Source organism: Pogona vitticeps, chromosome 4, assembly GCF_051106095.1.
Source record: "Pogona vitticeps strain Pit_001003342236 chromosome 4, PviZW2.1, whole genome shotgun sequence".
Classification (NCBI taxonomy): Eukaryota; Metazoa; Chordata; class Lepidosauria; order Squamata; family Agamidae; genus Pogona; species Pogona vitticeps.
In genome coordinates this window covers 229,729,271-229,801,359 of record NC_135786.1, presented here as the reverse complement: position 1 = coordinate 229,801,359, position 72,089 = coordinate 229,729,271, and the positions used below count along the sequence as shown (strand labels likewise).

The following is a 72,089-nucleotide window of genomic DNA, read 5'->3' as shown; positions in this document are numbered from 1 at the left end:
CATTCAGAGGCAGTGGTCTGGCCTCTCTGCCCTGCCTCCTCCAGGTACTGCCTCTGAGTGGACATCAGACAGAGGAGGCAGAGTGGGGAACCGCCGAACACTGGTTTGGCCCAGAAACAAACTGGTACAAACCGCTGGTTCATGCCCATCTCTACTTCTTTGCTTTCTTGTTTTTTGAAGGCTATTAGGGTTCTTCAGCCTTCCAAAGCCGTGATTCCAGCATCACAGCCGTGGCAGAGAATATATCACGACCCACAAATATTTAGCTTTCTCAGAACGAGATCACTCAGCTGCAATCTATAGCCATAAAGAAAATATGGTTTGTCAATTCTTTCTCCCTCTTTTTTTTAAACAAAAACAAATTGTCTTGTATTTCTCGCACAGCTGGAATCAGCTTTGACTTATTATATCGATAGAATCTCCAGCAGAGAGCCGTGAAATTTTACACACAGCCTAGCACAGAACAGTTCTGTCTTTCTGAATGTTCTGAAGGATACAAGCATCCAGACTGAAAACCACAACTGTCCTTAAACTGGAGGCCTGTGGGAGTTCATACAGGGACTTGCCTAAATATTTTCACTGCTAAGAGCCATAAATGGGTCATTCTGGCACCTGGGGCAAGCAGGACCATCTCCCACCCACTTCAAGGCATGAAGGAAAACCCCATCCATGGAAAAGTCTCCACCCTGCAAAACAACAACAACAACAACAACAACAACAGCAACAACAACAACAACAACAACAACAACAACAACAACAACAACTTTTCCCTCAGACCCTAAGCACATCTTTGTAGGCCACATGATGTCTCCAATCCTACAGTACCTCATAGAAAATGGGAGCCGTTTCTCTTAGAAGTCACCCTCCAAAGGGCCATTCACCTTCCATTTGATGTGTGTGTTTCTTGGATTCATTGGCCAGTACCTTAAGAACTGAGAACTGGAATTCCCAAACCTAGATTGGAGGGGGAAGAAGGTTATTAGGTGTTACTTGATATGTTGATTATAATGAAGATGTATGACTTGTGTACTCAGTGGCCTCTAATTTCACAATCCTCCTTCTTACAAGACTAGAACATGGTCATGAAGAAGTCAAATCAACCGATGACTATCCTGAAATAATGATTTCAAGATCACCTGTTGTATGAAACACATCCTGCTGGTCCACCTTATTGAAATAAGGAGCCAACCAGTTCCAACTGATGCTCCGTGCCATGGGTAGGGGTGGAATGGAAGGTACAAAAACCAATGGCCGGAAGAGCAGGGAGTGAGAAGTAGGCATTTTTAGAGAGAGGGAGAGCATGCCTCATTTCCACCCCATTCATTCACACCACAGCTCAGCTAGAGAGGAGGAAAAAGAAATCTTGCCCCCAACAGTTTCTATATCCTGCTGCTTCTGTTCCTTGCTGCTTTGCTGCGGCTTATTCAGTCACATGTATTTTCTCTTTTTCTTTCTCTCTTTCCCTGCACACAGAGTGTGGAGTTGAGAGGACTGCAGAGGTTGACAAACGTGGGACCAATGCCCTATTGGCTCTAATGGATGAGCCACCATTGGCAGCAATACATGGAGCATGTGGCCTGAAGTGTCGGGAAGAGGGATTTAGAGATTGACTGTCTCATGGGCTCCAGTGAGTGTTTTCCCTTTGTCTTTTCTAGATCATATATCAGATTGTTACTCTCAGCTCTCTCATCCTTCCCACTCTGAAGTCATTTCTGACATCTTCTTGCTTCTCTTTCTCAGGTGAGAAAGAGGTAGAAGACATTCTTGCTACTGGAGATAGCTTAAGTCTTATTCCTAATGCTACTATGATCTACCCCTCTCAAATCTTACATGATGGCACACATTTATAGGGCACAGGCACTCAGTCAATTGGATTGAGATTTGCAGCTGCCAAAAACTAAAAGAGAGGAGAAAAAAAATCCAGTGCACACATACTCCGCCTCCTGAAAATTAAAAAGATGCAAACAGAATCTCTTTAATATGCTTCCCTCCAAAGAAGAAAAAACAAAACCCCACTGATCACCGGAATGGGGAGTTTTGTCCCAGAAGCTCCTTGACTGGGGTTTCTAGAAGAGCATTAGATTTTCATTGGCTGTTCATCTTCTGCATTGGGCTCTCTGTTTCTGCTGTAGCATTGTTACTTTGTTTTTCCAGAAGGTTTTTTTTTTAAAAAAATAATAATACAGCTTTTAAAATCAGTGACGCACCAAAGAAATATTCAGTGCTTCAGGAAGCCCCAGTTTGTTTCAAGCACTGCTTTCTTGTTTTGCTTTAGATTCATTGGAAACTGATTAATACCCCACTTCGTTTCAAATTCCAAATAATTTCTGAACCCAAAGCACATCCCTTATCACCTCCACTGTGTCTCCATCCATGATTTCAGACTTGTCAGGTGCATTTCCGTATGAGAATAAATTGAAAGAAGAAGAAATTAAGGAATTACAACACATATTTCAGCTCTAAGAACACTGATTTCAGTGGGCTCACATGTTCCATAGTTAACTGGATGATGGCTCATATTTTCTATTCAGATCATCCTTGCCTTGGAAAAAGAGACCCATCCTGCTTGAGGAAATCTTCCTGATAGGTCTCTACTCTTGAGGATAAATGGCTCTAATATGTTCATTGCAGCTCGCTTCAAAGTAACTCAAGGTGTCAAAGCAGTGTCACATCATTTGCTTGGCTGTTTGATGAGGTGCGAAGCAGGAGGTGTACACACAGCTTGACTTACACAGTTCTGTCTTTGCAGGGTCACGTTCGGCTTACACCTGCTCTTCATGACAAAAGTCCACAAATCCCAGAGAGAAACTAAGTCATCTGATTACAGTACAGGTGAAAATGTCAAGTACACATATATTTGCAACCTACTACTGGGACATGGTGGCGCTGCAGGCTAAACCACAGAAGCCTGTGCTGCAGGGTCAGAAGACCAAGCAGTCGTAAGATCGAATCCACGCGACGAAGTGAGCTCCCGTCGCTTGTCCCAGCTCCCGCCAACCTAGCGGTTCGAAAGCATGCAAATGCAAGTAGATAAATAGGGACCACCTCGGTGGGAAGGTAAACGGTGTTCCATGTCTAAGTTGCACTGGCCATGTGACCACGGAAGATTGTCTTCGGACAAAAACGCTGACTCTATGGCTTGGAAACGGAGATGAGCACCGCCCCCTAGAGTCGAACACAACTGGACAAAAATTGTCAAGGGGAACCTTTACCTTTTACTGGGTGCAGAATAGGCCAAGCAGAGAAATATTGTGTTTACACCACAGCTGAGTAGTATTACCCCACTAAACCAATTATTGACCAAAACATCAGATTATCAGGGCAGAATTTGAGCTGTAGTAAATACACTGATTGATCAACAGAGCTCACTTACAGTATAAATTAATTACTGTCTCATTAGGCTTCTTATAATTAAAACAGAGCTCCTAATTTCCTATCAGTGAGCCAAATGTGCGGACAACTGTATAGTTTAGAGTTTAAAACTCTCTCTATTTTTTAAAAAGTCCATTAGCCATTTACATTGAATGGCTGGTTCTTATTGATCAGGGATCAAGCAGAAAGATTAGCAACTCTGTTATTTTGTTGTTGTTTAGTTGTTAAGTCGTGTCCGACTCTTCGTGACTCCATGGACCAGAGCACACCAGGCCCTCCTGTCTTCCACTGCCTCCTGGAGTTGGGTCAAATTCATGTTGGTAGCTTCGCAGACACTGTCCAACCATCTCATCCTCTGTCATCCCTTTCTCCTCTTGCCTTCACACTTTCCCAACATCAGGGTCTTTTCCAGGGAGTCTTCTCTTCTCATCCCAGCACCAAAGTATTGGAGCCTCATCTTCAGGATCTGTCCTTCCAGTGAGCACTCAGGGTTGACTTCCTTAAAAATGGATATATTTGTTCTCTTTGCAGTCCAGGGGACTCTGAAGAGTCTCCTCCAGCACCACAATTCAAAAGTATCAGTTCTTCGGCGGTCAGCCTTCTTTATGGTCCAGCTCTCCCTTCCTTACATCGCTATTGGAAAAAACAATTGCTTTCACTATGCGGACTTTTGTCAGCAAGGTGATGTCTCTGCTTTTTAAGATGCTGTCGACGTTTGTCATTGCTTTTCTCCCAAGAAGCAGGCAGCTTTTAATTTCATGGCTGCTGTCATATCTGCAGTGATCATGGAGCCCAAGAAAGTAAAATCTGTCACTGCCTCCATATTTTTCCCTTCTATTTGCCAGGAGGTAATGGGACCAGTGGCCATGATCTTAGTTTTTTTGATGTTGAGCTTCAGACCGTTTTTGGTGCTCTCCTCTTTCACCCTCATTAAGAGGTTCTATGAAAGAACCCTGTGATAGGAAAAGAAAAATTCTCAAGAGTTACCTTGGTTTATGCAAAGTGCTGGTACATTTTAAGGCAGAAAATAAGATGGTAGAGAAAAGAGATTCTGATCCAGGAAAACAGGCAGTTTCCACCTTAACTAATCTTGCTATGGAGCGTCAGTGTCGTGTAATGGGTAGAACAATGGCCTAGGATTCAGAAGAGCTGGGTTTGAATCCCTACTTGGCCATGGAAACTCATGGGGGGCAGTACAGTATGCGTGGAACGGCTAAAATCATTCCTCATGATTTGCAGTAGATCAGTAGGGTTTTCTATTTCCTAATTGTTAATGTCTCCCAGTTACCCTCGCACAACTCTGCCCCTCTCACTGCTCCTAGCTGGAAGGACACTAAAAAGGGGGACTGTGAGAGGATGCATCATCCAGGCATCTCTTGAACCTGGAACCAGTCTTGCTGCATCCTCCACTTTTAACTAAACCTTGTTCTTGCTCTTATTTTCTCCTTTCCTTCTGCAAAGGTTTTATTTTGTGTACAGAATTCTGGGCATTGTAGTCCAGCAGGTCATATTCCCGAGATCCAGACTTTTGACCAAGGCCGTGGATCTTCTTTTCACTGCAGAGTGGCCAGCCAAATCCCAAGTGCAAATATCATCTCTGTTGCCAGTCACAGCTATCTGGAAACTGTTATTCTTGGAAGATATGCCCAAGATTTTAAACACTAAATATGTCATCAGTCTCTCTTTCCTTAAAAAAACATGATACTGCTGGTGGTTGGTCCTCTGATTAGGACAAGTTGAATGAATGGTAATGTGGAATGCTTTAAAAAGAATGAATGAATGAATCAGTTGACCTACTTTGGCTGATTGCAGCTAAATGAACTTCACAGCTCTCCCCATGTTCCAATCTGTCATATAAGGACATGCAAAACTTCTCTATAGGGACAGGAAGAACTACTTTAATGGGCTTAAAGCACAAGGCAGGGCACGGGACTTAGTTTGAGTTTGAAGGCTTGTGAAAGTTAAAAGTAATCTTTGTGCAAAGTTGAACGGATATCAGAAGAGATTTTGGGAAATGTTGGCTGAAGTCCTGTTGCTTAGCATAGCAAGTTGCCTTAGAGTAGGCGCACCGAATCAAAGGGGATTTGGTGAGTCATTGCCGTAATTCTCAGTGATTCAAATGAGTCTACTCTAGTTGTATGGATAATTAGTGCAGGGAAGGGGGAGACCACAGCTGCGATACAAGGACATCTGCAAGCGGGATCTGAAAGCCGTAGGAATGGACCTCAATAGATGGGAAACCTTTATGTCTGAGCGTTCAGCCTGGAGGCAGGCAGTGCATCACGGCCTCTCCCAATTTGAAGAGACACTTGTACAGCAGGCCAAGGCAAAGAGGCAGTCCCAGAAGCAGCAAAATCAGGGAGCTGGACAGGGGATAGATTGTCTTCAATGTGGAAGAGATTGTCACTCTCGAATTGGCCTTCTCAGCCACACTAGATGCTGTTCCAAGACCTCTATTCAGAGCACGTTACCATAGTCTCTCGAGACTGAAGGATGCCTACTGAAAGCTGTGACTTACTATGCTAAAATAAGTCACAACTAGAGTAGACTGACCAAATTCCCATTGATTCAATAGGCCTACTCTTGCGTGCACTTAAAAAAAGGATTTGTTTGTCATTGTTTGTCTTACGCTAGGCCTCTCCAACTTGCTGGACTCCAGACATATTGGATTAAAATTCTCATTAATCTAGACACTTAGAAATAGTGGGAGTTTCATTCTATGCTTCAAGGGCAACAGATTGGAGAAGGTTCTCCTAAACCAGTGGTTCCCAAGCTTCTGTTATTCCCAGAATAACAGAATCCCAGATTTCCCAGAAATCTTTACTAACAACTGTGCTAGCTGGGCTTTCTGGAAACTGCAGCCCAAGATCACCTGGGTTAGCCAAGATCGGGAACCGATGCCCTTTTGTAGAGCTCTGCAGACATGACAACTCCATTCATCACCCCATCGTTGAGTGAGTGAACCATTTCTGTTTCATGTTTTCTAGAGGATTGTGCAAATCATCTGGAGGGCAGCTTATTTATTGACTTTGCCAAAATTCTCAGATATTTTCATATCTGCAACAGAAGGAAGGATCCAAAAGAGATATATCTATCAATGCCAGTTGAGGGCTTGGAATACTTAAAAAGCCTGGTTCTGCTCCCTGTATAGTTTACTAAAGGTGTGAGCAAATGGAGAATTAGCTCACATTTTGGACCTTTTTGGTCCAGTGGCAGGCTACATGCCCATTTGTCAAGAACAGATAGGCATGTTTTGCACTCTGGCGGCTCCAGACATCACTTATAATATGTACCACCTCTGTACCAGTCGCCTGACAACCCAAGATAAATCTGGCACCACCCTGCAGCTAAGGATCATTCGAGATGAGAATTGGTCATGGGGTGCTAGTTCTGCCACAAAGGAAGAGAAACCAGCGCACTCTACCAGAGGGAATGGCTGGTTATCCAAGGTAACATCTTCCCTAGGCAATTCATTGCATTCCCCAATCAGGATATATATGATTTAGTGACTTCGAAATCTTTATTTACATCAATCAAATCCTCATTCTCAAATTTTGTCTCTATCACACATTCCTTTTCTTCCTCTTTTTTTGTAAGGGAGGTTGCCTTCATGGCAAAAAGGGCAACCCTCTGTGTCCTGTGTCATGTATAAGCTAGATCCACTCAACAGAAGGTCTTGTTTCCTCTCATTATCCCATGCTTACATACTGTTAAGAAAAGGTGCTAGGTAGTGTTCTCTGTCTGGCAGTGACAGAGTTTAACTTCTTGGGCTCCATGATCACTGCAGATGGTGACAGCAGCCACGAAATTAAAAGACACCTGCTTCTTGGGAGAAAAGCAATGACAAACGTCGACAGCATCTTAAAAAGCAGAGACCTCACTTTGCCAACAAAAGTCCACATAGTCAAAGCTATGGGCTTTTCCTGTAGTGAGGTACGGAAGTGAGAGCTAGACCATAAAGAAGGCTGACCACTGAAGAATTGATGCTTTTGAATTGTGGTGCTGGAGGAGACATTTTTACATGACTACAATTCCCAGTTTTCTTCCATTTCCTTACAATTGCAGCTCAGGAGGAATTGCCTTCGACAATTAAACTACTGCCTCTTTAAGGATTTCTTTTCTGAATGCCAAGCAATATATTGCTGAAGAAGAATTATTCTGAAGAGAACACAAGCGTTTAAAACAAACTGAAATGATTGGAATGTACATCTTGATTTGTGACATGTATGGACATTTTATTAACGTGCAGATTCTCACTAGGTCCCAGGGGAGATGCAGAAAAGTATAGACCTGCTAGCCTAATTTCCATCCCAGGTAAATAAGTAGAAAAATATGCATGATAATAAGCAGATGGCAAACAACTTCAAATGAATCTCAGGAAAATGCATGAATGAGCAATGAAATAGCAAATTTAATTCACTGTAAACTGGGGCTAGAGGAAATGAGAAAGAGACAAAAAAGCTTCTTTTCCCTCTTAAGAGCTTTGTAACTTGCATAAAATCTCTTGCGCACATGCACACCCACATGAGTACAGCAAGCAAAGAAGGATGGGCTGATTGTTGGGAGAGATTAAAACAACCTATCTAATGCCTCAGTTTCTTAAATAAAGCAGCAGCTGGTCAATTTGTGCCATTACACAAATTATGCAAATTGTGAAATTTTGTCATTCTGAATTGTCATTTGAGGGTTATGCAGAGAGTGTCAGGAATCTCCTCTTCTGCCTTACAGCGAAAGAGAAAAACATTGCACTTCTTTCTCCTTCCACATGGAGGCAAGACAAGTGAAGATTTACATCCCTGTAGCAAATGTATACAGTAAACCCTATGTAGGCTAAAAACACCTAATTTCAAATATCACTCCATGGGCCCAGGTTAACGAGGAAAGTGATGTGAAGGTTATGCCAGATTGCTCGACAAAAATGTCAATCCAGAGGCAGTGAAAAAAGCTAATTTTATGCCACAGTTTATTATGAAAGAAGCCAGAAATACAAGTGATGGTATCGTGATGCCATTATCAATCAGCAAGACAGTTCCTGATAAAGTGCTGGTCTCTCCATATATAGAAATATGTTCATAGAAGAGATAGAAAAGGTGTCCAGGAAAGATAAGCAAGATGAAGGAATCTATAAGGAGAGATTGAAGTCTGTCTGTTTGTTTATTGTTTCAACTTATATACTGCTCCATAGTGTGGTATATAAATTTTGAGGTATTCTAATTTAATAAAAGGGCAGTGTTGGGGGAGTGATGGTTTCTACCTCGGTGTGGTACGGACCAAGTGAATTTTTTTTTTCATGTATCTTATAGGGATATAAATCCTTCCTTTTTCAATCCTTGTGCATGAGAAACAGAAACTAATTTTTTCTCTCTTTACAAGCAAGATGACAAGACACTTTCTGCCAGCTGCCGCCTATTCAAGAATGATTTTTGCACAGAAGAGGTTCTCCTCAGAGTTAAGTTCCTCAGTAAGCGGCAAAGCAAGACCATTTTTCTCTTCCAGTGACCAACCATAAAATACAAAACCGGTAAGAGAGGGGAAGCCAAACAGAACTACAGGAGCATCTCTGCAAAAATGACGTGTGGTGTAACTTGACCCTTAGGCAACCTGGCTGAACCCTGAGAAGCTGTTGAATTTATTTAAGGAAAGAACTATTTTCAACAACCTGCTGATTTTATCACCGTATTCGCCTTGGGCAAGATATAAAGCTGAAACTGTAAAGCATCCGCTGAAGGAGGGGGGGTTATTGTACTGCACTGAGTTGACACTACCTTTCCCCCCCCCCCCACGAAGGGGACCTGCACAGACAGTAGAAGCTCCATTTTGCCTTGCCTTGTTACTCGTGTAAAAGATTTCAAAATGTTTGTAAACATGTCTCCGGCACTACTGAACCTTTCAGGAACGTATTCGTATTTCTTATGAAAATATGCACAGATTCCCATGCTCAGTGGTCTCAGAGCTCCCTTGGGGACATCATCCCACATTGTTATCTGATGGGCTGAATGGCACAATGCTTTCATCCCTTTCTCTGGATGACCTCTGACTGGGTGAGAGCCCTGTGCAACTAAGCCCGGATTCTCTTCACTCTCGGGTTTATTTATTTATTATTTATTCTATTTATATCCTGCCTATCTGGTCAGTTATGACCACTATAGGCGGGTTTCCCCCCCTAGTGCCCTCTAGATGTGTCAATTCTCATGTGCCCACAAGTGCAAAAATTAAGAATTGTAATTATTCTCACTCTACAAGACACTATGGTGTTTGCGGTGCTTCTGACGAGAAAAAAAGGTCCAACACAATGCTTTTGGTCAAAACAAGATAAATTCTGCAAGTGATGCATAATGTAATCTTTTAGTGCAAGGAACCCACATGAAGCGAAGTGGTAAAGGATGCTGTGTTGGCCTCTTCTGGGGATGGGCTGTCCTTTCGTGCCCATTGTGTGAGTGCGTGCGTGTGCTTTGCTTCATGAAGTGAAATGACACTATTTCTGTGACAGGACAGATTGTGCAAATTACAGAGAAGACAAAAATAGCACATTGCCTCACACTCCTCTGGAGGTGATAAATCTTGTAGGGGGTTTGAAAATTCCTCACTGAGGTGTCTTGTCAAGTTAAGACAAGCTCAGTCAAGGAGAAGGAAGGATTTTGCAAACATTCTTCACACCTCTTGAGACATTACCATTTAGCCAAGGCTGGCTGTTTGATTGCCGTTTGTCACCTGACCACTGATTAGTTTCAATAGCGGGGAAAGGGAAAAGAAGAAAGATGGAGAGGAGAAATCATGGGGAAGAGAGAGAGACACCAAGGGAGAGAATGACGAAGAGAAGCGTTGGTGAGGTGTTGCAGGTCAGGGGACGGAACAGGCTCACAATCCATGCATGTTTGAGGAAAGGTTACTGTACCAATTAAATTGCTATTTATGACCCAGACATTGACATACGGAAATATTTGGTGTTGGTCTAGTTTCCTCCGGGACAGATTCCTGGGTGAGGGGATCTGGAGCTTGGCACTTAGTTCCTTCCTCGAGGGTCATGTTCAGAGAGTACAGCTTGGGAAGGAGTTGTTGACCCCCTGGACCCTCAACCGTGTGTGTGTGTGGGCGGGGACACAGGGTTTGTCAATGGCCCCAATGCTTTTTAATACCATGTTCATTGTGGGGAGGTCATCAGGACATCTGGAGTGGATTTTCACCAGTCTGTGGGTGACACGCCACTCTCTCCTTCACATCTTCTGTGGTGGATGCTGTCCAGATGCTACAGCATTGTCTGGCTTCAGTTCCGGAATGGACCAAGGCTACTGGAAGCTGGTGCTTAAGCTGATCTGAGTTGTTATTTATTTTATTATCCTTATTACTTTATTTACTGTTATTTTTGTTTGATTTTATTGCTTGTTAACCACCCAGCATAGTGCCTCACACTAATGGGGTGGTATAAAAGTCTATGAAATACATAAGTAGTATCAGTGCGGTAATTACTCTCCTCCTTTACATTTGGTGTGTTTCTTCAGAATATGCTATCACTTACAAGGAACAGTGGAGAGAATATAAAGTAAAGATGTCATTCAGGCAACAGCTTCCTATGATTGTGGATGCTGATTTTGTTTCCGGTTGTTTTATTTTGTATTGTTTTGGCCTGCTTTGCTCATACGCTGAATTTTTCCCCCTAGGGGATTCAAGGTGACTGAAAATCAATTTAAATTTCATAATAAACAGTCGAACTGCAATAGAATACAATCTTTTAAAAAAAGTGAACAAATAATAAGGGTCAAAAGCATCAGGGACAAGATCTAAAAACATACTCGCTCAATTTAATACATGGAACATCCCGGCCAAGTCATTGGCCAAGTCATTTAAATGCCTACTAGCAAAGGATGGTCTTTGCCGGATGATGGAAGGACAAAAGGGAGGAGCCCAACCTGGCTAACCAGGGGAATGCATTCTATAGCTTGGGAACAGCCACTGGAAAGGCCCTCTCTTGTGTCCTCCCCTACCTGCGTGGGTAGTAGAACTAAGAGAAGGGCCTCCCCGGGAGACTTCAAAAGCTAGGGCAGCTCATCGGGGGTGATGTAGGCCTTCAAACAGGACCAAGGCTTTGTGTGGTTACAGCGAGTCTGTGTTCCCTACTTGAATGAGTCTGTATATCCTATTATTCTTACCATCTTAATGACGTTTCAGTGACTGAGTAATGGTAGGGCCCAACTCTGATTTTGGATTTTGCTGTGTTTCATTGTTGTTTTGTTATTTTAAAAAGTAAAGGTTCCCCTTGACATTTTTAGTCGAGTCGTGTTTGACTCTAGGGGGCGGCACTCATCCCGCTTTTCAAGCCATAGAGCCAGCACTTGTCCGAAGACAGTTTCCGTTGTCAGGTGGCAAGCGTGACTAGGGAGCGCCGTTTTACCTTCCCACCAAGATGGTACCTATTTATCTACTCACATTTACATGCTTTCGAACTGCTAGGTTGGCGAGGAGGTGGGACAAAGCGACGGGAGCTCACTCCGTCGTGTGGATTCGATCTTACGACTGCTGGTCTTCTGACCCTGCAGCACAGAGGCTTCTGCGGTTTAGCCCACATCGCCACCACGTCATTTAAAAGGCTGGAATTAGAGATGGGGGTATTTGTATATGAATACAAATCCCCCTGCACAGGTGGATCTATAGGGAAGAGGCCTCTCTAGTTTCTGATGGAAGTTTATTTCACAGTGAAGGTGCTACTACTGAAAAAGCCCAGGTCCTAATATTATTTTTTCTTTATTTGCCTCAGGATAGGCACTGTCAATAATGCAGCCTGTGAGGAATGGGTTGGGCAGATAAAAACCTTTGGGGAAAGGCACTTCAATAGGTAGGATATGATGAGATCTCACATATGTGTCTTACATTGCAAAGACATATTGGTGAGACTTCTTTCTGCACCAGCATGGATCCCCACCTCAGTCCCATCCCCTTCCTTGCTGCGTTTGTTCACTTGTTATTCTTCAGAAGAAATTGCCAAATTCTCTGTAGTTTCATGCCCTTTCCAAGGAATTGTGTCCAAGAAAGATGCGATCCGGCTCATGAATTGTCATTACCTTGCACAGCTTGGTGCTTCTTCTGGTGGGAAAAAAATGACCAGGGAACTTCTGAGGAATCTTATGGTGGAGAAAATATAATGCAGAGAAAACTTGCTGTAAGGAGAAATCGGAGACGACACCCCTCCCCATTTCTTGTCAAGATGGAGAAGGTGCAAGACTCACATCTCTTGCGTGAAGCTCCCCAGGGTGGGATTCAGAAGCTTCTGAAAGATTATATTCCTTCCTTTGTTTTGTTATGAAATTTAGTTTCCCACTCCACATAGTCGCAGTCATGCGGTGGAAGTATCATTTCCATCATTCGCCACTGCTTTAAAAGCAATTTAGGCTGCAACAAATTAAAACGCAGATGCCATTAACATTTGACTGGGGAAAAAAAGAATTAATTATATACATAAATAAATGAGCCAACAAGCCTGTCCTTTTATCTCCAATCTGTTTTTCTCTCCCTGCATTCTGAAAAATAAATTGAAACAAGTCACCTCCCTGTTCTGCAATCTCCAAGTTCAGCAGGTGCAGCTATTCCTGGCACGGGGAGGAAAATGATGATGAGGAGCCAAAAGCAAATGAAGAAGAAGAAGAAAAAAATTGTAACCCAGTGGAAAAGCAAAGGGTACTTCTTTTATACTGCCCCATAGTGCAGTGGTTAAACTGCTGTACTGCAGCCAAAACTGTGCTCACGACCTGGGGCCATGTGTAGCCTGCATAATTAACTTGTAAACCGCCCAGAGTGCTTGTAGTACTATGGGGCGGTATATAAGCAGCACGCTTTGCTTTAAAGCACTCTCTGGGCAGTTTGGAATTTAATTATGCAAACTACACATTGCCCCCACCTCACCCCAGCAAGCTAGGTCCTCAATTTACCAACCTCAGAAGGATGGAAGGCTGAGTGAACCCCAAGCCAGAGTCCATTGGGATAGAACTCAGGTTGTGTACAGAGTCTTGACTGAAGCAGTGTACCACAAGGCTATTGAGTCAGAATTAAGGCATAAATTTCACACAGCCTTCCTTTGGACTAAAAACCAGGAGTCACCTGCCTCCACTGTAGTAAGCCTAAAAAGTTGAATAAATAGAGATTTAGACACAAACTCTGGACTGTAAAACCTACAAGACATGACTAGACCATGTGAACAAGAAGGGTGCACGTTTGTGGTTTTGGATCGCAGCTCTCCCTAGGAATTCTGGAGATTGTAGTCCGAAAGCACGCATCTACATTTATATCACCAGTACCTCTTTGATTAACTCAAAGGCATGTAGAGCCAGAAACCTTGAAAAGCAAAGCTTCTTGATCTTTTTATCCCCTGCTGTATACAAGGTCACATCAATGTACTCTGTTGACAGTTGAGCTATCGTTTCCAGGGATTTCACTTCTGAGCTGTTTTGCTTCCTCTAAGTGCAGAGATCCACAGATGAGAAATATTACTATTCTGGAATGTAGCTTCCACATTCTCATAGGCATCTTAGTCACTGGACGTACTAGTGCTGAATCTTATCTGCAAAATAATCTTGGATAGCTCCATAAAAATGTGGATTAAAATCCAGATTAGATTTATGGAATGGTAGTTACAAACCTCCACTGAGCAGAGGATTGTGGAGGCTGTAGTCTTAGCCATCTGACAATTTTCGGCTAAGGAAAGCTTATCTGAGCTCATCCAGAGTTCTGTTGTAAAAACAAGATCCACAAAAGCACCAGATTTACGTGAAAACCAGGAAAAAAAGTTTGGAATGGCACAATTGTTTGGGAAATGGCATCTGCCCGTACTCGGGTTTGCTGACACAACAAGATTGAGGATAGATGTGAGTATGTGTAAGACCATCATCCCAGAAGACAAGAAAGTATGCCTACGTCTTCTAACAATGGGAGGATTCAAGCACTTTAACAAATAAGCGCTTGAACTAAAAACAGGAACAAAAGTACTTATTGAAAATCTAATTTTCCATGTTCTAAACTCGCTCCTCCCTGTTGATTCTCACGCCTAAACCTGGATCCAATGTACTGTGTAGATCTTTGTGGTCACCATTAGCCAGTTGTACATGGATTTATGACTACCATGAGTCCTGTTCAGGAGTGATGTTAAATCCCTATAGGACTAAAGAGTTGTTAGAGGTGGGGACGCACATGTAAGCACAAAACCCAGCATCCCCCACCCCATCCAAAAGCAAAACAAAGTGTACTGCTTGTATACCTCCCCATAGCGCTTAAAGCACTCTCTGGGCAGTTTACAAGTTAATTATGCAGGTTACTTATTACTCCCCCCACTAGCAAACTGTGTACTCATTTTACCAATCTTGGAAGGATGGAAGGCTTAGTGAACCTTGACCTGGCTACCTGGGATTGAACCCTGGGTTGTGAGCACAGTTTTGGCTGCAGTACAGCAGTTTAAACACTGTGCCATGAGACTCTATCCAGAATATTTCAGGCCTCATGCAAAATTCTACAAATGAGGGTGCAAAGGGGACTAATGAAGTAGAGGTCCTCATGGAAATGCTGTACATGGATCCATCCGAGTGAGATAAAGAATTCCATTGTAGATCTCCATGATAAACCAAGGAAGGCCTAATGTATTTCCCAATGGAGTGGGGATCTAGGTGGTGGGACTTGTCCCCCATGCCCTCACCACCCATGATTAAGGAGTGTTATGTCAATACAGGGGAGGTTGTACCAAGTTCGTTTATGCTCACCTTCAAGACAGCACATGAAGGATGTTCAGTGAAGGCTGTCAACCGTTAAGGTTGCCATGTCTCACCATGCTAATGGAATTCTGCTGCCCTGGATCTCCAAGCAAGGAGACAAATCTCAGAGTGAGCAGCACAAGAGGAGATAGCTTGGTTGTTGGGTGTGAGAGAGATTGCTTTGAAGTCTAGGAACCCAATCAGCACCCATTCCCAGGTGGAGGTATGACTTTTGATGTTCACCTCTGTGTTGCTCTGCAGTGGACCTACTGCCCTCTCACTAGCCAGTCTCCTTACTTCAGTATTAGGGCCATCATGCCAAAAGGGACAAGGCAGGGAGAGAGAGAACATGAAGATCATGACTTGTGAGCCTTCTTGTTTCATTCAGTTCCTGGCAGCAATGGCACAAAGCCTAGAAAAGTGTTTCTGCTTTCCAGTTAGTGCCTGCCTGCCTCACAAGGGCCTGCCTCTGACGTCAAGTTTTAGCCCACAAATTGTTGCAGATTTTTGAATTTCCGGTTAAATTCCTCTAGCTGTGCAGCAGAAGTGCAGGCATTCACAGAGTAGAATAGCTTCGAGTTCCTCAGAATAGTCCACCCCTTTTAAAAACTGGCACTTATAGCCTCAACTGCTCACACTGAAACATTAGGAGGGGAAAGAATAAAAAAAAAGTTTCACTACTTACAGTTGTGATCAGATCTACAGCAAAACAAACAACATGACTGACTCCTTTGACAGATTCCAACAGAATCAAGAGACCCAAGAAAGGGAAAGAGACATCGAGCAGAGAGACAGGGAAGGCATGGTTAGTGCTGGATAAATTAGCAGTCGGCCCAGCTCAGAAAGGTCCCTTCCATCCAAAACTACTAAAGACAGCATGCAAAGCTGCAAAATCTCCAACAAAAAAATCTCAGGGAATGGGATGTTCACTCCCACATTTAGGAATACAAGTTTGGGGAAAGCAGGCCAATGCCTGGCAAGCTATGATACAGAACCGGTGAGCTGTGTTTAAACTGGAAGGTCACAGGACGTGTTTGCCTGACTTACACCAATGAAAGTAGTTCAACATTTAAGTAGGCCTTCATGAGAACAATGACTGAGTTTTTTTCCTCCATTTTAGAGAGTTGCTTTTATTTCAACCTGTTGGCCTCTGAGTGCTCAAGAGGATGGAGGAAAACAATTTGTACCATGAGCATCTCTAGTCCCTCTGCTGAAGTGGCTGGCATGAGCATCAGTGCTAATGTGGACTATACAGTGTAAATTCCTGATATATTGTAAATTACTTCTCCATCACAGTTTAAAAATGACACAGTGAGTTCTTCAGGCAAAAGAAAGCATGCTGTCAACATAAAAAATAATTGGGCAGACCAGAGTGGTTGAGCTCGCTACATATCACTGCCAATGGAAAACTGTGTTGGACACTTAATGTATTCACTCTGTGAGTTCTGGTTGCTAAGGCACTGTATCTCCTTTGGACTTCCTGACCCCTTTTGTACACAGCCGAGGAGATGACCTTGCACAACACAAAATATAGATGCGGCAGAAGTGAAGTCGGTAATTCTTTCCTTCTTCTGAGCAATAATATCTTCTCTCTTCTTGACCCCTGCTCATCGATACCAGCTATTCACGACTTCAAGTTCTAAGATCTTCCCGCGGTGTAGACTTATTATGTGATTCACATTCCTCCACTCATCAAAAACACGTTAAGACTTTGCTTTGTTACAGAAAACCAAAAGTCAGCACTTTGTCTGTAGAACCTTGTTTGCGAGCAGGAATGGGGGCCGAAGTTGCGGGACTTACTGTCAAGTTGGACTTCAGTTCTACTTGGTTTCTCCCCCCCCCAATGACACAGACTCAACTTGTTACATTTTTTCTTGGGGTGGGAGCTTGTTTTTGATCTCAACTTGGACTTGGGGCTTGGGATTCAGGACTTGGTACCAAAAACTCGGACTTGAGACTCACCCCTAAAGACTTGCCAACATCTAGTTTGCTAGACTTCAGACCAGAACAGGCTGGAAGATTTAATTGTGTTTTTTTAATGGGGCTACATACAGGTATTCAGCAGTATTCCTAGGTAAAGTTTCCCTTTGACATTTAGTCCGGTCATGTCCGACTCTAGGGGGCAGTGCTCATCCCCGTCTCCAAGCCGTAGAGCCAGCGTTTGTCCGAAGACAATCTTCCGTGGTCACGTGGCCAGCGTGACTAGACACGGAACGTTATTACCTTCCCACCAAGGTGGTACCTATTTATCGACTCGCATTTTTACATGTTTTCGAACTGCTAGGTTGGCAGGAGCTGGACTGAATCCATGCTCACTCCGTCGCGTGGATTCAATCTTACGATGGCTAGTTTTCTGATCTTGCAGCAGAGAGGCTTCTGCGGTTTAACCCACAGCGCCACCATCTCCCTATTAGCAGTATTCCTAATGTACAGTATTTCTGTTGTAGGTTACTTCCTAGGACAAGTGAAAATGAGAGAGCAGGATTTGCGCTCGAGAGGACAAAGGGAGTCAGTTCATTACGTGTAAACTGAACACATTTGCAAACAAGCATTCATTCTCAGAAAATGAAATTTCACAAGCAGGAGAATATCTATGTTTTTTTTTAAAAAAAATTGAACCCAATTCTAGCAGGGTGGAATGACGGCACTTACATGAGCATGTTTGCTCATGTCTTTGGCTGAAAATGCTCTCAGAGAAGCTGACAAAGATCAGTAACAAGACAGTCACTAATCCCAGACTAACAATTTAAAAGACTAAAAGGCTTGTAGTGTGAGAAGGCGGAAAAAACAACAACAACCAGGTGCCACTTTTTTATATACACATTATTCTTGACAGGTAGTAAATAAGTAACTGCTGTCTCTTGCAAACTCTGGCATCTGGAAAGACAGTTTTCAGCCTCTTTGACACTTGGTATGGTGTCCAATGGAATGGCCAACTGTAAATGAGAAGCATACAGATGTATCTGTGGAAATAGCTCAATGCAGTTTTTTTTTGGGGGGGGGGGAAGACAACACCCAGAAATGTTAAATAGTGTTTAGTTCAGCTTGTGTATTCAGAAATTTATGAAAGCATAACCATCACCTCCTCCTCCTCCTCTGGAATCTGGAGCCATCTAAACAGGTTGAATGGTGGGAAATTCAGCATATATGTATATATATATATTTTTTTCCCCACAGAGATGCAACTGAAATGGAGCCTTGTGATGCAGTGGTTAAACTGCAGTACTACAGCCAAAACCCAGCTCACAACCCAGGTCCAATCCCGGCTAGTTAGCTCAAGGTTTACTCAGCCTTCCATCCTTCCACCCTAGTTCTTCAAGCAAAGAGGCACAGGTCATGCATACACACACCTTCCTATTTGGCCTTTATTTGAAATAATCATATCTCTGTTTGGCCAGGGTGGGGATGACACAGAAAACCCTAGTTCTCCATCTGGCAATAATTTAGTAAACTCATTAGTTTCAGCCAATTGAGGTCAGAATAAAGTGAAAAAGCAATATTATTTAGTGGTTGCCTTCCTATGCCATGGAGATTGAGTGTGTCTTTTTGTTGGTACGCGGATGGGAGAACAGGCTGTGGATATTTCTGGGTATCTCCACAATTCCATTGAAATTAATGGGCGCCATGTGGTCACAACAAAACACAAACGCAAAAGCAGGTGATAGAATCTTTATGGACTGCTAAAAAAATAATCATAAAATCTGCTGGCTTTCGTGGTTCAGAGGACCGGATTGCCACAAGTTAAGAAGCCATTACTGTTGTGCACTAGGTCACATGACCCAATGTCCTGAAGGGTTATGCTGATTTCTTAATTTGCTGCAATTTGCCATCAAAATTAATGATGATTGTATTATGCCAACATAATAGGCCAGTAGGGTTTGGACTGTTGTCTGAATGCAAGCAGTTGGGCTCAAAAATCCTTACTTTTGGCTGGATCATGCTTTCCTGCCATGCGACACACCATCCTTCATCTCCTATAATGTTCTGAAAACTTTCTGTAAATAAAACCCTAAAATAGCAGTTTAACAGGATAGACGAGGGAGGCAGAGTGGGAAAATGGAAGGAAGGAACATAGATTGAGTTCCAGGATTTAATGGTACACATTTGTCAGTAAATCGCATCTACTGCCAACTCTAACTTTTTTGAAGATTTATGAATCAAGGCATGGCTGGCTGTAGATGTTTTAAATTAATGAACCTAACCTATTCGGAGGGAACCAGCAGTGGAAGGCATTTTCAAAGCTCCAAAGTATTCATTAGACTGAAGCGAACAATAACACGTTTGTGGAAAAACAAGGGCTCCCTATGGAACAGCTTCACAATAAAAGACACACAACAACCCGTCAGATTTAGAAAGGCGAAGCTAAGGGGCATTGATTCGGTGCCTCAGCAGTCCTAAATTAATCTTGAGCAAGTAGGAAACTCAGCTTCTGAGGAGGAGGAGGGAGATATAAGGATTCAGCCAGTCTCTCCCCCTCTTTCTTGCATAACCCTCAGTATTACGACAAAAGGTTGTTGTAATGGCACCTTAAAACCTAAGCATATTAATTAATTAATATGCTGCCTGGGTAGAGGCTTCTAAAGTTTGTCCACATTAATTATGTCCTGCTCATCCTCGTGCTGAGTTGTGCGGGTCTTTCTGATATTCCACGGTGGAATCAGAAGATAAGGGGCCTGCAAAAGCCAGGGTTTGTGAGTTGTCTAATAAATAACGCTGCTTTCTGATTAGCAAAGGTTGGAATTGAGAAGGGGAAATGCACGAATTCCAGTGCAGGAACCTGCCGTCTGTAAAAAGCTTGTGCTAAATAAAGCCGGCTGCTTCGTGAAGGCCCCAGGAGGCTCCTGCTCAATTTTGCAGCAATGAAATAACACAACTTGTTAGATGGAGGAACTGGATTTATGGGCCATCATTCTCCTAAAGACACAAGGCCGCTTACAGCAGAAGGCGATTAAAAGCTAAATGCAGAATGAGACCAGTTATTTAAACAGGACTAAATTAAAACGACCGATGGGAATGGGGTGCAATGCTGGAATGGAGTGTGTAGGGTGGAGAAATGCAAGAGGGCCTCTTTTGGGGGGTTGGGAGGTAAGAAGGAAAAAAATGAAATAAATAAAGATCTGGTATCACTTCTGGTTTGGGTTATAATTTATAAAGCAGGGAGTGGGGTAGGGATTATTCCTCTGTGTGTATATGTGTGAGTTGGAGCGGGTGATGTGGCTGTTGAGCAGGGTAGGCAAAAGCATAACCCATGAGCTGCATCCATCACCCAAAATTGTTTTCGCCCACATCTGGGGCGAAGATAGCAACAACAAATATACAGTGGTGCCTCGCTTGATGACGGTAATCCATTCCAGGAAAATCGCTGTTAAGATATCGTCGTCAAGCACAAAAAAAACTATTGGAATTCATTGAAAACCAGTCAATGCGTTCCAATAGGGAAATACCTCATTGTCCATCAAAGATTGCCCATAGAGAACCGCCGATCAGCTGTTCAAAATCGCTGTAATACGAAGCTTCCCTCCAGAAAGCAGCGATTTTGAGAAGGGGAAAGCCATTTTGTGGAAGGAAGCCATTTTGCGGAGCCAGAAAAATCATCATTTAGTGAACAAACGGTTTGCGAAGCAGGCTCCTAATCATCGTCAAGCGGATTTCCCCCATAGGAACCATCGTTTTGCGATCGCAATAGCTCTCGCAAAAAAGTCATCATTAAGTGATTTCGACGTCATGTGGGATAAGCCTATAGCGGGGCACCACTGTAAAATAAAACAGCCCTTACAAGTTATTTTCTTCTCATTGAGATCTCCAGGAGAGGATGGTAGGTCCCTCCAAGCCCACTTATACCCCAAAGGGAAAACCCAACCGTAAAAGTCAACATCTCGTCACTTTCGGCTTTTGTCTTCATTTGTTTTTAGCCTAATTGGCACCCCCTGAGGACAGCCCCTCCCTGTTATTAGGAGGATCAATATGCCCTTTTTTAGAGAGTATCACCTTCCCTTGGAAGAGCTATCCTCCTTTTTGGTGACATCTATGTGGCCACCCTACCCCGCCTCTCCCCCCCCGTTGAGTTTCTGTGGCTGAGAAGGGAAAGAAGAGGCTTTGATTGGTAATGGTACCAGGGGCTGGGGGGCATTTTGTAAGGAAAGGCAGAAATCGCACACATTAATGTGACTACAGATGAATGGCAGAAGGGATATGTTATGCAATGTCAACTATATGTCAACTGAAAGAATTAGTCGTGTTTAGCCTTGAGAAGGATATATCCTGAAGCTGAGGTTCCAATCCTTTGGCCATCTCATGAAAAGAGAAGACTCCCTGGAAAAGACCCTGATGTTGGGAAAGTGTGAAGGCAAGAGGAGAAGGGAACGTCAGAGGATGAGATGGTTGGACAGCGTCATCGAAGCGACCAACATGAATTTGACCCAACTCCTGGAGGCAGTGGAAGACAGGAGGGCTGAGTCGGACACGACTTAATGACTAAATAATAACAACAGCCTTGCGAAAAGAAGACTGAGGGGTGATAGGATAGCACTTTTCAAATATTTGAAAGGCTGTCATACAGAGGAGGGGCAGGATCTATTCTCGATCATCCCAGAGTGCAGGACATTCAGCAATGGGCTCCAGTTAAAGGAATCCACATTTCAGTTAAATATCAGGAAAAACTTCGTAACTGTTAGAGCAGTATGACAGTGGAACCAGTTACCTCGGGGGTTGGTGAGTGCGCCAACACTGGAAGCATTCAAGAAAAATTTAGATTATCACCTAATTTAGATATTAATTGATTGTATTCCTGCACTGAGCAGGGGGTTGGACTTGATGGCCTTGTAGGCCCCTTCCAACTTCACATTTCTACGCTTCTATGATATGTATGAAATTCAGAGAAGGTATCAGGAAAAAAAAACTGTTCAGATCATTCCTCTGATATAACTGGTTGTCACCTAGCTAGATATTTGAACAAAACTACCATGGTTGTTGTGGATTTTTCGGGCTTCTTGGCCGTGTTCTGAAAGTGGTTCTTCCTAATGTTTCGCCAATCTCTGTGGCCGGCATCTTCAGAGGACAGCAAACTGTGCTGTCCTCTGAAGATGCCGGCCACAGAGACTGGCGAAATGTTAGGAAGAACCACTTTCAGAACACGGCCAAGAAGCCCGAAAAACCCACAACAACCATTAGATCCCAGCCGTGAAAGCCTTCGCGAATACATAAAACTACCATGTTTTCCCGAAAATAAGACAGGGTCTTATGTTAATTTTTGCTCCAAGAATGCATTAGGGCTTATTTTTCAGGGGATGTTTTATTTTACAGTTATGTCATCTTTTTCTGATTGCTGCCCAAGGGTGGAGGGCAGGGTTTCACTTAACTGGGGCTTATTTTTGGGGTAGGGCTTATATTACTAGCATCCTGAAAAATCATACGAGGGCTTATTTTCAGGTTAAGTCTTATTTTGGGGAAAAAAGGGTACAGTGACCACTGTCTCTTTTCTTTCTCTATATATTCATTTTCAGTGGGTTGCAAAAAATGCAAGGCACAGAGCGTTGCAGAAAGATATTAAACACTACATCTTATTCATTCATTCATTTATTTAGTTACTATTCCATCTTTCTATCGATCCTGGGCCCTGAGGTTGTCCCTTGGTCACAGTTTTGTCCAATATGGTGAGCAGTAGTGCATTTCCTCTTGACTGTAATATTGTCCAATTTTGGTGATAGCTACACAGACCAATTTTAATTAGCACATACTATTAGATCGATCAATCAATAAATGTAGTAGCATACTGTTAAATGTATTGAACAGTTGTTTCATTTATTCTGATGATTTTAACTGTACATTTAAATGGGTGCTTTAAAATTGGATTATAATGGCGTTGCGGTTGGATTTGTTTTTCTGTGTTTTTGCTCATGTTTTATGCTAAAGGTAGAAGAGGAAGAGGAAGAAGAAGAAGAAGTTGTTTTTGAATTGCAGCCAAATAGTACAAGATTCAGCCTTGACGTGTATCATTCAGTTGAACACAATTGGTTCCACGAGGACAATGAATTGTTAATAATCTCCTCTCAGATTCATCCCTTGTGAACAGGGATAAATGTCAGTTAGGACTATTTTGTCCTGTTATTAGCAGTGGTTTAACTGCCTCTTTTACTGTCATTGATTTCCTATGTGGCCATCCTTTATAGCCCCATAAAATGAGTCAAGGTGAAAGCAACTCATCAGAAACTACTAAAAGACAGACAGAAATACAGTGTGAGGCTCTTCTTAGATCATCTGCGCTTTGTGGGTCCTGGAGTCTTACGCCATTAAGGGCTTGGGCGAGTCCTTTGGGAAGAGGAAGTGAGAAGTGAGGTCAAATGAAATCAGTTTGCTGTCCTCTGAAGATGCCGGCCACAGAGACTGGCGAAACGTTAGGAAAAACCACCTTCAGAACACGGCCAAGAAGCCCGAAAAACCCACAACAACCAAATGAAATCTCTTCCTTGGATCCATTTTGCTCCTCCAGGCCCTGGAATTTGGGAGATGAACCATGACATTTAGGTCACAAAGGTCTTATGATATGTTTTTCTGCATAACCTGTGATCGTAAGATGCTGCTTTACTCTAAGCTGGGTCATTGGTTTGACTTACTGAGTGATGTTTATTGGCCAAAGACCACAGTTAGAGAAGCAGAGATGAGAAAGTTACTTTTTCAGACTAAAATTCACACCACCGCTGGAGCCATTCAAGGGAATTCGAAGCCCAATTGGGAGACCATCTTGAAGGGTCCAAAATGGGAATGCTAAAGAAGTTAGCTGGCTTGGTTCATCTCTTCAGCTCCTGTGATGCTGTGCTGGGAAGGATGTGCTCTGTGCAAATGCTCCAGAATAATACTGATGCTGTGGTAGTGTTTCAGTATTAGGTAGCTTAGCAAGCTTTCATATTTTCTGATGTATCCTTCTTAATTGCTTTAGCCTTTGCCTCAAAATCAATTGTTTCCTCTGCGTACTTTTGGAAACCTTTTGGAATAATTTAGAATGTCATTTTTCACTGCCCTTAATAAAATATAAAAATGTTTCCAGACAGTTCTGGCTAAGGAGTGTCATAGTGCTGTAAAACCATCGACAGGATCCGTCCTTTTATGGGTGTTGTGGTAGTTTTTCCTTGCAGGGTTGGCGTAACTGCTTAACCTTGTACATTTTCAGAACTTCCTGGGAGCCCTGCTGTGTCGAGACAGACTAGACTGTGGGGAAGTGCTTATATTCCTTAAGAGTTGGCAGTACAACTGGTGGATAATTTTCTCAGGCAATGAGAAGTAGTGCAAGCATCCAGAGTCGCTCTGCTGGAAAAAATAAAAAGGAACATTTTATTACTCTGGCTCAGAAGCATTCTCTGGAATCATCCACAGAAACAGCATGTTGTGCAGAGGTTATGACTTTTGATTTGGTCACTTTCTCATACCTCACAAAGTTGCTGTGGTGAGAAAATAGTACAGAAAAGTGGCACACGAAAGTCATTGGAGGAAAGTAGTGGCCATAAATGTAAGTACAGTAGGTCCCCCTATATCCCCTGTAGATGGGTTCCAAGACCCTGATGTTGGGAAAGTGTGAAGGCAAGAGGAGAAGGGGACGACAGAGGACGAGATGGTTGGACAGTGTCATCAAAGCTACCAACATGAATTTGACCCAACTCCAGGAGGCAGTGGAAGACAGGAGGGCTTGGCATGCTCTGGTCCATGGGGTCACAAAGAGCTGGACAACATGACTTAACGACTAAACAACAACAATATATATAGCATTGTAAAAGGCAAACAAATCCCAGACATTTTTTTCACATGCATTAGCAGAACCGGCCATTAGAGGGAGCCAGAGTCCATGCTATGCATTATTCACTAACAGGTATTCATAAAACCACCTCTGGCTCCCTCTAGTGGCCAATTCTGTTAATACGTGTGAAAATAGATTTTTTTTTTTTATTCTTAATTTTTTTCAATTGCTTTTAATATTTTCAGACCATGGATAAGTGAAACCGTGGATACTGATCCCATAAATACAGTAAATGATAGGTGCTGATGATGCTAAATAATAACCTAGAATTCACCCCCAGATTGCTGAGTTCTAAATTAGCAAGTTCAAATTGGAGATGATGCACCTGTATGAACAAGCAGTGGCCCTCCAGATATTTCTGAACTATTTCAATTGTTTTCTTTAGTGCCATTTGTAGGCTGCCCTTCTTCCAAAGTCTACTACAGCTCCTATCATTGTTTGATATTACTACGCTGGTTAGATTGATAACCAGTGGAGTCAAACTACCTAAGATGGGCCACGCTTGGCCCGTTCGTTATATACTTTGCCCAGTTTCTGAGAACATACATGCCCCCCCCTTCAAGTGCTGTGTGCAGCTCTAAAATTAGATTAAAATAGGAAATAATGATTCCATCTTTTGAAGATGTAAGCCAGACATTTCCTGCTATTCATAAATAAAATATGTGGTGCCAATAAAAGTGCTACTAATTGCTTTGAACCTTCACCCACATAGAATAGACCGGATTGCATTTCTGTTATTTTTTAAACTGCTAACTTAGTTTAAAAGTAGAGGTTAAAATTGGAACCAGCCTCTGTGGAGATGGAATTTAAAGGTTAGAGGTGCATATTTATGACCTAAGTTGCATCCTCTGTGGGGTAAAACATCTCCTGAAGACACAGTAATTTGGTTGACTGATATTAGTTACCTAAATAAAGTTACGAATATGTGGGATGCAATGAACTCAATGTCTTTGTTCAGTAGATTTGAAAAACAACTGATATGAGAATTAAGCATGGAGAGGAGAGCTTTTTTACGTGTGAGAAACTATGTGGAGTTTGGGTAGTTCCATTGTCATTGAGAGATCACTACCTGGTACCATGTTTTCCCGAAAATAAGACAGAGTCTTATACAGTGGTGCCTCACATAACAAGTGCCCCGTTTAACGACGAATCCGCATAGCGATGCGGATTTTGCGATCGCAAAAGCGATTCGCTTAACGATTTTCGCATTGCGATGTTTCCCCAACAGCTGATTGGCGGTTCCAAAATGGCCGCCAGAAGAAAAAATGGCCGCCCGCAGCATTTTCGCACGGTTTCCTCGCTTACTGAGGCAGCGAAAATGGCGGCCGTATGGAGGATTTCCACATAGCGGTGAGTTTATCCCCCATAGGAACGCATTAAACAGGGTTTAATGCGTTCCTATGGGGTTTTCCGTTCCATATAGTGACGATTCCGGATAGTGACAATTTATCTGGAATGGATTATTGTCGCTATGTGGGGCACCACTGTATTAATTTACACTCCAAAAATGCATTAGGACTTATTTTCAGGGGATATTTTCTTTTCTTTTCTTTTTTTCATGTTCAACAATCTACGTATATTCAAATATAGTAATGTCATCTTCTGGTTGCTGCACAATGGTGGAGGGTGGAGCTTCACTTAACTGGGGCTTATTTTTGGGGTAGGGTTTATACTACGAGCATCCTGAAAAATCATACTAGGGCTTATTTTCAGGTTAGGTCTTATTTTCAGGGAAACAGGGTAGGGTTTATGCTTATTTAAATTCTGAGTCTCTGGGGTGGGGTAGGTAGGAAGGCAATTAAAATGGTCCACCCTAGGAAACTGATGGCCCCATATTGTTTCGTGATGGCTCTCACACTATCTTGTCAGGTGATCCTGCACTTATATATCATCACTTACTTACTTACTTACTTACTTACTTACTTACTTAGTAAGTAATTATTTAGACAGTTAATTAATTAATTAATTATTACTAGAAGTTTTTGGTCAGGCAAAGACCTTCTACCACCCCATACCGATGGGTTATCTGCAATACCCCAAATGTGGACAAAGAAATCTGTTGTTTCTTTTTAATATATCTGGGATCCCGACATTCAGCAGGGGTGGCCCATACTTGCCCAGGAACCACAACAGCAGGAAGCAAAGCTCTGCTCCCATGTTTTGGGGTGATTCTTGCCTACAGTACACCACACTCTCTCACATTGCATGCTCCTCCTGCTCACATCAGGCTGTCTTCCCCACCCTCACACATTGCTGATGCTCACCGGACATCATCTGGCAAGGGAAAGGCATGGCAGGAAGGAGGCAGGGGAGGACATGGCTTTGGTGGTGCTCCCAGAGGCTGGTCTTCCAAAGAGCTGTCAAAATTGTCCGTGCATAGTCAAGCTGACAGATCACCCCTCCCATAGTGGTTAGCCTCAGGGACTACCTTGGAGCAATGCATTCAAGAAGTATCCAAAGCTCTAAATGGTAGAGGTGGGGGGAAATGTCAATTACCTTCATTCCATACTTTTCCCCTTTGAAAATCACATGAGTTTTTTTTTCCTGTCCTAAATATGTAAGCTGTGAATTTTGGTAAATTCATGAAGAGCAAGCTGAAAACCAATTCTCTCTCATTGACAAACTGAACAGGTAAAGGTATTCCTAGTGTGGAGAGAATTTGTTTTTCATATAGGCTTTAAGGATGAGGAACTCTTTTTTTGGGTAGTGGGGTGGGAGGTGGCAGCTGGCGTGATGACCAATAAGACCATTGAGTACAAAAAAAAACAACACCTGAAATGCAGATTTTTAAAGAGATAGGCATCAGTGCTCAAGCCAGACAACTCTATCATTTTGCTTTTCTTCCATATTTGATTTTTTTCAAAATAATAAAGAATATTCTCACCCTCTCAGAGCTCATGTGTGAAATTCACAGTGAAAAGACAGAGGCTAAAACAGAACTTGAAAAGTCATTTTAGAACCCTCCAGATAGCTGGGAGACTCTTGGGAGCCCATATCCAGAAAAACGATCCTTCTTCTGAACTCTATACCTAGTATGGCATCAGGGATGGGACTGTAACCTTGCCACACCATGAACCCAACTGAGATAGAATAAGAACTCTTTAGGGCTAGAGGTAGCTTGAGAGGCTACCTTCCTTCATTCAGAGTCTTGCCCCACTGGAGTTCTCAGAGCAACCTGGGCAAGAGAGAGAGAGAGAGAGAGAGAGAGAGAGAGAGAACCTACCTGAAAGCCAGGTGGACAATTCCCAACTTGGGTGGCCAGATGTTTCCTCCACCCTGCCAGAACAAGCTGCACAACTGGGGCTGATGAATAAGAAGGAACACCAAATGTTACCAATGGTATGCCAGGAAATATTTTAACTATGAACAGTAACCTACCTGTTCACCATCTGCCCATGGTTTCTCTGCAGCTGTGGAGAATCTGGGGTAAGGGAAGAAAAGTTTCCTCATATTACATAAAGAGAATAAAGACAGTTTTGATAGTACAGAGAGAGAGAGAAAGAGAGAGAGGGAGGGAGGGAGGGAGAGAGAGAGAGAGAATGAAATTCTGTTTCTGAACAAACACACTGGTACACTATCTTTCATGTGACCCCTTTCTCTTCTCTACTTTGCTTCTCTACAGAAAGGTCTAACCAACGACTATTCTCTTTATGCTTTGCTTAAATACCCAATATGATAAAGTTTCACCTTTCCCCGCTCATCTATTAATAACAGGACAGATGAGAAGATTTAAGAATAAATGACTCTTTTTGCTGGTTAATGAGTGAAGATTATTCTAGCCATCAAACCTCATTAGCCTTTAGTATCTTCATTCTGCAGGTGATCATTTCATTATTTTCTGAGTGACCCTCAATAGATGTGGTGGTGGGTTTCTTTTTGCTTCTTTTTAAATTCCAGTCCTACCCTGTAAATTATTATCCAATGTATATTTACATCTTTCTTTGGAGCATGTCTCTCTTGCTGACCTCAGAATGACATTTATCCTTCTCTGCTCAAAAGTTGAAAATATACATCCTTCAGCACAACCACGCATAAGGAGAAATGGGAATGTTCTTACAGGACTTTCTTGCCTGAAGAACCAAGTCTGTAGAGCTTCTTCTTAAAAGCTCCCAGCGAGGGTGCCAGGAGAATCTCAGGGGGCAAGACGTTCCAGATGTGTTGCCAATGAAGGGAAAGGGTCAAGCAGAGAAGGACTACTTTAGCTGTTTCATGGGAACAGAACAAGAGCCCTGCTGGGTTCCTTCCAAAGACTACAAATTCCAGTTTCCTGTTTCCCACAATGCTCCGCTGGGTGCCTAAAAGCTCTCCAGGATATTTTTCCATCTGACTATTGTCCCAGCTGGATATTGTTCCATCTGAGACAATGGCCAAAATCCTGTGTCCTCACTTGTTGTCCGTTCTATTTGTTGAAATTGAATTTTGTCAAATTTAGCACTGTATCAGATAAGTGCTATGTCACTTCCAAAAATAATCTTAAAAAGAGGAGGTAAGGAAACAATGGGGAAGAGGGTGGTATTAAAAGGGGGGTTGTGTTCCCGGTGGAAATTGAACAGGTTATGAAGTGCACTATGGACCTTTGGAACAGCATAATTAAGTATATCAGTGTGGATGGCTAAAACCATATCATCAATGTAAACTAGAATGGACCCAGTTTTCAAAACTTTGAAGAAAGCAGGGTGTTCCTTCTTGTGTAGTTGCACCCTCAGGCAATTGTGCAGTCAGAATGTAACTTTTCCGTGAGGTCTTACAAGGGAAGAGGAAGGGAAAGAAATGGGGCAGAATATAATAGGAGCTGTTATCTGTAGCAAGTAATTGAGCAGAGAGAGATTTTAAAAAGTCCAATTTCTTTGGACATTTAACAGATGCTTCTCAATCCAGAGAATCACAATTCCCCTTCAGTTATAAAGCCATTAAACTAAATTTCCCTACTTTTATACTGGGTACAATCACTCAATGTTGATTGTAGTGTTTATGACAGAAATGTTTTATATCTACATGAGAACACCTCCTTTTATAAACTGCCAATACGGTGATGTCTTAATAAAAATCTATGGTGTAATCAGACACAGAATTCTAGGTATTTTTCTCAATAGGGTGGTGTATTTTCTGGGCTTGCCGGGTCAGCGATTATGGAAGTTGTTCTACAAAAAAAGGTAACTTTTCCACATTCTGATTTAAAACAAAAAACCCTAAGCATATGCATGATCTTCATCCATGGTTTGAAGGAAGAAAGTAGAGAGATGTGGTGCTTTTTCCCCACCATCAAACAGTAGCAAAACCCAAGGCCATCTGGTGAAGGTGACTAGTGAGGAAGAGATGATTCAAGAAGGAGCCGCATCTTCAACCAGCACGTAACGGTTGTGTCACCACACCACCAATGGTGACATTCACCCCCACAGCACACAGTGATGTTAATCTGTGACCTGCAACTATGTTTGCCTTTATATCTGTTTGGTAATTACAAGTCTTAGGGAGGGAGATGGTGATCAGGAACACACGTGGTTAGAAAAGTTCTATTCCCTTCCCTCTGCAGCTAAAAATCTCCCTCTCCACCTGTCCTAAAGGCTTGGTGCGAAAAGGTCTCATTGATACCCATGGGATGTCCTCCTTTCCTGGCATCAAAGGTACACTGATGGGTATGGTATGTGTGTGTATGTGGTTCTCTGAGTTGAGCTGCAGATGGGAAGGCAACAGACAAATACCCTCCCATGGTAAATGCTAATAATAATATTGTGCTATGCCAATAATTAGCAGAAGGGGGAAAACACAGGCACAGCTGCACATTAAGCTTTTGGTGTAATGTGTAGGTTGACCCCCACATGGCTTTAAAAAGAGGATGAGATAGCACGAGTCATCATTTCATAAACTGTAGGTTTGATCCAGCAGGGCTCTGTTAGTCTTCTAATATTTTTTAAAAAGGCTTTTTGCACAGCAGCCTGCTAACCATGAACGAGCAAAGACAACATAGCTATGAACATCAGTTGACCGGAGAACAACAGGGATGTTATGAAAAAGGTACCACTTTCATGTGGCAAAATAATGTGGGTGGCTTGGGGTACTATGCAGCTTGATGCCGTCATTCACAGCAAAGCAAAATTTGCTGCTTATATACTGCCCCATAGAGCTTAAAGCACTATCTGGGTGATTTACAATTTAATTGTGTAGGCTACACATTGCCCACCCCATCCCCAGCAAGCTAAGGACTCAGTTTAGCAACTTTGGAAGATTGGAAGGTTGAGTGAACCTTGAGCCGATTACCTAAGCCATTGGGTTGAACTCAGGTCACGATTAGAGTCTTGACTGCAGTACTGTTGTTTAACCACTGAGTCATGAGGCTCCTTGACATTTTGAGCTTGTTATACCTCCTGACTCGTGATGAGTCATGTTGTTGATTTCTACTGGGACTTCCAGACCACTGAAACATTACTCATGCATTTTGACTTCCGCTTGCAAGTGCTTGCCTCAGCGGAAAAAGATGGGTGCCACCTCACCCCTGTTATGCCCGATGACTTGATGTTTTGATAACATCTTCCTTCTTCACGCATGCAAATGACCCGGCTTTTGCCAGCTTCCATTTGTGTTACTCGTACTCCACTTTCATTTTCACAAAGAAGAGGATCCACAAATTAAATGAAGGCAAACTGAATTAAGGCAAATGACATGAATGTCAGGGGGAAAAAAAAGATGTCAGGTTTTGTTAAGCTGCTGTGAATCAGAGGTAATGTCCTCCCAAGGTACTAATTGCTGTTTGGGAAGGGACCGGCGGGGGGGGGGGGGGAACATGCTTCTTACACTATTGAGTGATGTTCTAAGATTTCAGCTCCGGTTTGCACTGATAGACTGATCTGGGCTCTGCAGGCCCAGATCAGTCACTGCTTTCTTGATAATAGAGATGGGCATGAACTGAACCGTGAAAGAGAAAAAAACAACAAACCGGGCTGGTTCACGGTTAAGTTTGCGACCCAGTTTGGGGGCCCTTTTTTTCCGAAGCAAAACAAAGCACAGAACTTTATTCCCCCCTTGGTGCTTCCTTTCGCTTTTGCAAAAAGAGATGCCCGTCCTGCCCCCTTTCCCTCTACCTCCCATTGTCTCCTGCCACTTACCTGCTCCTGGCTGCTCCTGCCACCACCATCTCCACCTCAGAGGCAGTGGACCTGGCGTCCCCTCCAGGAGCCAACCACTGCCTCTGAGCATGCACCTGCCACCCAGCTGATAGGCGGGTGCATGAGCAGAGGCAGTGACTGGCTCCTGGAAAGGAAGCCAGGCCTGCTTCCTCTGAGCGTGGCAGTGGTGGGCAGTGCCAGTGGTGGTAGGAGCAGATAGGGGGCTGATGGGGCCGATAGTAAGAGGGTGGGTAGGTAGCAGAGAAGGTGGAGGTGCTACCTCCTCTTGGAGGGCAGGAGAAGGTAGCTCCCCTTCCAGGCAAGAACTGGAAAAACAAACCACAAACTGGTTCATTTCTCCAGGGGTTCCTGGTGGTTTATGGTTAGGCACAAGCCACAAACCATTATGAACCACCTTTTTCTTGGTTCATGCCCATCTCTATTCGATAACAGACTTAGAGAAGAGGGACTGAGTCCCTCCCCACTCCACTGTCACTTCCTCCACATGGGGAGGAGTGCATCTGAAGAAGAGAGGCAGCCCCTCTCCAGATAAGCATGATCTTCCATTTCCCAGGGTTCCCACATGCGCATGAACAGGATGCTCCGCTTCAGACCCATCTGTCTCCGCGTGGAGAAAGCAGCAATGGAGAAGGGAAGAGCTAACTGCTCCTTTCTAAGCTTATTTCCAAGAACCGGGGATGTAAGAGCTGAATTCGGACAGTTGACTAATCCATCCTCAAGACTCCATTCCATCCACGCTTCTTCTTCTTTTTTTTAAGGTGGTGCCAGAAAACAAATATGGGAAGATAAGAAATGAATGACACAATGTGGATTCCTTTTCCATGCAAAACAAAAGAACCATCGCACAAAAATATGAAAACATATTTCGTATTCCACCCCGAACCCAAAACACTTATAAAAAATTAATCACAGTGCACATCTCCATATGGGAATGTTCCTTCTTTGGACTACACCTCCCAGAATTCTTCAGACTACAGGCACATCTGTGCTAGCCAGGCTATTCTGAGAGCTGCAGTTCGAAACCTAATGTTTCTAAGCTCTGAAACTAACCAAGTATGCAGGGAGATTCTTATTGTGTGTCTGTGTCTGTGTATCTTTCATCCTTTTGTGGGTAACGGATAATGTGTTAAAAGACATCTCCAACTCTACCAACAGCTACGCATGTCACGGTGGAACTTGATCTTCCTGTTCACCACCATCCTGGTAGGTGTTATGAACGAGATTGCACCTGCCCAAATATGCTTCATTTTAGCTTCCTTCCTCTTTTTGTGTTCTAAGGGGAAAGAAAACCTGGAATCTCTTCGGTTGTTCACTTCTGAACTACGAAGCCCACGTTGCCAGCCTCGCTCCTCTCCTACACTTCCACATCATTAACCGTGCACATTTCCTGAACTTGGATGCTTGCTTGTTCTCATTAGCAACTCATTTCCAGTATAGCTCTGTTAAAAGGGGAAATTGGCTAGGTAGTTTGCTAGGAGCTGTGGGGGTGGAGGGAAGAGGTATGCCAGATGGTGTGTCATCCACAGTCATTGCTGCTCACCTTAATATATGCTCTGGTGCTTGCGTCAGCAAGCATCTCAACCTGTAAGTACGTTGTTGAGCTACAACATGCAGGATTCTTTACGGTTAACCAGGTTGACTGCAGCTGTTGAGAGCTGAACCCCACCTATATCTGGTCCCCACCACTAAAAATGACTGTGTTAGAGCAAAGACTGTTGGACTGCCCCTCTGACCTTCAGCCCAGCCCAGCCCAAGTGCAATTGCCTGCTTCGTATGCCTTGAGAACCTCATCTGGGGATCCTTGGGTCTAGATTTTGTCTGTTTGTATTACACAGCTCTATTTGATGAGTGTCCAGGTTTCAAACAAGGAAGATGGCTGGCTGGCTGGCTGGCTGGCTGGCTGGCTGGCTGGCTGGCTGGCTGGCTGGCTGGCTGGCTGGCTGGCTGGCTGGATGGATGGATGGATGGATGGATGGATGGATGGATGGATGGATGGATGGATGGATGGATGGATGGATGGATGAGTTTGAGGGACAGACAGACAGTGGGAGGCAGGGAGGGAAGAATTAATAAACTCAGTGCAGAGTGTTCTGTGCCACCTGTCTGGCAGTTCAATGCAAGGATCTTCCTCACTGAACACAAACTGCAGATACAAGCTGACAGCTAGGCCAAACACCAGCTTTAAGGACATCGCCTGAATCAGACTATAGATTGATCTTGTTTGCTGTTTTCTGTGTACCAAAAAAAAAAGAAAGAAAAAGAAAAGAAAAGATCTAGCCAATGGCCTGCTTCTAGTCAGAAGCAATCTAATTATCTGAACATTTTAATTTGTTTTTGATTGTACCGATATCTCATAGATGTCCATAATTTTAAATTGTGCAACACTCTGATATGAATAAAGAAAAGAAAGAAAGAAAGAAAGAAAGAAAGAAAGAAAGAAAGAAAGAAAGAAAGAAAGAAAGAAAGAAAGAAAGAAAGAAAGAAAGAAAGAAAGAAAGCCAACAACCCATCAGGGTTCCAGACCAGGTTTTCTTCCACCCTTCCTGAAGAGGTCAAAGACTGAACCTGGAGGTTCTCTGAATGCCAGGCACGTACCTGGCCACAAAGAGACAGCTCCTTGCATCAAGGAAGCTTAGGTAGTTTCAGGTGAGGTCGGTTTCCTAAGGACAGAGTTGAGGAGCATTCGAGTTGCCTGTCAAGAAGGATGAGATGGAGGAAACAGCATCCAATTTGCACGCAACGGTTTGGCCTAGTGAGGTCAACAAATCTGGAGCTGTCGTTTGGAGATTCCCATTGCTAAATGAAAAGGGATGAGTATCCAGAGAAGAGATTTGCTACCTGATGTGCACAGACTCATCTGGCCTCGGGTCCATTTTCAACTGAGGAAATGCCAAGTTTCACAGAAATGCACAGTTTGCTTCCTTGAAGAGAGGTGGGAAAGGGAGGGAATCCTGGACTTGAACGAAGAGGAACCTAGATGTTTGCCCTGGTGACATCTTGGAATTTCTTTGTCTGTCTTGTCACTTCCACCCCTCATCCTTGTCATTCATGTCCTTTAGCTTTGCATTGTATTCTAGCCATCAGATTGCATTTGTTGTGATAAATGTCAAATTCCCTTAAGACGACCTAGCTCAATGGAGGGAAACCTATCAGTAATTCCACTGTCACATTAGCAAGTTGAGAAATGTCTCCCTTCATTTTATCACAGCAGAATGAGTGACCTAAATAATTCTGCCCCCACCCCCACCCGGCCACATAGTCAGCAAGTACATGCATAATTGCTGACGACAATTTAGTTTCTTTGAATTCAAACCGGAGACTGGAAGTCTTCAGAGTCAACACATCTGTCAAGCGTCTGACTCAGATGGTCATTCCCAATTATTGTCAATGAATATGGCTGTTTGTTATCCATTTGTTTACGCCCACAGCTGACCAGGTTCCTTGCAGACAACGAGCTAATGACAATGTCTAGAAGCAACAATGTCTACAATCAAATGTATTTGATGGCAAATAATTAAAAGGGGGTTCAGTCTTTATGAAAATGTGTCTTCCCAGGAGTGCAACCTCCAATGTATTGTATCCCCTGTGTTTAGATCCTAGAATTACTTGGAAAGAAGATTTAGGCCTGAACTGAACACACCCAGTAAGAAGGCTTGACATCCCCTTTTAAAACCCTGATCTGGTCTATCTTTAATCATCTTTCTGCAGACAGAGCCTGGTTGACATCTGAGATCTGTCAGAAAAGCTCCTCATAGGATCTTTTCAATAAAAAGGACTTCTGGAGCTCAGCAGGTGATTTCTCTTCATGCTGTTTGAATACCAACCACTCAGATAATTTCTGCTGTCTCGGGCACAGATGAATGGCTTAATAACAACCAAGAAACCAATGTCACCATAAAACCCAGTATGTTTTTTTGCACGTGTTTTGGTGAAGTGGACTGCAAAAAATATGTCAACTCTTAAGTTGCCACAAGACTGTGGGTTTCATGGCAACAAAACCATTTTTGGATGAAAAGACAGGATCTATGTAATGTCTCAAAGGTCTGTGGTGACATTTTCTTCTACTGATGTCAAATTTGAATATAAGCTACTTGGGGCTTATGATCAGCTTGCAGTGATGCCTCACAAGACGAATGCCTCGCACAACGAAAAACTCACAAGATGAAAACGCCTTGCATTTTTTTTGGTGACTCGCAGGACAAATGTTTTTATGGCCGTGCTTCACAAGACCAATAGGAACGGATTAATTAAATTTCAATGCATTCCTGTGGGAAACCGTGCTTTGCAAGATGAAATTTTTGCAATATGAAACGACTCGCGGATCAAAGTATTTTCGTCTTGCGAGGCATCACTGTATATAAATGTATACAAGTAGATGAGGTGGACAGCTTCTAGTCATTCTCGGACTTTAGATGTCCATCCTTGGACTTCAAAGAGCCCCACACGTTCCCCTGATCTCCATTCCACCACCACCTCCAAATTCTTACCAAAATGGTCCGGGTTTGTTTAATCTGAAAAGGACTCCTTACTCCCTCTAGAGGCAAAGTATTTTTTTGAAAAAAGAAAAAGTATTAAATAATGTGGAGGAGGGGTCAATAGCCCTAGGAGTCCCTGAAAACATGGCAGCACTGCCTCCATGTTCATTTGACAGCACAAAGGGAGATTCTGCAGAATTAAACAAACTATTTGGGCAATGTGGTGGTGCTAAGGGCACATCGTAGCCTAGACCTTGAATACATTTTGCATTTCTCTCTTTTCTTGCTTGTGGCCACCTCAAAAGCAATAAACAAATTAATTCATTGATTCATTGTTAGATGGCTATGATTTTATTGATGTAGATAACCGGTTCCCAACCTTGGGTAATCCAGGTGTTCTTGGATTGCAAATCCCAGAAACTCTGGCCAGTACAGGTGGGGTGAAGGCTTCTGGGAAATGCAGACCAAGAACATTTGGGTTATCCAATGTTGGGAAACACTGATGCCTCCCCCAACCAATGCAAATTAAAACTGGTCCATGCATTTTTGTATGGCATGTTCAGCACCTGATGGTCCTTTTTCTCATGATGAGCTCCTCCATAATTCACTAGGTGGGTCCATACAGCCTGCCTTTAGGGACCACACTCAGATGCTTACTAGTCTGATAGAATCTTTTGAAACCTATGCTTTATTGGCATAGGCTCCAAAACCAAGCGGTAGAGATGGCAATCATTCTTGCAAGCATGAATAAGAAACCCCAAGAACAGACCTCACTTGCTAGACAGGGGGAGTATTTTCTGACAGTGGTAATTAGAGCCTTCATGTTTGCAAGAATGATTTTTATGCAAATCAAGCAAACTGCACAAATCAAATAGCCAAACTATGATAGCTTCTGCCTTGTGGCATGGTCTTTAAAAATTAGACACACTGAATAGGTTGTTTCCATCTTTTCCATCAATCAGCTAGTCCTTCTGTATTTGCTCTCTACCTGTGTGCTGTGCTTCATGAAGATAAGAGACGCTAGTTTTTTGTAGAGGCCTTTTGTCCAGAAATATCGACCAAAAAAAGAGGGATTATGTTTCTTGTCTTGTTCTTGCACTGGGAGGCTTGAAATGTTGATGAACTTTGAACAAGCTCTCTTGAAGTGTCAAGAGGCAATATGTCTTCTTGAGAACAAACAATTCAGGCTCAGATTTCTTCATATCCCAAAGCAGGGGTCATCTCCGTGGCCCAGTGAGGTGGTGAAGAAGGACTTCATCTTTAACAAATAAAATAAACAAACAAACAGGTATAGAGGTGGATTGATTGCCTTGAATGCTAAAGTCTCAGACACTGAATCTCATCTTTAATGCAAAACCATTCCCACTATCAAATCCTGGCAGATATGCAAAAAAGAGGCTCCATGGAACAAGCGCCTGAAGCAATTAGACATTCTGTTGCTTAATTAGTTTAATAAAAACAAAGAGGCCTCCCTCCACCTCTCCAATACTACTTTAATCACACTGGAAATTTCCACCACTTTGTTGAGCAGAGAAGAGAATTAACAAAGGAACCATCATAAAACAATCCGGCATCCTAATTTTGCCATGATCTACAGCTCCAGTAATTCAAGTAGTGAAATTCTTGACTAGAGAGCAGAAGCCTCCACCGGTCTGCACAAGTGAGCGGTGGGCTCAGCTATTTATATCCTAACATCTGAGCAAAGAAACGATGCTGTGAAATGTGTAAATCTTTTTCAAACATCGTGAAAGGGATAAGATGGGAGACCGACTGATAAATTACTGGGAGTTGTAATTCAATCTTGCCGTTCTAATGAGCTTATGAATCAACTGAGGGTTTGCTTCTTGGGTTTGTGATATCATCTCTACTCTTTCTATTGAATTATGGCTCTGTTATAAATCCCCTCCCCATCTGAATTATCCTTTTACCAAATATGCTATTTTGTAAGAGCTGTATTCAGCCCCGCAGAGCTCTCCCTGTCTCCAGAGGATTTTTTTTTTAACCTCCTTCCCATGGGATTACCTTTCGTCTCTTTTAATATAGTCTGGTCTAGGTTTATTATCACACCCTGAGTGCTCACTGGAAGGATAGCTCCTGAAGCTGAGGCTCCAATACTTTGGCCATCTCATGAGAAGAGAAGACTCCCTGGAAAAGACCCTGATGTTAGGAAAGTGTGAGGGCAAGAGAGAAGGGGACGACAGAGGACAAGATGGTTGGACAGTGTCATCAAAGCGACCAGCATGAATTTGACCAAACTCCGGGAGGCAGTGGAAGACAGGAGGGCCTGGCGTGCTCTGGTCCATGGGGTCACGAAGGGTCGGACACAACTTAATGACTAAACAACAACAACAACAAGGTTTATTATGGGAGCTGAGGATGCATAGAGGCAAATTGGTCAACTTGTTCAGCTGATCTTTCTCTTACACAGTTCTTGGACGAATCCTCTTTTAAACCAGTCCCACTACCCTCCAATCAGCCTGTCCAGTTACACAGCCCCATTCACAAGTAACTTTCCCAGCGTTTCCTTTCACTTTCAAGTCTGTTCACCAAAGCCTTCATTCGGATCAGTTTTACTGAGCGATGAAGGTTTCATCCTTTGGGGAAGGTTGTTGCCTCCACTATCATCACACTAACAAATTGGTTTTATCTAGCTTTACTCTCTGTAGCCAAGATGCATGCAGCAAAGGTTGAACATCAGTGGAAGCAAGGGCCAAATTTCAGTTCCAGGTGTGTGCAGAGAAAGAATTTGCTGGCAGGTTGCAAAAACTTTGCTTGAACATCTGTTGTGAGACATAGTAGATGGATTGAGCATAAATGGACGGTTGGACTGATTTAAAGTCAGTTCTGAATATCCAGTCTAATATGTTCTGTGCCTCCGGCCAGTCTGGGGAAAATGCTGACTTTTATGACACCAGATGTTAGAAACCTCAAGAAGTCAGGAGGCATCACACATTTACCCCTAGAAGTTTGAGGGAATGGGGCTGAACATGTTACAGAGATATTGAGTACACTTTTTTTGAAAATTAAAATATAGGGACTGGGGGGGATTGCAGGCCACATTTGGGCCCCTGGATATTGCAGGCAACACATGGGCTACCTGCTGCCCAGCCCAACCTTTTGATGTAATGAGTGAAGGCTTACAGAGTCAAGATACAGGATTTTTCTTCATCAGCAGGCATGATTGCAACACCCCACCCCTAGCTTCTTTATTCCATCTGAGCAGAGATGAGCACTTCACTGCAGCAGAGAAGAGAGTTGATATTCCTAGCAAAACATGGCCAGAATACTACCGCTTAGTTATGCTGCCAGAACTGCAAAGGCAAAAATTGCAGGAATGAATTGCCTCTAATTAACAAGTTACCACTTCTATCTATCACTTGCCAGTCATGTGCATTGGTGAGTAACAAAGAATATAAATTGCAACTCATGAACCAGTGGCAATTTGCCATGGCAATTTATACTGTTGCACTTGCACCATTATAACTAACCAGTTGGATTCTGGCCAATGTCTATCTTGCTTACAATTCATAGAATCATAGAATAATGGCGTTGGAAGAGACCTATAAGGCCATCAAGTCCAACCCCTTGCTTAAAGCAAGAATCCAAAATCAAAGCATATCTGATGGATGGTTGTCTAATTTTCTTTTGAATGCTTCCAGTGTTGGAACGCTCACCACCTCCTGAGGTACAGTGGTGCCTCGCTTAACAAGTGCACCGTATAGCGATGTTTCCGTATAGCGATCCCTTTTTCGGGATCGCTATACGGAAACATACCCGATCTTCGCAATGGGGAAAACCCGCATTGCGAAGATCGGGTATTGCGGCGGCCATTTGGGAGCCGCCGAACAGCTGATCGGCGGTTCCAAAATGGCTGCCGGAAGCCCGGAAATGGCTGCCGGCAGCTGTTTTCGCGCCCTGCCCTCGCTTAGCGAGGGCGCGAAAATGGCTGCCGGCAAGGGGAATCCTCGCTGAACGGGTAAGTAAACAAGGTATTGGAACGCATTAAACTAAGTTTAATGTGTTTCAATACGTTTCCCCTACCCGTTTAGCGATGATTCCGTATAGCGAGGGTTAATCCGGAACGGATTAACCTCGCTATGCGGGGCACCACTGTAATTGGTTCCATTGTTGTACTGCTCTAACAGTTAAGAACTTTCCCCTGAAATCTGGTTTCTTGTAACATGTCCTGCACTCTAGAATGACTGAGAATGCATGTTCTGTGCATGTAGTTCACCTCCTGATAAAAGTATTGTCCTCTTATCAGATTTCAAACCAAGCGGTGAGGAGGTATATTCCCCTCCAAAAAAAAAAAATATTTTTGGCCGATCACCATCACAATCCTTTATCTTGGGCCACATTCAGTGAGGCTGCCTCAAATATTGGGAGGGCCAAACACCTCCTTTTCTTGCTTGAAAGGCAGAGTTCAAATAAATCTTAGGAGTAATCTGTGAACCTCTACCAAAGGCTTGGCTTGGGCATGTCGTGAGAATGGCTGGTGGTCGGATTCCAAAAGATCTCCTGTATGGAGAATTAGTGCAGGGAAATCGCCCCAGAGGGAGACCACAGCAGCGATACAAGGATATCTGCAAGCGGGATCTGAAGGCCTTAGGAATAGACCGCAACAGATGGGAAACCTTGACCTCTGAGCGTTCAACCTGGAGGCAGGCGGTGCATCATGGCCTCTCCCAATTTGAAGAGATCTTTGTCCAGCAGGCCAAGGCAAAGAAGCAGTCACAAAATCAGGGAGCTGGACAGGGGACAGATTGGATTTGTCTTCAGTGTGGAAGGGTTTGTTACTCTCGAATTGGCCTTCTCAGCCACACTAGACGCTGTTCCAAGTCCTCCATATAGAGCACGTTACCATCGTCTCTCGAGACTGAAGGATGTCTAACTAACCAAAGGTTCTCCGTCTTTATTTGAAGATGAATTTTTAACCATCATGTGTTCACCTAAAACTGTAAGCATTTCTTAGCTGGCAGGAAAGCTGCTTGCTGAGAGGAAGCCAGCTTTTCATGCTTTGGGTCTTCTTTTGGAAGTTGCAAACTCAAAAGCAGAAGGGGGTTGATGGGAGGGCTCAGGATGCAATGTCCATTATCTCCCATCATTGGCAACACCGGTTACCGTGGATGGGAGCAGAGGTCCAAAAGTATTTGGCAGGCAAAAAGGTTCCCCAGCCCTGGAGAAGAAAGCTGATGATTCTCTCGAAAAACTACATGATTGGCAGGAGCTCACACATCCAGAGGAGGTCTTTCAATGCCCAAGAAACCTGTATCTGCATGGCATCTTTGCAGCAACATTATTATATGACGAATTACTTTCTTTGTGGATGGGGAATGATTAATTAAACCTGTCTGAGTGAGTTTAATTCCTTTTGGACCTCACTTCTATTTTTAGTGTCAGTAATTTTGGAACTGTCACTTCTCCAGATCCAGCAACAGCTCCGGGGTGAGGCTTTTCTGCTACAAAGAGAGAAGAAGGGTTTACAGCCTAATAAGGCACACAAGAGTCTGCAACATTTTCTGAACCAAAAGTAACTGAACGGCTGTACACGACTCGCAGGAATGGATGGACCCATTGGTGGACTAGCCGTTTCCAGACTGTTGATGATGGAACAAATGTTTACGTAGTGACAAACACCAACACTGATAGTCTTAAAAGGGAATCAGCGAAACGCATGGAAGCAATGGCAATCGGGGACTCCAATTGCAGGGGTGCTCTGAATCCACTTTGGGCTTTGGGCTGCATTTTACTGCTTTTCGTCGTCATTTAGTCGTGTCCGACTCTTCGTGACCCCATGGACCAGAACACGCCAGGCCCTCCTGTCTTCCACTGCCTCCCAGAGTTGGGTCAGATTCATGTTGTTTGCTTCGGTGACACTGTCCAACCATCTCATCCTCGGTCATCCCCTTCTCCTCTTGCCTTCACACTTTCCCAACATTAAGGTCTTTTCCAGGGAGTCCTCTCTTCTCATGAGATGGCCAAAGTACTGGAGCCTCAGCTTCAGGATCTGTCCTTCCAGTGAGCACTCAGGGTTGATTTCCTTTAGAGTTGATAAGTTTGTTCTCCTTGCAGTCCAGGAGATTCTCAAGAGCCTCCTCCAGCACCACAATTCAAAGGCATCAATTCTTCGGTGGTCAGCTTTCTTTATGGTCCAGCTCTCACTTCCATACATCACAACAGGAAAAACCATAGCTTTGACTATTCGGACTTGTGTTGGCAATGTGATGTCTCTGCTTTTTAAGATGCTGTCAAGGTTTGTCATTGCTTTCCTCCCAAGAAGAAGGCGTCTTTTAAATTCATGGCTGCTGTTACTCATGTAAAGTACAGGATAAAATCTGGAATGGCTTCATAGCAACCCCAACTTGGGAAACACTAACTACATAGAAGGTACAAACATCCAGGGATGTTGGCAAGTTTTTGGGTCTGAGTCTTTGGTACCAAGTCCCTATTTAAAAGCTTTTAATTTAAAAAAATAAATAAAAAAAAGTGTTAAAGTTCTATCTCCTCCTCCCCACCAGTCCCTTTTAAATCTCCTGCAAAGTTTCGGCACAGCTTTGTGGTTAGCAATGTTCATAAAATTCGGAAAGGGATTGATCACTCTGGCCTCTACGAATATTAAGAGGAGTAAAATGGTGCACGCTGGAAAGCATGCACAGGGCATCCTGGGACATGTAGGCTGAGGAGGCCAGATGGCAAAGGGTGGCCTATTGCTGAGAGGTAGGTCAGCAATTCCAGAGTGGGGTGAATAGGCAGTCACAGAGGGGGTGGAAAAAACAAGGTAGGAAGACCGCCTAAAAACAAATAAATAAGGGGAGTGGGTTTGGTTTTCTGTTTGAGGGCTGAGACCCTGCTAGAAGTGGGCTGGTGGACTGACTGACGGGAGGTCATCTCCATTAAAATAATAGGGACTTGAAAACGTGACTTGCAAAAATGTGTCCAAGTTGTGAGTCTGGTCCAAGTCTTTAAAAAAAGAATCCTGAGTCAAGTTCAGGTCAAGTCACTACTGCAACCAAATTCCAACTTGACTCAAACTGCTCATCCCTGCAAACAAACAAACAAACAAACAAACAAACAAACAAACAAACAAACAAACAAACAAACCACAATGCTTACTGCTCGGCATGGTGGGCATGCCTCCAGATTCATAGGTAACATGAGTGTAAACACCAGCTATTGAAGGGCATGGTGAGGGCGTTGCTGCTGCGTTCATATTTAGCTTGTTCATTTCCCATACTTAGCTGGTTGACTACTGTGGGAAGACAAAACTTTTCTTCTTTTTTCTTCCTTTGTTCCTTTAAGCTGCTGCTGTTGGCTGCTCGGTCCTGCCCGTCCAGAAATGAGCATCCTTTGTCCTGGATGGAGTGAAGGGCTGTGATTCAAAATGGGAAAAAAACAGTCTGTCCCAGTTCGTAAAGGTGGCAGCACAGGTGCTGCTGCTCCTCTCCCCCACCTGCTCAGCTGATCAGCCAGTTACCAGGCCCAACTTGCTTGCTCTTTCCACTGCCTCAGCTAATCTCCCAGTCAGGAGCAGGAGCCCAGACTTCTCTGCCCCGCCCTTTTATCTGATTGGGAGATCAGCCAAGGGGGTGGGGCAGAGGAGCCTGAGCTGTTCCCAGGACTGGAAGTTGCAGGAAACTGGCACACTGGGCCTGGTGAGTGGCTGATTGAGTCAGAGGAGGCGGGGAAGGGAGCAGCAGCATCTGTACTGCTGCCTTTACGAACTGGGACGAACCGATTCGTGCCCATCTCTAGCTGTGTTCATGCTGCAGCAGTAACAAGGCCCCAACCCAAGCAAACCATAATGGCAAACAGAAGAAAGAAACTCTGAAACCTGAAGTGGGCAAAAAAAAAAAGGAAGTGGTGGGGACAGAGTCAGACCCTGTCCTGCTAAAAATGGCTGAAGGCTAACCACTGAAGGCCCAGATAGAAAACAAATCCAAGTGCAGTCACACACACACACACACACACACACACACACAGAGAGAGAGAGAGAGAGAGAGAGAGAGAGAGAGAGAGAGAGAGAGTCCTAAATCACACTGAAACTGAGCAATCCAGAGCAGCACTTACCTTAATCTAAGAGGTCCATACTAAGCACAACATAAGCACATTAAACGGAAATGGGAGTACAAAACCATGCATTGCCTTTCCCACACCCACAGTGCCTGGAGAGTACAAGAAGTTTCTTTTTTCTTCATGGGGGGTTGTCCTTCAGCAAAGCCTAGATTCTTCCCTTTTTTCATCATCTCATACCATCTCATTGTCTTCCTTATATGGTGTTCTGACTTTCTCTTCCCCTTTCCTCAGTTTTCGGTCTGACCTTTGAAAAATTTACCCCTCCAAATGCTGAAAATGTTGGGGTGTGATCCAGGACAGATCTGATACAGACCCAATTTGCCTTGACCTATGAAAAATATAGCTTGACATAAATTTATCTGATCCAAACTGGAAGTTTCCATATTTTTCTAGCTGGTGCACCGCTTAATTAAAAATATAAGCCCAAATTTTTGTTTAGGGCTTATATTTTCCATTGTAACCATTTATTGTCACATGCTTTTCTCCAGCATCAACATTATTCTCAAACAACAGCAACAGCAACAACACCTAGCACTCCTTAACATTTCTCCATTTAAAGTATCTGCTTTCTTTGAGGAATGAACTATGATATACCTTACTCTGAGCAAAAGCTGGCTCGCACTGCCTGTGGCAAATTAAGTCAGTGTCTTCCTGCTGATTTTCTAATTCACCTCTTAAGAAAAACAACTGAGCAGTCTAGCAACTGATTTTTGACTGTGTCCGCAGGCGGAATTGAAGTCTTGAGGGATTTTGGCTGGAACGATTTGCAATATTTGTACTGACGCATCTGCTGTATTGGTGGTTCTTCCACACACATCTCTCTCTCTCTGTGTCCCTTAATTCAGTTTTTTGGAGTTATTATATTATTCTGTGTTCCTCTGTACTGAACTGCTTCTGACATCTATTAGTATGGTTCCAAGGCAGACTTTAAACCCTCGCTGGAGAATGTGTCACTGGACTTCATGGTCATTTAGCACCTTCTAAATAAGGACTCTGGGAACTCCTTACATAAGATACCATTTTCCATTTCATCTTTCAGTTCCGAGAGCAGCTGAAGCTCAACTTATTTAACTGCCGGAATGATTCATTTTTCGTTTCCTATCCTTCTCTAACATAGAATCATAGAAAAGTGAAGTTGGAAGGGGCCTACAAGGCCGTCAAGTCCAACCCCCTGCTCAGTGCAGGAATCAAAATCAAACCAGATCTGCCAGGTGATTATCTAAGTTTTTCTTGAATGCTTCCCAAGGTAACTGGTTCCACTGTTCTACTGCTCTAACAGTTAGGACATTTTTCCTGATATTTAACCAAAATCGGGCTTCCTTTAACTTGAGCCCATTGTTGCGTGTCCTGCACTCTGGGCTGGTCAAGAACAGATCTTGCCCCTCCTCTGTGTGACAGCCTTTCAAATATTTGAAAAGTGCTATCCTATCACCCCTCAGTCTTCTTTTCTCAAGGCTAAACATGCCCAGTTCTTTCAGCCTTTCCTCATAAGGCTTGGCTTCCAGCCCCTTGATCATCCTTGTTGCCTTCCTCTGAACTCGTTCCAATTTGTTAGCATCCTTCTTGAAGTGTGGTGTCCAGAACTGGACACAATGCTCAAGGCGAGGCCTAGCCAGTGCTGAATAGAGGGGGACTAGCACCTTGCAGGTTCACCAACATCTCCTTCCCCTCCCGTTTATTCTTATGCTGCTGGTCAGTCAGAGCTTAAATATCACCATTGACAAACGATGAGTTACTTGCAAATTTAGTTCCTATTATGCTGCAAATGAGGCATAACTGAGTTAAAGTAGAATTGTAGTTTTGTGAGATAATGGAGGCTAGTGGTAACTGTTACATAGTTACATAAAAAATAATAAAAAATAAAAATAAAATAAATAAAATAATATTACATCTAGTTACAAGGGTGCCGGTTTGTCACATTCTACTAGAAGTAAGTAAGGATGTGGTGGCGCTGTGGGTTAAACTGCGAAGCCTCTGGGCTGCAAGAAGACCAGCAATCGTAAGATCGAATCCACACAACAGAGTGAGCTCCTGTCGCTTGTCCCAGCTCCTGCCAACCTAGCAGCTCGAAAGCATGTAAAAATGCAAGTAGATAAATAGGTACCACCACAATGGGAAGGTAACGGCGTTCCGTGTCTAGTCGCACTGGTCACATGACCATGGAAACTGTCTTCGGACAAACGCTGGGTCTACGGCTTGGAAACAGGGATGAGCACTGACCCCTAGAGTCGGACACTGATGGACAAGTTGTCAAAGGGAACCTTTACCGTTACCAGAAGTTAGTAGTCTGCTTACTTTCACACAAGAAATTAAAATATCATCATCCTCATCTTAGACCTGTCAAATCATCCAGTCCAGCCCCTGTCAAGGAAGCACAGTGGGGAATCAAACCCCCAACCTAAACCTCTGAGCTATCCAGCAGTTTATATATTTAAAAACTGTAAATAGAGCAGTGATTTGTCTTTTTGCTTTATTTTGCTTCATTTCTTTGGATTTTGCCTGATAAGTATGCTTGCACAGACTGACACAGCTACCTCTTCTAAAACTATTAGGGGTTTAAAATTCTGACGGTAGCTGATTAGTTATAAAAATGTAAGTTTCTGTAGGAAAGCATACTCAAAGCAGCTTAGTTTCTCAGGAGGGTCTGCCTATTTTATATGTGCCAAGATAATTCACTAACAATTGCAAGCCAATCAAATGCCATGAATCCTGCAAATATTAAATAAATATATGCTCAGTTCAAACAATCCACTAATCAGGCTTTTCTAGTTATACGTAATATTTTTAACCCACGGCTCAGCCAGAAAGGGTTACTAGGCAGCTTATGTACAATTAATAACAAACAAACAGGCGTTTCATGCAGGCTTCACAACTGAAAAATATATGGCAAAATGGTGTGTTTGTGAGTGTAATGGGAAGAAAAGAATGATGATGAGGTGCATGGCCAGGCTGCTCACCTTTCCTCCCTCTGTTGCATTCTGCTGGCTGGTGGTGAAAAAGGAGCCCCAAGGGAGAAGGTCTTTTCACAGAGCAGGTGGAATGGCCTTGCTTTCTCCTCTTGCTAGAGCCTACAAGGATGTCCACAAGGATCGGCAACCACAGTCCAAAAAACACAATTCCAACTGCCGTGATAATAATCCATTTTACCAAAGACCAAAAGCTCTCTTTGTTCATTCTGTAGTGGAGGAAATGGGCAAAGGGCCATCCTCCAGATATTTTGCACCTCTGTGGCTCCCCTCGGCCCCAGGCTGCACCGCTAAGGGGGAGGAAGGCTGGGGATTTGTAATCGTATAACATCTGGAGGGTCACCCTTAACCCACCCTGCTCTAAAAGACATGGCTTTCCAAGTGTAGAGAATGATGTTCTGAAGAGGAGAATCACTGTTGCACATCAGAGCTTTCCTTGGGATCAGAAAATCTGATTTTGCAAGGGCTCCGGATCATGTGTAGACTAGAGCCTCTATATGTAATAGAGCATCTCCTCTTCTGTCCCTCACTTTTGGAGGCAGGGGTGGCTAGCCTCTCCTTCTTTTATGTTTAGTACAACAGGGTGACAGGACACTAGCGGGGGCATTAATGGATGCTTGCAAGAAGAATTCTTCAACTCTCCTGCTTTCTAGATGCCTCCAGCAATTGGAGCAGCCTTTGTAGCTGAAGTCTTTCATGGCCCAGGCTCGGTTGAAAGAAGCTGTACAAAGGAAGACAGTCCAGATCTTGTGGGATTTGCAGCTCTCCAATCTGTAAAAAGGAGTGAAATGCTTAGATTTCTTACAAGAATTTCCTAATTGTGCTCTCTTGCTCCTGTTCCGTACAAGTGAATGGGCTGTGAAAGAATTTGATGGTGGAAAACACACACACAGAGAGAGAGAGAGAGAGAGAGAGAGACCCCTTTTTTCTTTTTTTGCTGTGTTCCACCCTCCATGACCATAAATACCAGGAACGGGAAATTTCAGCCTCCTCCCTTCTTTCATCCTTCTCCTTTTTTGGCTTGGGAATCTGACTCCAGTTTGGGAAGAATCTTAACATCTGTATTCCACCACGACATTGGGCTACATACCCAGTGTGGTGTAGTGGATAGTGTGATGGACTAGGAATCTGGAAACCAGGGTTCAAACCCCCACTTGGCCATGGATACTCAAAACCAGTTCTTAAATATCTCACTTACCTTGAAAACCCTGTTAGGGTTGCTATAAATCAGTTTGGACTTAGCATAACTAATTAACTACACGGGGTTCAATGTCTTATGGGGTGATGGTGGCAAGGGAAAAATAATTAGGCTGAAAAGCGGACACAGTTCAGTTCCAGGAGCATCTACTTAGGAGTAAGCCACAGTGCAACAACATCCAGGCTTTCAAAGCAAAGAGGATTTTTATGGATGTCTACTCAAGAGGACTAAGCCACAAAAACAGACGTTAGAAACAGAACCTTCCAGCATGCACACTTTTGGCACATTTTAAGTATGTGTCTTTTTCACCATGCTCTCTGCTTTGATAGATGTTAGGCAGAAATGTCCTAAAGTTTGGGCAAGTAGGCACTGCTCGTATAACTCCCAGCAGTCCTCCCATCCGGCCTAGTGGTGAATCAAAGATGCTTAGATCATGTAAATGAGTAGTCAATAAGATGTAACAGGCTCCACCTCTGGCGGCTCTGCCTTCTTCCTCACTGGCCCCAGCAGGTATCAGCTGCCACTGATGTTGGGGTTCTAATAAAAGACAAGCCAGATCTCAGAAGCTTGATGTTAGCCAAGTCCTTATCTAGAGGACAACCTCTCTCCACCCTGATGCAACCCATCAGTTGTCAAACAGAGGAGGGGCAGGATGTGTTCTCAATTGTTCCAGAGTGGAGGAGACATAATACAGTGGTGCCCCGCATAGCGAGGTTAATCCGTTCCGGATTAACTGTCGCTATGGGGAAACATCACTATACGGAACGGAAAACGCCATAGAAACACATTAAACTTAGTTTAATGCGTTCCTATGGCTCTTAAACTCACCGTTCTGCGAAGTTTCTCCATAGCGCCGCCATTTTCACACCCTCGGTAAGTGAGGGCAGGGCGCGAAAATGGTGTGAGCAGCCATTTTCTGCACCCAGCGGCCATTTTGGAACTACCGATCAGCTGTTCCCAAAATGGCCACCGGGTGCAGAAATGATCGCAATGCGATGTTTAGCCTATCTAAACATCGCAATGCGATCGCATTAGCGACCCCAAAAAATGGGTCGCTATGCGGATTCTTTGTTAAATGGTGCACTCGTTAAGTGAGGCACCACTGTAATGGGTTCAAGTTATAGGAAGCCAGTTTTTGGTTGAGAATCAGGCCAAACTTCCTAACTGTTAGTGTAGTATAACAATGGAACCAAGGACCTTGGAAGGCGTTGAGTTGTCCAGTCCTGGAGGCATTCAAGAGAAAATTAGACAACCATCTGACAGAGATACTTTGATTTCAATTCCCGCATTGAGCAAGGGATTGGACTTGATAGCTTTATCAACTCTACCATTCGATCATTCTAGGTATATATATCATTTAAATCTGACTGCCAGCCAAGTAGAAGTTCTGGGTCTGACTCACTGGCTCAGTGTTTCCATCCAGAAGGCATGAAAATCCACCCTCACCCAACCTTTGTGGATGAGAAAGAGAGGTTTCTCTTCCAAAGTTATCCAAGTAGATTCAGCCTGACATCCTTAATCACTTCTCTTTAAGTGATGGATCGTGACAATTTCTGACCGAGATGAAAATTAGAAGGATTTGCTTAAAATGTTTCTTAGGGCTGCTCCTCCTCCCTATGTGACAGGCAATCACTCAGTGATTTCTGTTGTGGAACTAACACCCCTGTAACAAGCTGAAAACATAGTTCGGTCCAAAGAAAAGGTGAATTTGTGCCAAACAGAATGTTTTGCAGCTAAAATTGGGGTGCGTGTAGAAATGCTGATGCCTGGCAAGGTGGAAAATCCACAAAAACCACTGCTCCTTGAAATAAATTAATGTACTGCTGTCCACAGCAAAATCTCTGATGACATGAAGCCGAAAGTTCAGTTACTTCTGTGAATGTTTGGAAAAAATCAATACAAGACCATGCCCTCCATGAACCAGCTGGGAAATAGATCTCATGCAAAAGTCTCTTGTTTCTTTAGGAGAGATTAAAAACACAGAGGTGCCAGAGTAGGAACCCATGGCTTTTTGTTTCCAACAGATTCTAGAGATATGTGTCAGATTCAACCAACAACCAAGGTAAACTGGGTCCTTCAGTGTATCTTGCTCCCCAAGGTGAACAGGTTTCTTTTCAAAATCACCAGAACCGAATTTGAAATTGGTACAAAGTATTCTAAGGGCTTTGTATTTCCAAATACTGTAGTCAACACTTCATCTAAAAAAGAAAAGAAAAGAGTGGGGTCATTTAAAGGTGAAACTCTTTGCAAACACTGGCAGAGGAAGAAGACAGATCCACCTTTTAATCCCAGGGCACATCTTACTGTGATGGCACTTATAAGTCCCAGTATTACTGGTTTCTGAGACTGTCAGTATGGGGCACGTAGGAATGTACTTTTTCATAGTTTGAAGTCCACAATGTGCAACTCTGTCCTTCAGAGCTGAGGCCAGTTTCTCTTGGCTTCTCAAAACAATGAAGACCTCACTGTCTTCCTGAAAGTGGTGCGTGACAGCAGCTTGTAAAATCTGGTGAGCTCCATCAAGTAGAGTAGCACCTCTGTATCCATGGGGAATACATGGGGAATCGGTTCCAAGACCTCCCACAGATGCTGAAAAACATGGATTATAGTGAACACTATTTTAATAGCAAGCGCTATACATAGCATAGTTTCTGACTCCTTCTAGTGGCCAGTTCTGGTAATGACACTGAGGAAATATTCATCTAGCAAATGCTATACGTAGCATGGTCTCTGTCTTCCTCTAGTGGTCAGGTCTGGTAACTTCATCTTTAGAAATGCATATTTCTAGGATTTTTCTTGTAATATTTTTAATATTTTCAGACCGAATCAGTAGATATTGATCAAGCAGATATGGGGGTCCTATTGTACCTGAACTTGACAGATGTCCTCCTTACATTACAGCTGTTTATCCACAACCAACAATGCACCAAAGCCATTCGTAATCTGTGGTGGACACAGCATACATTATTTTATGGATAGTCCTGTATTTGCTCCACCACATACAGTATGTCTCTGAGCTTTGTACCTGAAAAACCTGAGAAGGAGGTTTCAGCACATCAGTCCTCTTCTAGGTCTTGTCATTTCTGGAGGTAGTGATGTCTCAAGTGTAAGAATGGACTTGACATGGTCTAGCAGTCCAGCTCTTTCCCCCTCCTCTGTTATTTTCTGTAGGGCAGGCAGCTGCCATAGTTAGGATTTGCTTCAATCTCAAACTGATACTCAAAGATGCCACCGCTGTTTGTTTGTGTGTGCCCACGTGTGTGTGTTCAGTTCTGCCACAGCCTCAGGTGCCTAGAGCATTCCCTTTGGAGTGCCAAAGGCAATCACAGATCTTAAAGAAAGCAGTTGAGTTGGGACTGCTCGCAACCGACTGCTGGCTTCCCCCCTCTCCTGTCTTCTCACTTAGTGAGTCTTCCATCCATTTCCTCTCCCAAGGTCAGAGCGGTAACTCGGGCGGGGCAACTGGCCACTGAAACTGAAAGGGCACAAAAATTTGCTCCTAGAAAAAAAATGCAAACCCAACAGCTGATATTTGCTTCTCAAAGGCTGTAAACCCTCCTAGCCTGAAGGCATATACTGTCTCCAGATGCCCCACAAAACAGCTAGGCTTGTGGTAAAAGCCACATACCTGTTGTGTATCCAGACATTTCTCCCTATCCATTAGTCTTCTCAAGATGGCTGCCTCGCCATGCATAGGCCAGTCTCTTCCAACCCCAAGCGCAGCCCAGGTGCCCAAAATGCTGTGTATCCATGGCGATACTGCCTCTTTTGCCACCGAATCTTCAAACAAGCAAGTGAATAAGAAAAGGAGACGTCCAAGACATAATTCCTGTGCAAGCTTAATTGGAACAGAATCCATTTGGTTTCCTCTGACCTTAAGGACTACAGTGAAATTCTTCTTGATATTTTCTTGCCCACGTTTTTGCTTCTCTCCCTTTCCCTTCCTTCTGAACAAGCTTGCCGTGTGCGGCTAAATATAGCTCTCAAAAAAAAAAAAAATCCGTTGCCATCAAGCCTTCAGCAGCTGAGAAAGATCTTTCTATGATTAGGTATGTCAGTGTCAGAAAAGAAGAAGTTCAGATAGGTCTATCTTTAGTTGAGCTGATTAAATCCTTGTTAATTAACAAAGTGGAAATTGTCAAAGAAAAGGGACAGCGAAAAGGTGATGAAAGTGAGGTTGCGGACTACGAGACAAGTTGAACGATCAAGCACAGGAAGCTAAGATCCAGCACCGTTCCTACCATTAGGCAGGCTGTGGCAGTGATCACAGATGGTGAATGTCAGGGCAGTGGGGACAACCTGCCAGATGTTCTCAAGGTCTTCCCTTTGATTGTTCATCTGTTCTTTATAGAGATGAGATATTTGTATTCATCTCCCGGAGGAGACAAATACGAATATTGCCAGCAGGGGAGATGAATACGAATATCGACACCACAGGTCCAATTGGGCCAACTGGATCCTTCCCCCAGAACTGGGCTGTCCGCTTACCACTTGCAGATCAGTGCGTGGAACTGATCTGCAAGCCGTCATTTTTTTTTTTTTTTTTTTGCATTGTGCCAATTGCAGAAGTAGCCTGGCCGAGGCTTCTTAACTCCTTCCTGCGCTGCTGACCAATCCAGCGAGGAGGCGGGATGGCAAGTCTCCCTGCTCAGCTGCTGAATGGTCAGCTATGCAGGAAGCCAGGGATTGGACTACTTCTGCAATTGGTGCAGCACAAATGATGATGGGCCACACCATGAGTGGTAAGTGGACAGCCCTGTTCTGGAGGGAGGGTCTCATCAACCTGGCCACCTGTAGTGGCGATATTCATATTTTTCTCCCCTGGGACAGAAATACAAATATTCCACCTCTAGGTCCTTTTTTTGTTGGAGGTCAGATTAATATATGCTGTACCACATGCTCCGTAGTGCCAAGGTAAGCCTGGTGTGTTCAAGAGCAGTCATAAGGTGGCCATACGTTCTCTTTTAGAGATCACAGTTCTTTACTGGAAAGGTTGGCTGAAGGCATGCTTCCTTTGATAGTCCCCTCTGTTAGAAGGGCCATCCTGTCCAAATTGAACTTAAAGCCAAAGAATAACAATGAGCTGGGAGGTCAGGAATCTTTAAATCTAATTGCCCTTCCAGAGGCTGTATGCCATTTAAAACCAGTTGCTAAGGAACATAAGCAGAAGGGGACGGTCACATGTTTGCTTTCTTGTGAGCTTCTCAGAGGTTGAGGAACGTTAACCATTATAGGAGCAGAATGCTGGACGACATGCCTTCCAGTCTAAGCCAGCGGAGTTCTTTTCAGAGTTTACGAGAATTACTTTTCGAAACACAATTCCAAGACTCTTATCCTCAAGTCTGTTCCAAGTTCTGCGGCTTTTATGTTCATATCATGGAACTGTGGGATGTAAGAAATGTGGGGAAGCTATAGCAGATTTCCTGCATGTAAGTTGGCTCTGTCCAGAGATGACAAATATATCAGAGGGAGGGGCAATAATCAGCTTCTGAAATACATCACAGGCTATGAACCCTGCTATCATGCACTGGGCATGCTGTTTCTTGATTTAAATCGGAATATGGAAAGCACTAATCAGATGGCTTTGAATACATTTTTATACACTCCAGGAAGTGATGAATGTTCTCCAGAACCTGATGGGGAAGGGGGAGAGAAAGAAATGAAACAGAATTAGAAAAGATAAAAATTGGTAATCATATCTGACAATAGAAAGGTGTTAAGTATCCAATGGTGCAACAGAGTGGGGCCTTTTTGTGCATTATTTGCATGTTTAATTACATGATATTGTTTTTCATTATATGAACACAAAAGACCCAGAACTTGGAACAGACTGGAAGATAAGATTCTTGGAATTGTGTTTCAAAAAGTAAACCTGAGTTGATATTATTAGACTCTTTTGTCTTAAGGCTTCCCTTTTCCCATAATAATAATAATAATAATAATAATAATAATAATAATAATAATAATAATAATAATAATAATAATAATAAGAATAAGAATAAGAATAAGAATAAGAATAAGAAGAGGAAGAAGAAGAAGAAGAAGAAAGAATAAGAAGAATAAGAATAAGAATAAGAATAAGAAGAGAAGAACAACAGCAGCAGCAGCAGCAGCAACAACAACGATGACGATGATGATGATGATGTTCCATCAAGTGAATTCTGACCTATGGATACCCCTTTTTTCAGGGTTTTCTAGGGAACTTATACTTAGAAGTGGTTTACCCTTCCTTTCTTCTGGGGGCGCCCCAGGACTGTGCAGCTTACCCAAAGCCCCACAGGGTGGCTGTACTCACGGGAGGCCCAGTGGGGAATCAAACTTCCAACCTTTGGCTCCGCAGCCAGAAATCTAAACCACTGAGGGATCCAACCAACCTCTCCCCAACTCACCCCCTAATAAGGAGACATCACAACTCATAACACATCCAAGCATTATAAACTAGGTACACTCACATTTAGCCATACCTATCATGTTCTGCCTCTCTTCCTACTGACACCCAGCACCCATTCCACTAAGATGAGTAATACGGAAAGAAGAAAAGCAGAACTTGGGTCCAAGTCTTGGACGCGATGGCCCCTGTGGTCTCTTCCAACTCTGTGATTCTATGATTCTGTAAGTGTTTGCTTTCTTTTGCCCTCTTCCTCCCCATTTCTTTTCATGCTGTGACTTTTTCAGATCTCTATCCCAACAGTAGGGATTATCTTTCTTTTTTATGTATGAGATGGTTGGACAGGGTCACCAAAGCGACCAACATGAATTTGACCCAACTGCGGGAGGCAGTGGAAGACAGGAGGGCCTGGCATGCTCTGGTCCATGGGGTTATGAAGAGTCGGACATGACTTAACGACTAAACAACAACAAAAACTGTTGTGAGAACCTTCCTATATTTAACTATTGATTTACATTCCATCCAGGGAGTTATGAACTTCTGTGGCATCATATTTTTGTTTGTGATCACGTATAAATGTACTTAGACTGACTGTAATACAGATGATATAGAGCTGGCTGGCTAGCTAGTTATAAAGAAAGACAAGTGACAGATAAATAGGTAGACAGAGGTGATGCAGGTGTGCATTTATCTTTGTTGTAAGTATCACCTGCCTATAAATGGAGAGCCTCATATATTAGGGAGGTGCGTCAGACACAGAAGGATTTGTAAACAAAGAGAAATCGGGAACCAAGAATAGTTCACTGACAGGCAAAACCGATAAAAATCTGGGATGTAGCTACCTTGCAGTCAATTCTGACTGGCAGGAGGCTTGTCCAGTTTGACAATGTTCCCCAAATAAGTGGGGTGAGTTCTTGAGGAGCCTGAGAACATGTAAATGCTGCAGCATGGCGTATAAATATGATAGTGGCAGTCCTTTTTCCATTTTCGTCACACTGCTCAGGTAATGCACTGATCGCACCATACTCATGATATGACAAGGAGAGAGACCGTTTATGCGCTTAATGAAGACCTCACCTGAATAGTAGGATTGCATAGCATCTGTCAAAAATGATTTTTTAAAAAAAAAAATTAAGTAAATATATACATTCATATATTTCTGTACCCTTCTTTCACTGAGAAAACATGCATAGAGGCATTGCGTTCTAAGAACTGTAATCTTTGCAGTTCTAAAACATCGCATGAACGAGTATCTGTGGGATACGTGTGACGGGTGTCTTATTCAAGCACCCGGGCAAGACAGTCATCCGTGCTTTATACATTTAAATATTAGAGCCCAAGACATTTCTCAGCCTCTGAAGTTTGAAGAAGCAAGATGCTTCCTTCATACAGATCTACTGCAGTTCCAGAATTTTACTTAGAGTCACGTATGAAGGTTTCATTGTAAACATCTCTTTAGGTTCCTGAAATATTTCAAAAAGGCTTTTAAACAAAGGCGACAGGCACGAAGCGTACCTTTCAAATACTGTACGAAGCGCAATTTTGCAGCCCACAACCCCTTCCACAGATAATCACATACCTGTGCTTCAGAATATCTTGCAGAAGCCATCTTCCACAAAGCTAAGGCTGATGGCTCCTGGTATTTTGCTTCAGAACCCTTTTCAGCATCTTGCACATCTGTGCTGCACATCTCTGCCTCCTGCAACAGCAAAAATTGTGTTTTATGGTTATTTTGTATTCTTTAAAACTGCCTCCCCATGCTATTTGAGCAAGACATGACAATCCCACACACTCTATCCAGAACATCACAAAAAAATATTAGAAGGAAAATTTCGAAAGCTTTTCTTACCTCTATCACAACTGCCTGTTTCAAGGCCAGGCCATCAAACCTCTTGGTCTGAGTGGCTGAGAGAGACCCATAACTCTAAAAAAATGATCCAGAGACCATTTCCAAAAGATCTGAAACTTCCATGCTGACCTCCCAGGCTCGTAGAGAATGGCACATGTCCCCCTTCCCCAGAGGTTACATCTTAGGGGTAGGATTTCTGCCTAGGGCCCACAGGTAAGGCCATAACTCATTTTTTTGACAGATGCTGTGCTAATCCTGCTACTCACCTGTCCTGCAGAGGCGTTCAGAGAAAAGCAGCCGCAGCCTCTAGAAGGGCTTCTAGAAAATGACAAGAGGTCTTCTCCTTGATGGGGGAAAGGGTGTCAAGACTCTGGAGTGTGATGGGAGAGAACGTACAAGAACTATCTGACTTGGGTTTTTTCTTCTTGTTTTTCACTTTGGGCAACAGATCCCAAGTTTCATTTCTCCTGGGTGATTTTTCCAAACATTGCCCTGGTAGACATGTAAGGATGCTTTGGTAGATGTAGAGACGAAACTCTACAAATGGCCTAGAAATCATGGGCATAATGGTCAGCACTGAGTCGACTGGTCTCTCAATGGCCATAGATAATGTACACTCATCCTTTTTAACATTGATGGAGTTAAGGACGCCAGACAAAGTAGTCCAAATCCAGGTATATCTCTTTTGTAACTACAAAGCATAGACAGCTGAATCACACACATACACTCACAAAAAGAGAACTCCCCTGACCATGTCAGCCACCTGACATGCCCCAATATTGGAGCCATCATGCTAAGAGAGAGAACCAGGAACCACCACACTGCCAACAACAGGGGCCATGCTAAGTCCAAGACCCACTTTTCTCAGGCCCCTTCCTAGAAACAAATAGCAGCACGGTATTTATTGACTGAATAATTATTGATTGATTGAAATATTTATTAAGATCTTATTGGGAGAAAGGATCCGTGTCTATAATCAAAACTGTGTCATTCGAACCCATGCAATTCAAGGGGGAAGTGTTTTTCAAAGACAAAGTATATATATAGTGCACTTTTTTAACAGTAACAAAATAATAATTTTGTACTGGAAAATGAATGGATCAGAGGCATGCATACTTAATACGAATAGAGTGGATGATTGTATACTCTGTGTTCTCCTATCCTCAAAACCTTTTTCCCATCCCCTGCACTACCTTCTACCTTTTGTATCCCCTACCCCATTCCTAGTAGTTTAAAAATAATAAATTATTTAAAAAAGAAAAAAGTAAAAGAAAGTTGGAGTCCACAGATATACTGTGTGGTGTAGTGGACAGAAAGAATGACTAGGATTCCGGGATTCAAATCGCTGCTCAGCTATGGAGACTCACTGGGGGTGTGAAACCAGTTAATCCACTCTTTAAATATCTCACTTGCCACTAGAGTGACTATAAGTTGGATCCAACTTGGTGGCACATAACAACCACAGTTCACAGAAGGGAACAGAAGAGATGGCATAATAGCCATCTTCAGATATCTTCATGTGGAAGATATAGCAAGCTTTTGTTGTTGCACCAGAGCATGGGCCCTGACCAAATGGTTCAAGTTACAAGAAAGGAGATTCCAATTAATCATTAGGAAAGGATTTCCAATACAGTAGTTAAGATCTGTTTGACAGTGGAACTGACTATCTCAGAGGGTCGTAGTCCATTGTCTCCTTCACTGACAATTCTTAAGCAGTGATGGCTAGGAATAGCAAACATTTTACCTGTAGACCTCTGCTCAGGGTTGGACTACTAGATATTTTGGATCATGTCCAGCTGTGCAATTCTATGAAGATCTGAGGATCTATAGACTGAGAGCTAGTGGATTAGGGAAGAGACCCACACTCAAAAAGAGGTGTGGGGCTGCTGTGGCTAGAAAAGGTATTTCGGACCCCTGGTTCAATCTTGCTGGAGATTGATCTGTTAGAGCTCATAGACCCAAAGCAAGCTATAAATAGGCATAAGTACATTGTTGTGGAAACAGAGGTGTGAAAATAATAGCAAAGCAGGACAGCGAACAGCGGGCCAGAGCCAGCATCCAATTGTCTAGCCGAGCCTTTCACTCTGGAAAAGGTCCATCTCCCCCGAGGACACCAGCAGAGGAGAATTTTGCCTTTGCTTCCAAGACTGCGGAAAGAACAGAAAACCACAGCAGGAATAGTAACAGATGTGGGCAGTTATAGATTGGAACAGTGCTGAGAAAAATAAAAATAACTGCAAGAACAATAAGTATCCCCAGGTTCCCAACACAGAAGGATGTAACCAAGTCCATCCAGAGGATATTTTTAAAGCTATGGGAGAAATTGTTTTCAATGTTTAATTTTTATTAATTTAAAACTTTATTCATTGATTAATTTAACTTATTGTAGTTAATTTTTAATCTTTTTGTTCAGTTTTTTATTTTACTCTATGATGTTATAACAATTTGCTATGTTGTTAGATAGATAGATAGATAGATAGATAGATAGATAGATAGATAGATAGATAGATAGATAGATAGATAGATAGATAGATAGATAGATAGATAGATAGATAGATAGATAGATAGATAGATAGATAGATAGATAGATAGATAGATAGATAGATATTTACCATATTTCCCTGAAAATAAGACAGGGTTTTATATTAATTTTTAATTAATATGAAAACGCATTAGGGCTTATTTTCAGGAGATTTTTTTTTCATGTACAACAATCTACATTTATTCAAATACAGTACAGTCATATCATCTTCTGGTTGCTGCACAATGGTGGAGGGCTGGGTTTCACTTAACTGGGGCTTATTTTTTGGGTTATATTACGAGCATCCTGAAAAATCGTACTAGGGCTTATTTTCAGATTAGGTCTTGTTTTCAGGGAAACAAGACAGACAGACAGGCAGGCAGGCAGGCAGGCAGGCGGATGGATGGATGGAGGGATGGATGGATGGATGGATGGATGGATGGATAGATAGATAGATAGATAGATAGATAGATAGATAGATAGATAGATAGATAGATAGATAGATAGATAGATAGATAGATAGATAGATAGATAGATAGATAGATAGATAGATAGATAGATAGATAGATAGATAGATAGATAGATAGATAGATAGATAGCAGACAGTGGCCAAGAGTGAAGTGGGAGGGAAAATATAACAATATGCGATTTTTTAAAAAATTCTGAATTAAATCTGTTATCTTGAGTATTGGAGAGGTGTTTTTTTTTTTCTAGAGCTTTAGGGGCTCCACATTTTCATCCTCAAACCTTGTAGACCCACATTTACTTCTCTGACCTTCCCCTCCAGCAAAAAAAACAAAACAAACAACCCCAGCAGTCCCTGCCAAAAATATTTTAATGTTTGTTGTTAAATTTGGGGGTTTTAGAGGTCTTCAAAATATAGCAGAATTGCCCCCATGCATCTTGGAGAGCAGAAGCAAACTTTTTAATTCAAACAGCTTTTTTTAAAAAAATTGGGGTGTGGGTGGGGTGCCAGAAGGGCATTTTGTACCTCAGGGGGTTGCATGTTCTCAGTACTGAATGCAACAACAACAGCCAAGAGATGCTAGGGATGCGGGGTGACCACTGCTTCCATTTAGGTTGCAAAACATGCATCCCAATAAAGCAATACAGCTAGTTGAGAATTCAGGTACACATTTCCATGTGACAGCTTTGAAATACGGTGTTAAAAACACCAAAAATGTAACTCATGGTATTTGCTACAAAACGGCTCAGCGAAAGTAGTATCTTTTTCCTTTGTTAGTGGAGGTAGGCACCCACACATAAAGCAAAGCACACAAGGAGGGGCTCATTGAACAAGACCAAAGCAACCCATCCAGAGCTTCTACATATGATAGTCCTGAAAGCAGGAATAATCGCATTTCCCAATAATGCACATTTTATAGAAATGCACAAAACGCAGGAATTGGATATATACCCAGTTTCTGAGAACCCTCCCATAAAATGTCAGAAGAAGAACTTTGACATTGTCTTGTTTACTGTGTCAGGGCAACTGAAGGTAGGATTTATATCCAAAGGAAATTGGCAGGTGATATTCAACAACAACAGTGGTTCCCAACCTTAGATGACCCAGATGTCCTTGGACTGCAGTTCCCAGAACCCTTCACCACCAGCTATTCTAGCTGGGATTTCTTGGAGTTGAAGTCCCAGAACATCTGGGAACTGATGTTTGGGAAACACTGAACTAGAACATTTAGTATGATATTTTACCCAGCTAATGAATTAATAAGAAAATGGTAAGTCAATACTTCTATGAGTTCTTTTGATTCAATGGATTGTCTCTACTCAAGACAAACCATTGGATTTAGACCATAATTTTCACTATTATAGGGGGTTCAAGTGCTCAGATATCACAAGCGATCAAGTTCAGAGGGGGACTCATGTACTCAGGATGCCAGAGGCAATATAGCTGTTTTACTGAAGTCCCCCACTTTTAAAAGAAAAAGTTGGAGTAGAAATAAAAAGATCACGACTCAAATCTCCCACTCAGCATAAAGGCAGAGTAAAAATATTTTCAAGCAAGCAAGCAAGCAAGCAAGCAAGCAAGCAAGCAAGCAAGCAAGCAACCAGCCATTTATTTATTTATTTATTTATTTATTTATTTATTTATTTATTTATTTATTTATTTATTTATTTATTTATTTATTTATTTATTTATTTATTTATTTATTTATTTATTTATTTATTTATATCCTGCCCATCTGGTCTATTTGACCACTCTGGGCGGCTTCTAATAAACAGATATACAATAAAAACACAGAGATTTTCCATAAACAATCCATAAGAAATACAGTACTAAAACAAATAATAAATAGAGAAAGAATAAAGGAAAGTTAGGTATTGACAGGAGGGAAGGCCTGAGTATACATCCATGTTTTAAGTTGTCTCTTAAAGGTGCCCAGTGTAGGGGCCGCATGAATCACCGGAGGAAGGTTATTCCAGAAGCGAGGAGCCACCGCTGAGAAGGCCCGATTTCGTGTCTTTTCCTTCTGGGCCTCCCTCACATTAGGCTCCTCACCTCCTGGCTTGTGCGAGTGATCCAGGTAGATCTTGGTGGGAGCAGGCGTTCCGCCAGGTATGGAGATCCTAAACCGTTTAGGGCCTTATAGGGGAGCATTAAAACTTTGAAGTCAATGTGGAAACGGATGAGCAGCCAGTGCAGCATGGCCAGGGTAGGCGAAATATGTTGGTATTTTCTCACTCCAGGAAGGAGTCTGGCTGCTGCATTCTGCACCACCTGAAGTTTCAACCAACCAACCAACCAACCAACCAACCAACCAACCAACCAACCAACCTACCTACCTACCTACCTACCTACTGACCAACCGACCGACTGACCAACCGACCGACTGACAGGCATCTTTTTAAAATGGATCCAAGATAAACATGTGCAAGACAGAAGTACAATAAATGTGCCTTTTCCCCATATAATTAGATCCCCTCGCTTAAAATAAGGGTGAATGAGAACTTTTTTTTTAAAAAAAAAGCAAGTGTTGTTGATAATTTCATAGACAATTGCCAGAGCACTTGACAAAAGACACTTCTAGGAAATAAGAGAGCTGTGCCATTTTGCTTGCTGTACTACACAGAGAATGTGTTTAACAGCTAAAGTTTTCTTCCCACCTCCATGTTATTATTGAAGTACCAAAAAAACAAATAAACAAACAAACTCAACAACACCTCTCAATGGTGTAGTTGCCTGAGTTTGGCAGTGGCTTCAAACTACTGAGTGTTGCTGAGCCATTTTGCATCCTGGCCAATAGCCTTTCTCCAATACAATACAATACAATACAATACAATACAATACAATACAATACAATACAATACAATACAATACCGTTTTTTGTCATAGCAACAAATGTATGTCAACAGCCCTTGGCCCTCAGCTGTGAACCTTCTAGCCTTGAGAAATTTCCAGAAAGGGGTTATGAGATAAATTTATTTAAACATGTTTATTTATTTGAAATATTTACAGCCTGCCCTAAACCACAAGATCTCCAGGTGGGCGTTACAGAGTTGCATAAAACAATTTAAAAGCAGGACATCTTTAGAACAATTTACAATTAAATCATTTTAAAGCACGCAACACGAAAACATTAAAATCATGTATTAAAAGTTGTATGGACCAAGGTCCTTGATCACCAAAGGCTCTAATAAATAAGCATGTTTTCACTTGGCACCAAAATGATGCCAATGCGGGTAGAGTTTCATGCGGGAGTTGTGCCCTTTGCCTGTGATTGACACTCCGTTCAAATGCATAGGGGTGGATATTGTGGGACCTTTGCCCAAGGCCACAAAGAGGGGGAACAGGTTCATTCTCACCATTGTGGACCATGCCACGAGGTACCCTGAAGCCATTCCCTTGACTAACATTGAAACTAACACAGTGGCAGATGCCTTGGTGGGGTATATGTCCAGGATGGGATTTGCCTCAGAAATAATCACAGATTTGGGCGCATCGTTCACATCGAAGCTCATGAAACGCTTATGGCAAATCTGTGGAATTAAGCACAAGGAAACCACTGCCTATCACCCTGAAAGTAATGGGTTAACTGAGAAGTTCAATGGGACTCTAATGCGCATGATTAGGGCTTACTTGGCAGAGAATCCAAACAATTGGGACCAGAAGCTGCAATCCCTTTTGTTTGCTTATCGATCAGTGCCACAAGCCAGTACCGGGTTCAGTCCGTTTGAACTTTTATTTGGGAGAAGGGTGAAAGGGCCCCTTGATTTGATCAAACAAAATTGGGAGCAGATCACCCAGGATGACCCACAAGACGTTGTGACATACATAGACACCTTGATGAATGACCTAAAGAGAAACCTAGAGCTAGCAGCAGAAAACCTGCAAGCTCAGAAGGTCAGACAGAAAACATGGTATGACCACAAAGCTAGAGAGAGGCACTTTGACCCAGGGGAGGAAGTGCTTTGGCTTACGCACTGCAGAGAGAACAAACTGCAGCTCAAATGGGCAGGACCATATAGGGTCATTTCCAAGATGTCAGATCTGAACTACCTTATAGAGCAGGAGGAAAACCAAGCAAGGAGGGTGGTTCATGTGAATGCCCTAAAACCCTACTACAGAGGGGAACAGAGGGTTTTATTTGCGATAAAAGCAGCTGAGAGTGAGGAAGCTGAATTACCCTTCTGGGAGGGTAGAGGGGAAGTAAAATACAACCCAGAGGAGGTAAAGATCAGTCCTGCACTCACCCAAGACCAGCAGCAAGAACTAAAAATGCTGCTCATCAAATATCAAAAGGTGTTTTCCAATAAGCCGGGGATAGTGAAGGGAGTGATGCATCGGATCCACACAGGGGATGCACCCCCGCAAGCAGTATCCCCATACCGAGTGACGGGACCCTATAGGGACAAGGTGCGGAAGGAGCTGGACGAGATGCTTAGGGAGAACATAATCGTCCCCTCTTCTAGTCCTTGGTCCTCTCCGATAGTCCTAGTGGACAAGCCTGATGGGAGCATTAGGTTTTGCGTAGATTACAGGAAATTAAACCGCGTAACCACTCCTGATGCCTACCCAATGCCCAGGCTAGACAACCTGATTGAAACCATAGGGGGTTGTCGGTTCATTTCCTCATTGGACCTGGTAAAGGGATATTGGCAATTAAGAATTGATCCCAGGGATCAAGAAAAGACCGCCTTTTGCAGCCCTTTTGGTCTCTATGAGTTTCGAGTCCTGAGCTTTGGTCTCAGAAATGCACCGGCCACATTCCAAAGGCTGATGGACCAGACCTTAGCAGGGCTCAGTGACTTTACTGTGGCCTACATTGACGACATAGGGATCTTCAGCAATACCTGGGAAGATCACCTGAAACACCTGGAGTTAGTGCTGCAGAGGTTAAGTGCAGCAGGGCTAACAGTAAAGGCGAGCAAGTGTCAGCTGGGTAGCCCAGAAATAAAATATTTGGGTCACATGGTAGGGGAAGGAGTGATAAAACCCCTAGAGGCCAAGATAGAAGCAGTTCGTGATTGGCCTAGACCCAACACCAAGAAAAAAGTCAAATCATTTCTTGGGTTGGTGGGCTACTACAGAAAGTTCATCCCGAGGTTTAGCGAGATTGCGGCTCCGCTGACCGATTTGACGAGGAAGAAGACTGATGACCGCATCCCGTGGTCCAGCGACTGTGAGGAGGCGTTCCAGAGGTTGAAGGAGGCCCTCATCAACTATCCAGTGCTGCGTGCTCCAGACTTCGACCGGGAGTTCATCATCTACACCGATGCGTCTAACAGCGGGGTAGGAGCAGTTCTTTGCCAGGAGGATGAGAATGGTGACCAGCATCCAGTGTCCTACCTGAGTAGGAAACTCCAGAAAGGTGAGAGACATCTGGCAACCGTGGAAAAGGAGTGCCTGGCCATAGTCTACGCGATCCAGAAGGCCAAGCCTTACATCTGGGGAAGACATTTTATTCTGTGCACTGACCATTCACCATTGCAATGGTTAAAGACAATGAAAACCCACAATAGTAAACTTATGAGGTGGGCTTTAAACCTGCAAGACTATGACTTTGAAGTGAAGGTGGTCAGAGGGTCAGTGAACTGTGTTGCTGACGCCTTGTCAAGAAGACCCGAAGAATGAAGACGGCGAAGAAACATGGACTATGTATATATTTTGATGACTAAAGGTTAAATGTACCTGTTTTCTGAACTTGGTTTGTATGAATAAAGGTAAATTGATGTATTGTAAATGGTAAATGTTTAACTTAGAGTGTAAGTATAAGTAAGTATGGTATTGTATGTTAATGTATAACTGTTTTGGTATGTTTTGGATCCAGGTTGTTTTTTTGGTGAAAAGCACCTTAGCTTTCCCCCTACAAAACAACTTATAAAGAGGGGAGGTGTTACATACAGCACTGATGTTACCTGTCTGTCATGGGTTGGAGGGAAAGTTCCATCCTATGGGGAGTGGAAGGCGGGACATCAGGAGGAGGGGCTGTACTGTATATATATGTGTAGCTTGTGTGAAGAGAAGTCAGAAGCTGGAGGAGAAGAGCTGAGAGAAGAAGCTTGAGTGGGAGTCTGTGTGTCAGACAGGGTACTACTGTGTGTCAGTCAGTACCAACCTGATAGGTTCAGGTGTCTGTAGGGTTAGCCAGAACTGATAGGTTCAGGGTCTGTGCTTTAGTTAAATGCGTTCTGTGTGAACCAAACTAGTGTATGTATGATTGAGACTAAGCCACGTCACTGTATCTTATTCATTTGATCATTTTATTTTCCCTGTGTGTGATGTAAATAAACCTTGTTCTTTTATTTGTTAAAAATCCATCCCTGGTCTGTGTGACTTCTTATAGGGAATGGTTGGTGGCAGCTTAGTGAGACTGTGGCATCCTCCAGTAGGTCTGGGGTTGTCACATACAGTAGTGGGGGAGGGGGGCACTGTCTTTGGACAAATGTGTAAAACTGGACCAAATCAGAGGTGTGTTTATGTGCAATTCCTGGGTGACAACAGAGAGGAGCAAAGATATGTTCACTCACCCATAGACTGGAGCAATATGTACCTATGGATTGTTTTCTCTTCAGTGCCGTTCACGGACTTTAAAGGTTTTCAAAGAAGCTCAGTTTCTATCTGAGTTGAACTGCAGATCTCGTGACCCCAACATCTGCACAAATGCCCGGTAGTCCATAATTCTCCCCTAGCCTATATCCACCTAGCCTAATTAAGAGTTTGTGGTATCATTGGGCAAAAATATTGGCTGAAAAAAGATGGAATACAGAAGACATCACATGCCTCTATAATCTCTCCCTATCTGTTCCTAAATTTCTTCCTGGTGGACCCAAATTAGGGAACTCACAGGTTGTGTTTCTCCTAGACATGGGCATGAAGTGCTGGTTCGACAATTCGTTCATTGAGCACCGCAACAGGTATTCAGTGGTTCAGTGCCCTTCCCCCTCTGGCAGGTGCCCACTCAAAGGATGCATCCTGACTTCACTGCCCCTCCTCTTCCAGTGCTGTCTCTGGGTGGGCGCCTGCTGGAGGAGGTGGGGCAGGATGCTAACCCACCAAATTTAACAAACTGGCATGAACTGCTGATCCCATCTCTAAACCATACTTCAATTCAACACACTTTATTGACAGGTCTAAGCATAGAAACAATTATCTAGAACTGCTCCGAGTTAGTGTGTGTGTGTGTGTGTGTGTGTGTGTGTGTGTGTGTGTGTGTGTGTGTGTGTGTGTGTGTGTGTGTGTGTGTGTGTGTGTGTGTGTGTGTGTGTGTGTGTGTGTGTGTGTAAGCAACACTGTCACCATTATTCACATCTCTCAAAGCGCTAGGCAGCATTTCTTGCAAATCCCTACTATTTATAGTTCTTCATTCACACCGTTGTCTCCAAGAGCCCAAGTTAATGTGCTAATAAATGAAATTCACCCTCCTTCACCAGGAGCAGAAACAAGTCTCCTTATTACCACACCATAGTTTGGAGGTGTTGCTGGATATGCAGATCATCATCACACTGCACCTCCAGATAAGATCAATAATGATCATAATAGGGATCTGTCCACCTCAGACTCTATGGATCAATTAGTGGGGGTGGTCGGGGAGAGCAATGTTTTTAATGTCTGTGATGGTTCCCAAAAGGAGCAATTCACCCGCAGTATTGTGGTTCTAAGGAGAGAGGATTCCGAAGGGTGTACTTGAGGAGGAAAAAAAGGAGCACAGAATTTGAATTCAAGCATTTACAGATGACATTTGCAAGAAAATGTGGCAGTGTCATCTCACATTCTAAGACGATGCCTTCTTGTTTTGAGTTCCAACTGGTAAGCCATGTCATGCTTTAGGAGTTAGGATCCTTCCCCTTTTGTTTCCCTTTCGATATGGGCACAAAGCCCTTTCTTGGGCTTCATAGAAAGGGGCCCCGTGTGGCTCCACAGATGCCGCACAAATCCATTTCCCACCCCCGGCTGGCTAGCCCACTCCCTGTTCTTTGAGAGTCACCAGAGTCCCCGGCCAGCCCATCCCTGCCTCCGCTTGCAGCCACCCACTCATCAGCTGTATGGGGAGCATCCCCATTCTGCCTCTTCATTCGTTGCCAGGGGAGGCAGAGCTGGGCTGGCTGAGCTCCTGCCTGGATTGGAGCATGCAAAGAACAGTGAGAACAGCCAGGGGTGGGAGGGAGATGGAGCCTCACGGGGCCCTTTGTACAAAGCCTGATGAAGGGATTCATGCCCATCTCTATTTCACATTATATATTTTCTAATTCACATTCATCATTCCTTGGTTACTAACCACATTTGGGGGGCAGAGGATGGAAATTATGTATGTCTTCTCGAATTGTTATTGCTGTTTATTTTTTAAAAGATTGCTTCCACTGAAAATTATTGATTTGGCTTTCTTTTGGCTAAAAATGGCTGTTCCTTGTGACTGAACTAAATTTTAAATGTCAGCTCTGATGGAGGCTGGCCATGCTTCTGGGTTATCTCAGTTTCCCTAGCCGAATAAGAATTTTTTTGAGTTTAAAAAAGAAGGCAGATGGGGGAGATGGGGGGGATGCAGAGCGCTTGACAGCCTTTTGTTTAAAGGGTTGAATGATATATTCCAAACTCCTGCCTGAGGAAGGATTTGAAGCCATGTTTTCCCACCACAGGCCTCTTTCAGACTGCAGCCATTTCTATCTCAGAAGCTGAACCTGGCCCGAACAATGGCTATGAGACTTTGGGACTTTAATAATGGGATATAATTTTTGGACTTGCCCACAAGAACTTGTTGCACAGCCTGAAGAAGATGAATTATCATTGAAGGCTACCTGTTTGTTGTTTGTTTGGTTTTCTTAGTGGCCTAATGAAGGTATCACGTGTTCCTGCATTTGAAAACATTGGGTTTCTCCTGAGCTTGCTGTTAAGCCCCTTATGTTCCCTAGTGATCATAATTTTTACCCCTAACCTGTTGGTACTTTTTCTACCACTGGGGTAGACTATCAAATAGAGGGACAAACAGTGGTGCCTCACATTACGATATTAATTTGTTCCAGCGAAATCGCTGTAGAATGAAAACGTCGTAATGCGAAAATAAAAAGCCCAGTGAAACACATTAAAACCCGTTTAATGCGTTCCAAAGGGCTGGAAACTCACCGTCCAGCAAAGATCCTCCTAGGGTGGCCATTTTCACTGCCTGTACAGAGAGGAATCCGTCCCAGAAAACAACAGGGAGCCATTTTATTTACCTGGTGGCCATGTTGAAAACGCCGATCAGCTGGAGGAAAAGCAGGGAACCGATCATCGCAAAGCGAAAAAACCCCATTCAGACCATCGTTTTGCGATCGCAATTGCAATCGCAAAAAGATCGTCATAATGCAGTTTCGTCGTAATGCGGGCAATCATAAAGCGAGGCACCACTGTACTGAGAACAGAGGGTGAAGTCTTTAGCTAAAGCCTCAGGAAACAGAGCTGCAGAAGGTGATTTCTGTTGAGATTTCATGCATGATCAGCAGTTGTGCTATCTCGTTACAGGACTCCACTTACATACTGTATAGTACACCCTGTCTATCACATCTTATGCTTTCTGTTCTCTCTGATCCAAAGAAAGCTAAAACTTAAACCCTATGTCACTGGCCTGGAATGTCTCACTGACTGGAGAAGTAAGAATATGTTCAGGCAAGATGCATTATAAAACTGGAAATTACTGCTTTTCCTGGACTGCTGCGTAGCATATACCATAACTAGACACCCAAGCTCACCCAAAGTTATTTTGAGGGTTGTGGCCCCTAGACTCCCACAGGCGATATGGCTGGTAGGAATCCTGGAAGCTGGAGTCAAAAATACTAAGATTTCCAAACTGTGATGTGGAGGAACATACTCTCCAGATCAATATACAGATATGACATTCCACATCCTAGCAGTAAGGCTGGCCCAGCTCTTATACTGAGGCAAACGTCAAAGTAGCCTCGCTACAATGGGTCACAGAAGCATCAATAGAAAGAACTGAAGGAAGCGCCGTCCATGTATAAGCTAGGCATAAAGGTTGACAACTCAGGCACTATCTTGAAATAAAGATTGGTTATCTCTGTGGAAGAATTATGACCCCCTCAGTTATCATCACCTCTCTTAAGGTATGATATTAGGACCACAGACAGATCCCTCACTCAGCTTTAAAGGTAAAGTTTCCCCTTGATATTTAGTCCAGTCGTGTCCGACTCTAGGGCAGTGGTTCTTAACCTTTTTGAAAGAAACGCCCCCTTGAGCCAATGAGGAAGTTATCATCGCCCCCCTCCCCGCGGTGATGATATCTTATTTATTTATTTATTTATTTATTTATTTATTTATTTATTTATTTATTTATTTATTTATTTATTTATTTATTTATTTATTTATGACACTTAAATGCAATGACCCCTGAAAACAAATTTCAATTCCAAGAAAATGAAATGCCCCCCAAAAGTAACATTTAATGATTTAGTTTCAAGCAAATTTTAAGACGCAAAAAGAAATATAAAAAGGGCATAAAAGCAAACTGCAATGCAGGAACTAAAAATTTCAAGACGAAAACTCTGAAACTAAATTAAGATTGGAGGAAAATATATATTCATGCACACTGTAAAAAGGCTGCAGCCATCTTCACAGGTTTGGCTTGCTCCAGCGCCCCCCTACCGCCCCCTTCTGCTCCAGCGACCCCACACCGCCCCTTTTTGTTCTACCGCCTCCCTGAAAAATGAAATCGCCCCCTGGGGGACATTATCACCCAGGTTAAGAACCACTGCTCTAGGGCACAGTGCTTATCCCCATTTCCAAGCTGTAAAGCCAATGTTTGAAAACAGTTTCCGTGGTCACGTAGCTAGTGCGACTAGACACGGAATGCCGTTAACTTCCCACCGTGGTGGTACCTATTTATCTACTTGCATTTTTACGTGCTTTCGAACTGCTAGGTTGGCAGGAGCTGGGACAAGTGATGGGAGCTCACTCAGTCGCGTGGATTTGATCTTACAACTGCTGGTCTTCACAGGGGCTTCTGCGGTTTAACCCACAGTGCCACCACGTCCCTAGCTTTGCATTCTCCCAAATGTATATAAAAATCATGTGCCATCAAGTCAATTTGGAATTATGATGAACCTTCTCAGGATTTTCAAGGTAGACAATGCACAGCTTACCATTTCCTTATTCTAGGAGCACCTTGGGACTGTGCAGCATGCCCATGGCCACACAGACTGGTTCTCCTTGTAGGAAGCACAGTGAGGGATCAAACTCCCAACTTCTGGCTCCATAGCTATATACCTAAAGTTTAGGTATAAACCACTGAACTATCTAGCCAGGCTGTATAACAGAAAGATAATGAGTGGTTAAGATGCACAGCCAACAGATGCTATCATTGAAGTCTAATTACTTGTTACGAATGATTACAGAGTCCAGCATGCAAATGAGTTGTGTTGATCTCTTTTTAATATCACTGCTGTGAATTTTCATGTGAAACACCTGTGAATAATTTACAGGAAACTATCTAGAATCCCAGACTTTCAATTTGGTAGTGATCTGTCCATTATTAGCAAACCCTTTTGGGAATACCATGTAAAAACAACAACAGAAAGTCAGCTCTCTGTGCCATGACATATCTCCATAATCATCAAATTTCGGCATAGGTTTTTGCCTTTAAAATTCTAGGTTTGAATCCCACCCCTATTCATCCATGTTAGAACTACTGATTTCCCAGCTCTTTGTTCTGACAGGTTCCTTATCTGTAACACCTGCACATGGGTCAACATGCCCATATTGTGAGTGAGTAGCTCACAATTGATTCAACAGACATGCAAAACGGGATGACGTAGGGAGCCATTAAATTGTTCTGAATATGGAAAATATAGATTAGTCCACTAGGAAGATAAAAATGATCAGGTTATCTGATGCCACTAATTCCACTTCGGTCAAAGGAAGAAGCTCTCTTTCTTGACAAGAAGGCATCAAGGAGGAATACCAAAGGGGATCTTGTAATTGCATGATGTAAAAATCAAACTGTGGAAGTACAATGAAATGAGGCATGGGTAAAAATGGGGTCTGAGTAAGATGAGTCTCTGTAAAAAGCATCTTTTTTTCTCACTTATGCACTGGGAAGTGGTATCAAATGTAAGGAACGGAAGTATTAACATTGTTCTTTGGGTACGTCAATCTTCCGTA

The 72,089-nt window shown here is 43.1% G+C and overlaps 1 long non-coding RNA gene across 1 annotated transcript; it reads right to left on the bottom strand.

Annotated features, from left to right (window-relative positions):
* Positions 1-22,973: 22,973 nt before the first annotated feature.
* LOC144588591 (uncharacterized) lies at positions 22,974-57,026 on the bottom strand. The gene is made up of 2 exons (XR_013544208.1): positions 56,692-57,026; positions 22,974-24,404 (listed from the first exon to the last, which is right to left on the bottom strand). It is a non-coding gene; the product is annotated as an uncharacterized LOC144588591 (long non-coding RNA).
* Between the last annotated feature and the right edge of the window lie 15,063 nt (positions 57,027-72,089).